This window comes from Lygodium microphyllum, chromosome 6 (genome assembly GCF_053477565.2).
Source record: "Lygodium microphyllum isolate KBCC chromosome 6, Lygodium_microphyllum_v1.1.10, whole genome shotgun sequence".
Taxonomy (NCBI): domain Eukaryota; kingdom Viridiplantae; phylum Streptophyta; class Polypodiopsida; order Schizaeales; family Lygodiaceae; genus Lygodium; species Lygodium microphyllum.
This window is the reverse complement of record NC_141140.1, coordinates 34121651-34193739: the sequence shown is the minus strand read 5'-3', so window position 1 is coordinate 34193739 and position 72089 is coordinate 34121651. Positions and strand designations below refer to the sequence as shown.

The following is a 72089-nucleotide window of genomic DNA, read 5'->3' as shown; positions in this document are numbered from 1 at the left end:
GAGGAAGTACAAGATGAAGAAGGAGTTGGAGAAACACCAGAGAGGTCACCTCCTCACCACGAACAATAGCCACACTCCAGTGAAAGGACAGTGAGCGAGGATGAGGAAGAAGAATGAGAAATTCAAAGTAGCTAGTGTTGAAAAACACAGATCTAGAGCTAGTTAGCTATGGTGGATGCAAATCAAACACACGATACATTATTAGAATGAGAGTTTGTAACTCAAGTGAATTAGGTTCCAAGATAGATTAGCTTGGACCCATAAAAACAGTCTTGAGTAACTCAAACTGATAGTTTCATTTTATTTTTTGAAATGAGTGTCAAGTACATGCTTATATAGATTTTTGGATAGTACCACTATTCCTCACTATGCTTATGGGATTTTGGACATCTCTTCCCAGAGCATTCTAGAGCATACATCTTTCTCATATCTCTCATACGAAGCCACTTAGGGGCAAGCCTCTTTTGGGCATACATCCAGCCTTTATGGGCATACATTCAACCTCTATGGGCATACATAATTTGATTTCTCAACATTAAGGCTAGCCGGAACAACTCTAACTAGGTGAAAGATAGATGATTGATGGCTATGAAGGGGTTCATCTTTTATAGCCTAAGGGGGTCATGATGGATGACCTTCCATATGCACCTATGTCTGTTGACCTTTCATGTCCTTTGATGGTACGCTTAATCAAAGAACAGCTTGTAACTAAGGCACACAATGCATCTGCATTCCTTCGTTTCCAAGCTCATAAAAGATTTGCATTTAGAGGAATCATCACACTAGAATTTGATGGGTCGAGGGTTGGCTGTGGTTCTGTGTCACAGTCCCCAGCATAGTCTCCAAAAGCTCATAAGAATCAAGGATAGTTGTAATTTTGAACTTCCACAAGGTGTAGTTTGTACCATCTAACTTGCCTTCGTTGAAGGTTGGTGGAGGAATCCTCAGTGTTTGAATAGCTGGTACAGTAGCACCACGTCCTGCACCGCTTCTACAAGATGACATCGTTCATCTTTGTCATTGAAGCCTTTTCCTCTTGCGCACTCTTTGATCCTTAGAGCCCCTTGGGCTCTGATACCATGTAAAAACTACACAGCATAGTGAACAAAATCTGAGAAAGAGATAGAGAGTACATAACAGATAAGAGGAGATTCTAGAGCAAACAATATTTGAATCTTTTAGATTGAAGATTTATGTAGATATTCAAACCTACATGCAACCTAATATAGTGATTTACAAGTGAATATCGCAATCTTCATGCCATTACATATTTTTTTGGAGCCCTTTATGATGATATCATCAATGTTGATATGTGAATTAGAGAAATGCACGGACTTTCTATATCAAAGTTAGAATAGATTAAATGAGGATGTTAAGATTAATGACAATTTGGAACACGAGGAAGAGGAAACTCTAAAAACTTTAGGAGATATTAATGGGTTTGGAGCAGACGAAAGCCACTTTCATAAAATAGAATATGAAACTTTTAGTTGACAATGAGTATGACCAAAAACCCCAATCATGATTTTGACTGTGAGGCTCCATCCAGTTTTGTGAAACCAAGGAATAAGTATGCTTTTAGTCTAGTAAGGGAATGTCATGATGCTATTTCATTTAGTGAGTTAGAGTTGTCTCAATCAATTCATGATCCTCATGGCGATACCTAGTTTTTCCAAATGCGACCTATCAAGGAGCGTTAGAAGGATGTTGATCAGTTGATAGAAGTTGGAATTTAGAAGAAAAAGAGGAAAAGCTAGTGGAGCAACAAAAAGAGATGGGCATGATGAGGTCAAGAATGGAAGAAAATTGAACGAGAATTTGAGCAGTTTTTGCAATCGAGTTGTTAGCACAGCTTGATTACCTATCTCAAAAATTGGAAAATTCAGATTCTCACACTTATCGTGTACATAGCAATAATGAGTCTGATGAAGATGATATGAAGTAGGAGGACCCCGGGTGGCTACCTATTATATGTGAAGAATCTGAGGGAGAATAAGACATGATGGAAGAAGATGAAGATGATCATAAAACTTTACAGTCGATAGTAAAATCTGTAGGGAAAAGCTCCTAAGGTACCCTATCTAAATGCTGCTAAGAGTAATGAGGAAAACGATGATGAGAAGTCATCCATGTTGACATACTAATGGAGGCACATGGGTTATAACTAGCCAGGCAAAAGCCATACTGTCAATGATGATGAAGATGAGGACTTGTTGCAGCACAGTTTTGAAACGTCAGCAACGTCGATCAGGTGGTGATCATAAAGAAGAAGATGATGAAGCTTTTGACTATATGTAACGAACAAAAAGAAAAAATGAAGGTAAAGATGAAAATCTTTTTGAAAATCCTTAGGCTATTCAAAAAACACACTCATAACGTATGTGAAAAAATCTATAAAAGGGTGGGAAAGAGAAGGATTAAGGGCCCTTGCCTTCCTTTGTGACTCAATTTTGTGTCTTGAGAGAAGTGAGTGGAGGGTCATACACAAGGGAGAGTAAACTTGTCACGTTGGTTCAACAGTTCATGGACACAAAAGTTTTAAGTGGTGTAACTTCTTTAAACAAGGTATAAGGATTTTTTTCATTTGTTTTCTACTCAAAGTTTGTGTTCGATGCTCTACCTAGTGTGTATCTTCAATGTTTTTAGAGTTATTTGTTTGTGTTTGTGTGTTGGTTGAATCATGTTCGTGAAACTTTGATTTTTTTTTTTGTAACATCCATCGACAAAGTCAATTCCCTAACCGACACTCCTTATCATCTCCTTTTGGGTTGTGTGTGACAATTCACATCAATCATCGCTTGCTAAACAATGCCAATAGATTATGATAGTCAGCTACGTATTGTTTGACTTAATATGCCACTTTTCTTTATGTTATATCTTATCTATACTTTGTGTACATTATATTGTGTAAAAAAGAAAAAGAAAAAACCAACAAGAACACATTTTAGCCTCTATCTCTCTTCTTGTATTCCTGATTGAGCTTCCTCTTGTGTATGGTGTGTTTTTGGCATAACAACTCAAGCAAGTCCTCCCACCACGCGATTTTTGATATGGTATCAGAGCAATGCCACTTAGAGAGACTAGTTTTGAAGGCTGAAGTGAAGGAGAAGAAGCAAGGATTCCAGCAAGCACGCAATGGATAAGAAGCTCTCCCATTCTTCCACTTTTTCTCTTAAGTTGTGCATGTGGAGGTATCAAAAGCAGGACAAAGCAAAAATCTTAAATTGTTGTGAGATTTGATTTGCAGGCAAAGCACTATATATTCTCCAAATAAATCCCTTTAAGGCTTACTTAGCTCATTTTTTGTCCATCTAAGGTTGTTTCATGCCCTATTTTAGACCCGCAAGGTTAGGGACATTAGCTCAAGGTATAGTGTGATTTCGATTGTGTTGTCCAAAAGTGGATGCACAAGTTACAAATTTCAAATATGTGGCTAGAAGTTGAAAACGAGAATTCAGCTTTATTATGAGGTGCTTGTCAAGAAGCAAATACAAGTTTTGTCTCTAATAAATAAGTTACATATTACATATATTATTAAGCAATCAACGAAAAAGGCTACTTGGTATATTATTTTACACTTGTTGTGAAAGGTTGTAGAAGATTTGTTTATTGTTTTGTATCAATTTTGTGATAATGGCAAGGAACAATGGAAACCGCATCATTGAGAAGCTGGACAAGAACAACTACCCATCATGGAAGTTCCTTGTGACAAACTTCCTTATTGAAAAATGTCTCTTTGATTTTGTTTCAAAAGAAGAAAAGGAGCCAAAGTTGAGTGACCCTACACGAATGCATAAGAAATAAAGGTGTGGAAAGAATGGAATGCAAAAATATGCACATAAGCAATACATCCAAATTTCAAAATGTAAAAAGGTGATGCATTAGCCATCTCACAATCATTGATAACACAATGTTGGGGCATTTAAAAAATGCAAACACTTTATATGTAGCTTGGACAATTTTGAAAACATATTTTCAATAAATACAAAATCATGGAAGATTCAACTCAAGCAAGAATTGAATACCTTAAAGAAAAATAAGATGTTTGTAAATTAGTATATTTTGAAAGTGAGAAGCATTGTAGATGCCTTAGCAACTATTGATGCAATGCATGATGATGATGATTTAATTTCATCTACTTTGCGTGGTCTTAATAATGAGAAGGCCTGGAAATCCTGTCACTTCTGTATATGTGCGAAAGCCATTTCTAGTTTTTAATGAGTTGATCTCTCTCATTATCACTGAAGATATCAATATGTAGGGTGAATCATCTAAAAGAAGTGGTGAAAATGTCCAAGCTTTTTACTTAAGTTCAAGAAGGGGACATGGTGAATCCTCTTTAAGAGGCCATGGTATGGGACGTGCTGGTGATAACAAGCAAAATAGGTTAAATCAGTAGTTCAATGAAATGCAGGTTTTAGGAGGTCATGAAAACTTTAGAGATAAAGGGAGCTCTAGAGGAAGAGGTGGATGACACAATAGAGGTTCTAGCAATTCATGTATTGTTTCTCATTACTATAGAAAAGTAGGCCATATTGCGGTCCATTCTTATTCTAAGAAGAATGATATCTATGGTGGTAAATTGCAATAAGGAAAATATGCATCGTCTTTACAAGAGAATGAAGACAAGTCACAAAAGAAAGCAGAGTTAGTTGCATGTTCACTTAGATATTTGAATTCCTACTATGAATGATGCTATGTATGTTAAAGAAAAAGGAGTAGTTGTAGACACTTAAATATGGCACAAATGTATTGGATATACAAATGTGCAAAGGCTAAAATTAATGCAATCCAAAGGGTTGGTTAAAGGGTTTCTTATTTTTAAAGTTGTAGAATTTCATAAAGTGTATGAAGCATATCAGTTTGATAAGCAGGTAAGATAACCTTTTTCACATTATAAAGATATGAGTACAAATATACTTAATATTGTGCATAAAGATGTTTGGAGACCTACACACGATATATATCTTGGTGGCAATAAATATTTTGTAACATTTATTGATTGTTCAAAAAAGCTATGGGTATATTTCATAAAGAAAAAGAGTGATGCATTTAAGCACTTCAAAACTTTGAAGGCTGCTATTGAAACAAAAACAAGCTAGAAAGTCAAGTACTTGAGGTCAAATGGAGGGGGAGAGTACCTCTCTAATGAGTCTAGTGACTATTTGAAGTCTCATGAGATAAAGAGATAGTTTATTTGAGGTCTCATGGGATAAAGAGATAGTTGTAGTTCATGGAATGATCCTCGAAGAATGGTTTACATGCAAGAATCCTGATGTGTCACACTTGAAAGTGTATTGTATTTGTTCATGTGCCAGATGAGCTATGAGAGAAGTTTGATTCAAAGACTTAAAGTGTATTATTATTATATATTCTTTAGATAAAAAATGGTATCATTGCTATAACTCTGTTATAGATGAGTTTCGAGTGAGCATGCATGTTATTTTTTATGAGATGAGTAGTTGGTATCCATCTAATGGTGATGCATTGGTGGATAATTATCATCATCATGATAGTTATGTGCAAAAGGAAAAGCAAGAATCACGAAGCCTTAGTGGGCCAAAAAAATCATCTACTGCTACATCTCCATTCAACTCTCGGTCTGGGAGACTAAGGAGTAACCCCACATCTTCAAGTGCATCTATAAGTGTTGCAGATAAAGACAAAGGGAAGAAGAAAGTTTTGAATGGTAATGATGCATCTACTATTCATTGGGGATTTGAAGGAGATTCCAGTGGTTCAAAGAGTGGAACTAGTATCTAACCCTTGATGGAGATTCTAGTGGTTTAGAGATTCCAATGCTTCACTAAGTGATCTAGTGGTATGCAGGTCTAGCATGGTCAGATACCCTATTAAAAGGTTTGGTTTTGAAGGTTATACAACTCACCATTATACTTATGTGGTAAAGGTGGTTGAGAATGTTGAGCCCACTTGTTTTGAGGATGTTATTGGTCATGCTCATTAGGATGCAACAATGGAGGAGAAGACGAATGCATTAGAAACCAATAAGACTTGGAATCTAGTACCATTACCTAAGGATAAGAAATCTATTGGATGTAAGTGGGTTTACAAAATCAAGCGTAATGCAGATGGTTTTGTTAGCAAGTATAAGTCTAGGCTGATTGCAAAAGACTATGCTCAAACATATGGCATAGATTATGAAGAGATATTCAATCTAGCTTTATATCCTTTACAATCTAGCATTCATCAAGATTGAGTAGAAATCTCATGAACCATCACATTCATCTAGAGTCACCTCAAATAATTGAATAGAATATGATTGAAAGGTCTCCAAGCTATAAAATGTATTATTGTATTTATTATAAACCATCGACTTCCCTATTGCTCCATAGAACACATCTTTGATATAAAATGGAGCTCCTAGGACCTATTAAACTTGATCATTCACTTGTTTTCACATTCTTTTGAGTGACGTCAATTTGAAAATATTGTTTCTTGTAGCTTAGATTAATTTGCGTTTGATTGAAGAGATTTGTCAATAGCTATGTATCCCCTTCTAGATATACATGCCTTATCTAACAAGGCTTGCATATTGCTTGAGTTATGTCGATTTCCTTTCAAGAAAGCCTAAATCTCCTATTTTGTAAGCTTTTGATAGTTTGGATCCTTCAAGATTGCTTTGATAGCTTCCTTATTTAAAAAACATTTTAATGTGTGCAATTGATACTTCCATGCTTGAATCCTTTTCTTTATTGGATAATAGGATATCTCTATATTTAGAATCAAAATGTTTAGGTATCATAAAATACCTTATGAGATGGAAAAAAAACAAAGGGCTTGCTTACTTCACTGCATGTATTCTTTTCTTAATACCACTACTTTGTAATTTCATATCTTAAATATTTCGAAGTTTTTTACATTGTTTACAAACTACCAATGTAGTTTCTATTAGCCTCAATTGATCTCTTTATTTCTCTAGTCTAAAATAGCCTACTTATTTTGCAGTAGTTTATGATTACATTACCATAATGTTAGCCTCAAAGATGCATTCTCCTTCTCTAAAAACCCTCTTTCTATCTTATATGCATTGCTAATGGCATCCAAATGTTATGTGTATTCTAAGAGACCATTATTACCATTTCTAATAAAGCTTACTAAGGATGTAATATCCCTAAATGGAGGCATGGAGCAATGTAAAGGATCTTTTGGATATAGGTTTCCATCAATCTATAGATATATATTCCTCTTTCTTTATGACCTACACAGTTCTTTGGATGTAAAAGACATAAAATAGGGTTTGTTTTTCTTATATAATGGCTCATATTTGTGATCAAGCTCAGCATGGAGGTGATATACCTCCTCCTATATCTCTTTGATGATGATTTAGGAACCATCATCTCCATTTGTGGCATTGATTCCACCCCATCCATCTCCATTTGTAATGTTGATTTTGGCCCTAACCATCCTTGTTGACTCCACTCCATCCATTTTTATTTGTGATGTTCATCTAGTTCTAGCCATCCCTATTTGTGATACTTGTAAATTTACTTCCAAAAAATGAAAGAGAATATATAAAATATTTCAAAATGCAATACAAAAGTCAAAATTCAAAGCTTCATATAATCTTCTGATAAAAAGAAACTATGCCATTAACCCCAATCAATCTAGATGTAATCTATCAAATTCTAAAAATCAAATACTTTATTCCAAATATTAACCTTTAAATTATTAATTAGGGCTAGTTGACAACTTAAAGGCTATGAGATAATTTATCTATTTTGAATTAGAAAGAGAAATTGTTTATTTTTTAATTTTTATAAATTATTTTAAATTACCTTTGTCTATGGTTAAGTGAACTTTCCCAACAAGTCCAAACTTGAGTCAAAATATTTCTTCATGGTATTGTTGTATCACATTTTATCGAGTAAGAAGCTTCTCTATGTCCAATTGTATCCACATATACATCTCCATTCATGTTGTCTCCTCATCCCATCGCATTCGAAGCTGCCTTTCTTCATGTCATTTGTGTCACACCTCTAATTGTATCTTACGAGCCATGCATACTTCGCTCATTTTTACATAGTCAAAAAAAAATGCTCCATTTCTTCATCCAGGGTCTTTGAAATGGAGACCAAAGAACCTTTCTTGTTGTCCTTTACCTTTTGTCCCTTGTGACGCGCTCATACGATTGAAAATGTCATTGCCCGTGTTTATGTCGTTTCCTTTGTCTTGAAGGTTTTCTATTGTCTTTGCATCGTTAATGATTTCTTGCACCTCGATGGTACTAATATCAAAATCCCATGGGATTCCAACATAATGAGAGGTGTCTGGCCACAAACTATCCATCATGTTGAAGTACTACCATATTGAGGGAATAGTGCTTGAAGACATAGACTTTGATTTCTCCTTCATGTACTTCTTTTGAAGGGTGTCGATTATGTTTTCACATGATCAACTGTGAAGGTAGCACCTAACTCTTTATTCACACTTTCCATAACTACATCCCAATTCTTGGGCCAAAAGTTTCCTTTATAGACATGTGCCTACTACTGCTTAAAGTGCTTCAATAATACAACAATATCCATATCTCCCCAAAGCTGGCCTTTTTCTCTTAGTCCCATCATCATCAGCTAGTGACAAGGAAGGGGTTTCAATAGTATGGGATGGTGTTGCCAGATGAAGATGCTTCCTACCCCTCTTTTCCATCAACTATGGAGCTTATGCCTTTTTTATTGATTGTAGTGACGGAGGATGATGACACTTCTTGCCCCTCTTTTCCATTGACTATGGAACTAATGTCTTTTTTGTCGACTATGGTGTCGGATGTGTATATGGTTCAACATGTATTACGGATTATGCAATGACAAGGGGTGGTGTTGTGGGTGTTGGCACATGTGCAAACTGTGATGCTAATGGACTTGTGTGAAATGCCTGTGGAGGATATGGTGATCGATGTGTAGATGGAATCCCCCATGGAGCATGTAACGTGGATGTGAAAGATAGATTAGGAGGCAAGACATGGTATTGGCTAGATGGCATGAACTCCACTGTATCATCATCAATGCACTAGCTATCTAGGATTGGGGATGATGGTGCACAAGAGACAGGGGGACATGTTGTTCAAGTCACCCATGTCTACATGGGAAATGCATGATTCAATTATCGACATATAGAGTAATGAACTTGCCAATAGTAGTACATGCAACAACTTAGTATGTCATTAGCAAGGCTATATGTCACATCACAAGCAAGTAAACATGTGTTATTGCATTCATGTGACAATCCTTAAAGCAAGTAAACCTCTGTCATTGCAACTGTGTGACAACCCTTAAAGCATATGCATAACTGACAAGTTGTGCATAAATATGTAGAAATCATCAGGTTCCTTAGCAAATTGCAATCACATGTGATTTAGGAATACAGAATGAATTCCTACTGCTAAGAGACCTTGTGTTTGCAATCAACAATACCTCACATGAATTTTTTATGCATACTAGGAAATGAGATGTTGGCAAATGCATATTAGTAAAATGCAATATCAAGCATATGCTTACTAAGAAAATGTAATCACTGATTAAAAATGCATTGTGCCAAGTATTTTTATACCACTCAAACATATCATGAAGTACTACTTAAAACACTACCGAGCACTAGTACATGCATTAACAACACATTAGCAATCATTAGCACACATATTTAAAAAATATTAGCAAACGTTATCTATAGTAAATTATATCTCTAGGAGAACACAACCAGCAAATAATTGCAATCTCGTATGATTTTACACAACTATAATATATGTCTTGAAATGCATATTACCATACATCTCTAATGTCTTCTGCTTTACGTCAAACATCTCCAATCTTGTGATTTTTCACACCAATAATATATATCTTAAAACGTATCCTAATAAATGCAAACAATCAAGACATGTTATTATGAAGATGTTTCAATATTGTGGACATACTAGCAAATGGAAATGACTAAAATGCAATGTCAAGCATAAGCTATCACCAAGTATAAAAATGCAACATGTTAAGAATTTCCATAACACTTAAATATCTCATGAAATACCACTTAAACACTACCTAGCACTAGTAGACACATTAACAACACATATCACTAGCACATGCATTTAGAAAACACTAGCAAATGTAATCTACAGTTGTAAATCCTATGTCTAGGAGAACACAACCACCAAATAATTGCAATCTCTTATGATTTTACACAACAATAATTTATGTCTTGAAATGCATACTGCCATAAGCAATCTTTCAAGAAACCTCTAATGTCCCCATTATACACATAATTGCAAACATCCCCAATCTTATGATTTTACACATAAATAATATATAACTTAAAGCGTGTCATTATTACATCCTTCATGTCAAACATCTCCAATCTTATGATTTTACACATCAACAATATATCTCTTAAAATGTGTACTAATAAATGCAAAAAATCAAGACATTTGACTATGGAGATATTGTCAAATGCATATTAGTAAAATTCAATGCCAAGCACATGCTATCATGAATCAAACGTAATCATCAATTAATAATCCAATGTGTAAAGAATCTCCATACCACTTCAATATCTCGTGAAATGCCACTTAAACACTATTGAGCACTAGAATATGCATTAACAATATATTAGCAATCACTAGTACATGCATTAAAGAAACATTAGCAAATGTAATTAATCTATAATAAAATTTATCTCTAGGAGAACACAACTACCAAATAATTGCAATCTCATTATTTTATGCAATAGTAATATATGTCTTGAAATGCATACTAACATATGCAATCTTTCAAAACATCTCTAATGTTTTCGTGAACCATTAATGATTCACAACATGCATGGTGCTAAAATTAGGTAGCAAAATTTCATGAATGCAAATTGATCAGTTTTGATCATGCATCTATAATGTCCATGCTCATACAGATTGAGCAATCTATAGTATGTAAATCATCTACAACATGCATGGTGCTAAATTTAGGTAGTAAATTTCGTGCATGCATATTGATCATTTATATTCATGCATCTACACAATCCATGCTCATAAAGATATTTCATCAAACCATACTTTAGCAAACATGCGAGTCTATAGCATGTACTTATTTTGCAGCTTCCATCCCAATGAAACTAACCATGCATTCATTTCTTTCTTTCTTTTTTTTTTTTGGGGGGGGGGGGGGGGGGGGGTGTCAATCCCACTTGCACCATCAAGTTATGAGCGACAAGGGAGAAGGTGTGCCACACCAGAGGATGACCCTACAGGGCACCTGCAACCCTAGCCAACAATACTCATGTGCCCCAATCAAGAGAGACATAAGCTTCTTGCCTCCCTTGTCTTCCTGAGTCTCCCTTGTCTCTGTCTCCATGGCCTTCTTTTCTCCATTGTCTTCTTCCATCTTCACTTATAAGAAAAAAAAGAAAAGAAGAGAGAGAGAGAGAGAGAGAGAGAGAGAGAGAGAGAGAGAGAGAGAGAGAGAGAGAGAGAGAGAGAGTCTTGCCTTAATAAAGTGACGGTATGCCTACTAAGTTTATTAACAACTAACTTCTATCATGCTTGACAATTGCTTTAAAATTGAAGTACATTATATGGATCATCGCATGTATGGAAAGTAGGCAAACATGTAAATTGATCACATAGAGAGGGAGAGAGAGGACTCACAAGCCCATGTGGGCTAAAAACTCGAATCATTTCCTAAATAAACATGCCTCCTTGTAAAGCCTTATTCAATTGAATTCTTTTCACACTACAAGTTGGATCAAACCATGTAAAGGTTGTTATGGGGTGTGTAGGTTGTCTTTGATGTCACCACAAAGACCATGTTAAATATTAGCAAAATGGTCATATGCCTACTAAGTTTATTAACAACTAACTTATATCATGCTTGACAATTGCTTTAAAATTGAAGTACATTATATGAATCATCACATATATGGAAAGTGACAAGTATGTAAATTGATCATAGATAGAGAGAGAGAGAGAGAGAGAGAGAGAGAGAGAGAGAGAGAGAGAGAGAGAGAGGGGGGACTCACGAACCCATGTAGTCTAAAAACTCCAATCATTTCCTAAATAAACATGGCTCCCTTGTAAAGCCTTATTCAATTGAGCCCTTTTCACATGACAAGTTGGATCAAACCATATAGGGGTTGTTATGGGGCGTAGGTTGTCTTTGTTGATGTAACATAAAGGCTATGTTACATATCAGCAGAGTGGCAAACTAGTCCCTACATGTCTCATAAGCAACCCTAACATTGTTAATTCTAAATGGTGAGATAATACGTGCCAAATTGGTCAACATTGAAGCACTTTCTAAAGCTCCAGAGCTAGAGAACCCACATGATGGTGTAAAACCTCAATGTCTATAAGCTTACAAATAGCATTTCCCTTTGCAAAACTAGAATCGTCTCAAGAATACAATGGCTCTCTCCAAATAAGTTGCTATCACCTCTACATGCCCACCCATCATTATTTAATCTCAAGACGTGCAACAAATTGCTTCGCAAGGACCATTCAATGTCTTCTTCCCTCCCACTCAACACTTTGACCACTAGGCTCCTAATCACCTCCATGCAATGCATCTTCTTCCCTATCCACTACCTCTCCTATGCATTATTGTCCAAATGGGCATATGGACAATGGGGGCACACACATGGCCAACAAAAAATCAAGAGTTTCAAACTCCTTTGCAATAACCCAAAAGAGGAAGACCATCGCTCATAACGTTAAGCTAAAGGTCTAGGGGAAATTACATGGGCTTTTATAAAATTTGCTTGTTAGCTTGTGAAGGCACATTACATATAAATTCCCCATGATAACAAAATTTTGAAAAATATTTATCAAAGTTCCATCTACCCGCGTTATGTTCTTTAGCCACATAACTAGCCTTTGTAGTTACCTTATCTATAATATTTCTTACCAATCAATAAAGTAACATGGAGTTTCATTATTTTTCAGTTTAAAGGTTTGAAGGATAGCCTATTTTGAGGATTGTATGCAAGCCTTCCTTCTTATTATGATCTAAGTCATGATGTGGAAGAAACTTTACAATTTGAGATGAATTTTCTAAGCCTAATTGTTCAAACTTTAAATCCAAGTGCACAATAGTAAATTATATACATGCATGCATGCATGCAAGTAGTGTATATCTCTTACCTCCCTACTTGTGGAGAACCTCTAGTTTCTAATCGTCATGGTCCATGTTTGCATCCAAAGCTTAGTTGTTACATGGATTATCACAATCCACTAGAGCTATGCATGAAGTAAAAGAATGTTATGGAATTTTAAATTTGGTGAGAACAGGACAAAATGCAACAAATATACATCAAAAGTTTGAGTTTTTGTCTTAAAAACTAACTTAGATATTGAATTTGAGATATGAGCTCACCAATAGTTTCGTTCTCAAATTCTCGACTTAATATATTTAGTGTGAAACCATTTGCACAATCTTTATAAGTCAATATGCATAGTGAAGCATGCGAAATCTTTTTGATCAAGAACATTTTCAAACATTTTTTGCCTTCCCAAGTAGGATACAATACCCAATTAAAAACCCTTAAGTTCACTAAACATAAAGAAAGAAAGATTACTTACAACTTTAGATGCAAAGCTCTTCTGCATACAAAGCACTTAATAGCAATGGTCTACCCTTTTTGCAAGATGTATTCTCTCCTTTTGAAAGGAAGCACTCTATGATCGCACAAGCAAACATGGCCAAAACATTTGCCAACCCTCTTTGTCTTAATTTCATCTCCAATGCTTCATGTGTAGACCTTATGCTTAAGCTTGCCCAATCTCTCCATATCCAACATAAAATTTGAAGAAAGCATCTATGTATTGTTCTTTTCTTTTGCTTCTTGAAGCATTCCATGACCTATTCACTTTCCTTTTTCAAACATTTGTCAAAAATTGACAATCCAAACCCTTAATATCCTTTTTTTTTTAACTTTTGACTTCCTACTATTTTGAAAATGTGTTGTGTCCCTACGTTTGTTCCAAAAAACATCTCATCTCCAAACTCCTACTTCTGCTTGTAAGTAGCATGTTCAAAGCCTGGATCTCAACCGAATGAAAGAAAAAACGCATTTAGAACTTTAGGCGCTCTTTATCATCAACGAGAGAATGTCACCATATAGCTAAGCAAGTATGTAAATATGCAATCCTCAGCCTCAAGGTCTTATCATGCTCATGGAACACCATACCAATTAGTCTTTAAGAGGTACAATCTTCTAGAGCAGCAGGTTACAAAAGTACCCTCCCTAGCTTGTACATGTTAGCTCCTATGCCACATGGATCAAATGCAAAAGATCCTTAACCTTTCTCCAACATAAATCATGTTTTGGATCAGCATGGCAAATATATACCTTTACGTCTTATGTTACTAGATTTAAAGCCTCTTGGACAACATGAACTGATCCCAACCACTACTTAAAAGATGCATGTCCACCTAGATAGTATACTATCAAACTACCTTTTAAAAAGCATAAATAATGTTCTAGATCAACACAAAAAATATACACATTTATATCTTATGTTACTAGATTTAAAGCCTCTTGGACCACATCAAATGATCCCGACCACTACGTAAAAAGATGCTAGTCGAGCTAAATAGGGTACTATCAAACTACCTATTAAAAAATGTCAAATCCTTACTTTGTAAATTGGCCACAAATATTAACAACCAGCATTGTTTAGGTTCTTCCCCGAAGCCCTCATCTCAAAGCACACGCTTTATTAAACCTTCAATGCTCATACGTTCAAACCCCATCAAATCTTGGAGATCCATTTATACTCTCTAATACATATCCTTGCGCAAACATGTCCACCTTGTTATATAGCATGCCACATCTTTGCTAATAGTTTTTAGTCTTTCTTGTGCCATGTCACACTTATTTTTCACCCGTTTCCACATAAGATTCATGATAACCAAAATTAGGTGTCCCTTCAAGATCTTGAAAACTACCAAAAAATATATATCATCACCAAGCTCCTCGTGAAAAGTATCCCCCACAAATTGAGTCTCTCTCGAACAAACATACTATATACAAGAGATATTTATCACCACCACTTGTTTGCGTACAATGTACGACAATATTGAGAGCCTTGCTTTCTTCTTGAAGGGTTAACCATTGGAATTTGTAACATCATATATGTCAACATTATGTTGCCTAGGCAAAGGCAAAGGCAAAGGCAAAGGCAAAGGCAAAGGCTGCATAACTCCACTGCCTTTACGAAATTTTCCTTGCTCGTAGCCCCGAACACTATAAGGTAATGCTTCCCTTTCCTCAGTTGTTACACACGCAACCATCCAGCATGCACACACATATGCAAGCACATTCACAGTCAAGCCTGTTTCTTCGTCAGCTTCTTGATGCATATATACACACTGAATGTAGTTCCGTCTGTACAAAAACTATTCAATCACTGGTAACATACAGCTTGCCCATTTTCAAGCTGGCAATATACAACAGACTAACTACAGATATTTCTTATTTAACAGAACTCAGCACCTCCTCTTTACTCCCATGTACAGAAAAAGAGCAGCACTTTTTTCAGAAGATCCACACAGCAATGATTAAATCTCTAGCACAGCTTTTTGCACATACGCCCTAAACAAAAGAAATACTTTAATGAAGCCATGTAGTGTCCTTGGAAAAATGAGAGCAGATTGACATAATCAATTGTGCACATTGCTAAGAACTGTGGGAAACCCCTTTGTCTGGACAAACGCCATTGATCTTCCATACCAGCAACGAAATTCAAGAGCATTTGCTCTCCTTTAGCGGTTATAAAAGAAGCAGAAACACGTCTTCTTTTAGCTAGCCGATACAGGATTCAGCTGTCTATTTTCAACCCTAATCTCCAAGTATCTGTCAAAGATGTCTCTTGTCAAATATGACTCTTTCCTACGACCATGAACTATCAAATACAGCTACCTCACCTCATCTTATTTTTGTTGCCGTGTTTTCACTCATAGAATTATCCCAGCTCCATTGATGCCTGTATTCATTCGTTGGCAACCATTTGGTGCCAGGATGTTTCACGACAATCCACCTCAAAATTGAGCTGTCTTTGTTCAAAAAAAGTAAGTCTTCATTGAACTTTGGAGGTACCATCATTGTCATCTGCACCATTTGCCCCTGTGCAGCCAAAAGCAAGCATGCATCTCACTTCATGGAGACAAAAAAACAAAGATGACGGTTATGAATGAAGCATGCTTTGAATACCCAAACTTTCAACTCAACTATCCAGTAGAAATCAGATAACATGTACAACAGTGAGACCTTTTAGTGTAACCATGTGATCAAACAGACATTTAAGGAACATGTGTGAAAGAAAACATGGCACAACAAAAGATACACACGACTCAAGTACACGCGAGAGAGAGAGAGAGAGAGAGTGTGTGTGTGTGTGTGTTTTTTTTTTAAATTTTACGAAAAAAAAAGAGTTTTTATAAGATAATACCAAACTGATACGATTTATAGCTGAAGGCTTGGTCCACCCATGCGCTCTTACCAGCTTCGATGGTGATCTAGTCAGATGTCGGATGGAGGACGGTGAGTGTAGAAGGTATGGGTGCTTATGATATGCTATGAGGTGGCATTGCCTATTTATATATAGTGCAAAAGATCAAGTAGTCCTAGAAACAGATGAGGGTGCACTCTGACTCACCAACAAAGTGGTTTGACCAACCCACTGGCCACCACACATATATGACGTAGCATCATCCAAGAAATAAGGAATATGAGCCAGCCCCAAACCCTCAAACACCCACCATGACAGCCACTAGCCCTCCTAGGAGTCCATGCAAGTCCACACAAGTCTACCACTACCTTGATTAATTCTTTTCCATTTCACCCAACAATCGAGTCCACACAAGTCATCTCATAACCATATGGTATAAAAGGTTAGACCCCTTCCAATGTCCAAACCGAAAACCGTACTAATGTCCAATTCCTATCATGGTTTCTCTCATTTGGGGACCTTATCAATCAATTTCCATCCTATTGAGTAATCTATCTCCCTAGAGGTAAGAAATGGATCATCTGACCCAACGCACATCAATGATGAAGAAATCTATGTGGGATATGCACTGAAGCACCCCCCCCCCCCCCCCCCCAAAAAAAAGAGGTGGTAGCAAAGAAAGACTGCCAAGTGACTTGCCGCGAATATGGTGGATCCAAAGTCGACCACTCTTGATTGAATGTGATAATGCAAAAGGCAATGCAAATCATCATGCTCATGCAAAATGCTATGCAAGGGTACCACTTGAACAATGCCCTCACAAGGAATTGTTCACTTCCCCAAGCACCATTTTACAATCATAGTCATTCAGAGGATGTGGTTAATAATACAAGTACAAATAATAAATATCTATGAAGCAATAATTAACCAACATCTTGTCACGCTCAAGAGAAGAAGGCAATACCCCTCTCAATGTGAAAGGGAAAGCCAAGGAGAGTCACCCTCCCTATCAATCTAAAGTATAGGGGAGGGTGCACCCACACCGATCCTGGATAGCAAGTACTGAAGAATGGGGCAATTGACCACATTGGTCTATATATTTGGAAAATTGTTTGATGTAGGCATAAAATCTAGGTAAAGGGCCTCTAGTTCAACCTACTCTCTAGTAAAATGAAAGTGAATGCCAACCTGTTGTTAGAGACTTAGTCATCCCCTAGATTGGCATTGCCAAGCTATAGTTGGTACAATTAGTTCTATTGATGATCAAACTACCAGCTAGTGCAATGGCACTTAGGTTGTCGCGGTACAGGATAGTCAATGAAGCACAAGGAAAACAAAGAATCGCTCATAATCCCCTCAAGTAGAAAGCCTCTATGATGCCATCAAAGATGGCTCAATACTCTACCTTGGGTGAGGAAGCAACTATTATCTCCTAGCATTAGAAGACAACTATAATAGATTACACAACACGAGAGGAGAAAACAAAAGAAAACAAGAGAACATTGAAAGGAGAGTTCAAAGATATGCTCAAAAAATAAAATCCATTTACCAAATACAAGACAGGCGCGTATAATAATGAGTCATTGGCTGCATGGGCACTAGCACTAGCTCCCTCTCTCCAACACGACCTACATTGGAATTTGCAAGTGATAAATAGCCTAACTCTGGAGAAGGGAGCCTAAATATAAAGCACAAAAATATGCGGTCAATATAATCACGTTGGCTAGAAATAAATGTTAAAATCACCATAGTAATGACACATTCAAAAATGCCTAAAATCGCTAAAATGCCCAGCCTACTAGAGCAAGTGCCCAAACTCACTCATGTGCTCTCAAATCAATGACAATAACTCATCATAGTACATATAACAAAGACCACCAGAATAGGACCATGGATACCTAAGCAATGGGTGATCAAGCCATCACCAATGTGCCCTGGAGAGAACCCGATGTCACTGTCAATCATACTTGAACCTGAAAAGAGGGAAGAATTAGAGCAGCTCTCTATGTCTATTAACAATACCTCGCAAGTTACATACATAGCTATTCTATTAAAAAAGCCTTTGAGCATACATGGCCATGGATTTTCCCACCAACAAAGTGTTTCTTCGTATAAGCTTAGAGTAGGAGCCAATCCCACTCTTTGTCAAGTAACAGTCCATCACGAACTTGGATATCAAACCCTAGCTCCAAGATTGGATAACTTATCAAACTCGAATTGATGCATTAGGGAAATTCCTCTCTAGATCTTGTGTGCCTATATACCTATATAAAAGGAGGGTCACCTGTCCCACCTTACCACTCTCTCATACTCCCTATCTCGCACTAGAGAGTCATAAGAAATGACTACGTCACCTTGCTAGAAAGCAGCAAACGGAGAGGCAACCAAGCCCTTCCCTAGTTCTAAAGAAAAGTACCCCATCCACAACTTCACTTGGCTGAAGGATCCAAGTCGGAGTTGGACAAGGAGAATGACTCGGACAAGAAGTTTTTAATCTGCTTCTTTTTCTTCTTCTCCTTATTCCTCGAAGTCGCTAACTCTTTGCAATCCTTGCATAAATGTCTCTTCTTGACATAGTGATAGCACTGACGTTCAACAACTTCTTGTCACCCCTCTTTGAAGCCACAAATGCCTCGTTGGAGCCACCATTAAGATGGAAGCCTCCTCTATAACTACGAAGATGCCTCATGCTCAAGCACCATCAAGGACATATGGGTAAAGCTCACTCGCCTGGATGACATCTAAGCCCACAAAGCATTGGCTACTCCAAACTCTAGAGAGAGCTTATAGAGCACAATGCTCACGAGAAATATGACTGGATAGTATCCTTAGGCCCAAACTTCATCTCCTCGAGTTGTCTATAGAGGGTAACCGCATGCGTGGTTGAGGAAGCCTCATACAACATCTGAAGCTTCTCACATACCGCTAAAGCTATCCTACGGAAGGTGACCACCAATAGAACCTCTTTAGAGATACACCAAAGAAAAGCAAAATATGCACAAGCATCATCAAAATCCCATATAAGCCTAGCTTTCTCATGGTTGTCCTATTCCCAATCATCTGGAAGAGAAGTGGAAGATTGAGGATAGTCAATAGCTCTAGAAACCCATACCACAATCGCTTCCGCACCAACCATGCTTTCATAACAGCATTCCATGTTATGTAATCAAGGCCGTGAAGTTTCTTATCAGTAGAACAATAGGGAGGAGACATCTGGAGAGGATAGGAAGACAAGATAAAGAACAAAGAAAGAGTACAACCAAACAACACACACTACATTGGCAAGAGTTCACACGCAGTGTTAAGAGAAGGTAATCACAAAATGTCTACAAAATCTAGGAGAATCAAAGTGATGACAGCTAACAAACACTATTCAAAGCTTAAAACACTCTAACTCAATCTACAAGGGCAGTAAATGCAGAAAATGCAAATGCAAAGTATAAAAACGCAAGCAATAGGAGCATTAAAATACAGCAATTCGGCACTAAAGTATTGCAAACAAACAAGCGCAAACTAGAGCATTAAAACACAGAAGCTTGAGGCTGAAAACAGGCAGAAAATACCCCAAAACTGGTTGCCAAGGCTGCAGCAACAAAAGAAGGCTGATCAGCACCAAAAAATTGTGAGGGCAAACTGTCCACAACAAAACAGCACCCAAAGCCTGAACAAGGACGTCTCGGATACCATGTCAAAAGTGGATGCAGCAATGGAAGTGTAGAAGACTGTTGTAATAGATTGCACAACACAAGACAAAAGAGAAAATAGAAAAAGACAAGAGAACACTGCAAAGGGAGAACTTAAAGATATGCTCAGAAAATGGATTCCATATACCAAACATGAGATAGTCACATATAACAATGAGTCACTAGTTGCATGGGCATTGGCACCAACTCCCTCTCTCCAACAAGACCTGCATTGGAATCTACAAGTGATGAATGATGATTGATCTAACTGTGGAGGAGGGAGCCTAGATATGTAGCACAGAAATATGCCATCAATATGATCAAGCTGGCCAGCAACTACTAAAATCACCATAATAATGACACATAAAAAATGCCTAAATTCACTATAATGCCTACCCACTAGACTAAGTGCCCAAACTCACTCATGAGCTAACAAAACTACTAACAAACAACACAAGAGAAAAGAGAAAACAAAAGAAAACAAGAGAATACTGCAAAGGGAGAACTAAGAGATATGCTCAGGAAATGGAATCCATATACCAACCAAGAGATAGTTACGTACAACAATAATTCACTAGCTACGTGGGCATTTGCACCGGCTCTCTCTCTCCAACAAGACGTGTACTAGAATCTACAAGTGATGAATGATTTGACTGTGGAGGAGGAAGCCTGAATATAGCACAAAAATATACCACCAATATGATCAACTCAGCCAGCAAGTGCTAAAATCACCATAACAATGACACATTTAAAAAAAGCTAAAATCACTATAATGCCTAGTTCATTAGACCATGTGCCCAAACTGACTAGATTGCATTTCCAACATCAACTTACATATTTATACCATGCAAATCCTTTCATGTCACAAGTGAAATCTATCCTTCATACAATGGTGTCTAAAAACTCTTTAAAATTCAAGAAAAAGAAAGTTTTTTCCATTTAAAATATAGTTTTAGTCTACCACTTCACTTAGGGCATTTCACGTTTCGGTAAAACATCACAAGCATTTAACCTTTCGTTGCCAATGAAACAAGTTTCACAGTTATCATGGCTTAAATAGCACTATCTTTGACATGGGAGGAGGAGGGATCGGCTCAAAGACCGGTGCAGTGCTATATACAATATCCCTCTTATCAAAACGACATCTCTCCAAACAATTACCTTATTTATCCAAGGATCAAACAAATGATAGGCTTTTGCCTCAAAGGAGTAGCCTATACAAATCAGGAGATCAGCTCAGGGATGAACATTTCTATCTTATCATCAAGAGTAAGCATGTAAGCACGACACTTAAACTCTGAAGTGAGAAATGATAGGCCGAGAGCCAACAAAAATGCCTTGAAGGGAGTCCTTTGAGGAACCCCCACAATCAGGCAAGCCACCTTCGTATGCACACTTGAGTGTTTGGTTGCGAGGCATTTGTGCACACACACAAGGAATAATGCAACAAATTGAAGCCAAAGTCTGCATTTTTCTAGGATATGGTGACGAGGGTGAAATGGGGTATAGATTATAGAATCCTGAGAAAATAAAAATTGTATGCAGCAATGACGTCATCTCCGGGAAGATCGCATGCATAAACATCCCAAAAGACTGAGGAAGTCAAAAGGGTGGTGTTCCAAGAAGAGAGACTTGTGGGAAAGCAAAGAGTGCCCATTGTACAACAACAAATACTTGCTGCAAATGACCCTGTGAATGCAAGGAATGATGCTGAAATTGATCAGTAAGAAGTTGTCCATGATATACCACAGTTTTAGTAAGAAATTGTGCCATTAGAACCACCAAAATAGGCAAGACAACATGCTGAACCATTTGAACAGCAAGCTATTGACACAAATTTGTAGGCTGAACAACTAGAAAACACTAATCATTGGGTCTGTAGATCAACCAAAAATACAAAACAACTGGATAGGTTTATTCCTAATGCAAATTATATTGCTGATTATGTCATGTTAACAGACTATGGTGAACTGTCATGCTTAAAGGAAGCAATGGACAGAGAGGACAACAAGAAATGGCATAAAGCTATGTTGTCAGAGATGGAATCTCTAAAGAAGAATGGCACTTGGGATTTGGTGCATTTTCCTAAGGGACAAAAAGTCCTACCATACAAATGGGTTTACAAGATGAAGATCGTGTCTAGTTCCTCGCCAAAGTACAAAGCACGGCTTGTTGCAAAGGGGCACAAGTAAGAACATGGGATTGATTTTGATGAGATCTTCTCTTATGTCGTCAAGATGAATACTTTGCGGACCATATTGGCTTGGTTGCATGTGAGGATATGGAGCTCATACAAATGGATATAAATACTGGTTTCTTACATGGTGATCTACACAAGGATATAAAGATGAATACTTTGCGGACCATATTGGCTTGGTTGCATGTGAGGATATGGAGCTCATACAAATGGATATAAAGACTGGTTTCTTACATGGTGATCTACACAAGGATATATATGGACAAAAACACGCACTACATGAATGGCATCATAAGTTTAATATATTCATGCAATCTTAAGGATTCAAAAGGAGTCAACTGGATCACTAATTATATACCAAGAGAGCAACAGATGGCAACCTTATTATACTGGTTTTGTATGTTGATGACATGCTGATTGCTGTTAGGGATGTTCATGCTTTGGACACATTGAAGCAAAATCTACAAAGCAATTTTGACATGAAGGAAATTGGTGAGGCAAATCACATTCTTGGCATGCATATACTCAGGGACAAATCGAAAGGTCTTCTTTATCTATCACAACAAGAGTATATATCTGAGATTTTGTAGCATTTCAATATGGAGGGAGAAAAGGCAATTGGCATACCATTGCCTCTATATGCGAAACTCAGTGCAAAGGACAGCTCTACATTTGATGATGAATATGCTTAAATGGCCAAGATTCTGTATGCTTCAGTTGTGGGTACCTTGATGTATCTTATCGTTGCTACACGTCCTAACATAGTATTTGCAATGGGATTGGTTAGTAAGTAGATGGCACATCCTGGCAAAAAGCATTGGGAAGTAGTAAAAGATATCATGAGATATCTTAAGGGCACAAAGGATTTGTGCATCTACTTTGGAAAGCAAAAGGCACATGTCATTGGCTTTACGAATGCAGACTATGCCAATCATGCTAACTACAAAAAGTCTACGTCAAGGTATGTATTCACCTTCATAGGGAAAGCAATTTCTTGGATCTTCAGACTACAGAAGTGTATTGCATTGTCTACTACAGAGGCAGAGTATGTGGTTGCCACTAAGACATGCAAGGAGGCTTTATAGCTTTTACATTTGGTGGGAGAGCTTGGTATTACCAAGACCCCTGTCCTCCATTGTGATAATCAAAGTGCTATCATGGTAGCATGGAACTCCGTTTTCCATGCAAAGACGAAGCACATACAAGTGAAGTATCACTTTATCAAGAATATTTTTGACAATAAAAGCATTGATCTTGTCAAGTTACATACAGATGATAACCCTGCAAATCTTCTCATGAAGGGCCTTCCACTACTATGGTTTACTCATTGCCAATAGATGATGGGAGTCCGATAGTATATGTATTTCAATTTTGTACATACTTAGACTTAGCTGATTCTTTTCCTCAACCTTAAGGCATGCTGCCTTTAGATAGGAGGTTGTTGGAAATAAAGGGACACCATGCCTTTTATATATGCATGGGTGTGAATGCACCTTAGCACCTGTACTTTCATATATTTGTTACGAGGACATGAAATTTTGAGATACATAAATCTTGTTGATAACATTTGATTAGTTATATCAGTTGGACTTGGGGAGTCGGTTAGTATCAATTTGGACCTTGGGACAATTATTTGGGCAGTAAGTGTTAGTGGTGACACTAGGAACTAGCATTAATTAATATCAACCTAACGGTCAACAGAGATTGGAGTCCACTCCAAGTTGCAAATGGCCTAGCCGATTTAATTATGGATGGGCACATTTAATTTTAGGCAAGATCAAAAGGACTAAAATTATTTTTTGAAGGAGAGAAAGTGCAATGGAGTGCGAGAGCAAGGTGCAAGCTATAGAGCTGAGAGTTAGAGAGAGTAAATGTAGAGATAGATGTACCAGATCATGATGGCACACAAAGAATAAAGAAATGATTTATATGTTAGGGTACAATAAGGGTGTGTTCACACCCGTAAGACTATTTACACAGAGACAAAGGGTCTCTACACGCAACAACCTCCCACTTAAAGGCTCGAAATAGTACCTTTCAACCAACCAACTCCCACTAAACGAATGCAGTGCTCATGCTGAGCCTTTGCAAGACACTTAGTGAGAATATCTGCAAGGTTTTGGGTTTTGACCTTAGTCAGTGTGACAAGACCATCATCCAAGACCTGTCGAATAAAATGATAGCAAACATATATGTGTTTGGTACGTGCATGGAACATGGCATTCTTAGCTAGACATACCACACTCTGGCTATCACAACCAAGCACTAGAGTACATGAAGAAAGACCAAAATCCTTGACCAGACGCCCAAGCCAATAGCTTCTCTAGAAACTTTGGTGGCTAAAGTATATTCAGCTTCTATAGTACTCAATGCCACAATTTTCTACAATCTTGAACACCAAGAGATAGCCCCACTAGTCAAAGTAAAGACATACCCACTGGTAGATTTCCTAGTGTCAAGATCTCTTGCCATGTCCAAATCACAAAATCCCTACAACTCTAGTGTACACTTTCCATAGCATATACACTTTTCTTGTGTACCTTTCAAGTATCTGAAGATACATTTCACTGCTTCCCAATGTGGCTTACCAAGGTTAGACATGAATCTGCTAACAACTCCCACTGCATGAGCGATGTCAAGGCGAGTTGCAACCATGGCATACATCAAATATCCACAAGCAGATGCATAAGGTATACCCTTCATGCACTAGTAGCTGCATCATCCTTAGGGCAATCAGCTTTGCTAAGCTCTATATTTGGCGGTAAAGGCACACCAAGAGACTTAGCATCAGTCATATTAAACATGTCAAGTACTTTGCTAATGTAGTTGTCATGTGAGAGAAACAACTGTTGAGTGTTGAAATGACTTGTTTTTTGGCTGATTTTTGTTGTTTTTGAGAGCTGAATGGTTGATTTTATGGGATGATTGGTTGATTTGGAAGTGGATTGAGAGTGTTTTGGATGATAATGATTGTGTTTTGGAAGATCATGATGTTTGTTGATGGTTCTGTGATGTTCTGATAGGTTCTGATTGGTTCTGTATACCTTCTGTTTTGTTCTGTTTTGGTCTGTTTTGTTCTGATTGTCTTCTGTAAGGAGGGATGAAGTATTGATTGATGAAGAATGAGATATTGTGAAAGCTTATTGAATGGTTTGTGAGAGTTTGGAATGATTTGAGAATGAGTTATGAGGTTTTGATGACCTTCTGTAACCTTCTGTAGGTCTTCTATAGAGCTTCTGCTTCTGTTCTGTCTCTGTTCTGTTCTGTACTGTAGCTGTTCTGGTACTGTTCTGTAGACTGTTCTGTATGCTTCTGTAAGTGTTCTGTGGAATGTATGTGTGACTTTGGAAAAGTTTTCTAGCCTTGGAAAGATGTGAATACAAGTGCAAAAGAGCTGAAAGAAGTGGAAGAAGTAGCTGCTGAAGACTCAAGTGAAGACTAGAGTGAAGTGACAGTAGTGAGCTATGAAAGAACACTGTAGTGGCTCTGGTGACTCTTCATATCAGACATACCTCTTGGGAGGGGTATCCACGACCTAAGAGTGATTTTTGAGAGATTGTAGTGAGGATATGATGTATTATTGATGGAGTGAGAGAGAGAGAGTCAGAGATAGCCAATTCTACTAAAACAGAGTGATTGTATATGAGAGATTGAGAGAGAAGACTATGAAGATATTGAAGATGAATACTATGTGATGTATTTCCATTCAAAGATGGTGTACTTCTTTGCTTTCTTTGTTCTATTGATGGATTTTGGGAAGATGTTGAAGAATATGGTTGATTCTATTAAAAACCGTGGGAGATTTACATGATGCTGCATGAAGATTTGTTGTGCCTGGTGTTCTTTTCTTCATTGGGATCATATGAAACATGATAAACAAGCTTGTTGATGTTACAAGATAGATTTTCTTGCAAGAGAATTCCCTTTTCCTTGGTGTTCCTCTCGAGGCTCCAACAACAAACATTGCCCTCTCTCTCTTTTAATGCGCATGCCCAAAATGTGTTCAGCTGCCCTCAAATCTTTCATAGAGAAGACTGAACTCAGCTGCCTTTTAAGAGCATTCAAAGTACTCTTATGTTGTCCTACAATCAGCATGTCATCCACGTATAAAACCAAGACAATAAGGCTGCTATCATCAGCCTTTATAGTGTATAAGTAGTGATCTGCACGACTGCGTTTAAATCCATGGCTAAGTATAACGGTATTGAATTTTTGGTACCATGGTCTAGGGGCTTGTTTCAGACCATGTAAGCTGCGTTTCAGCTTACAAACTAAATGCTTTTTTCCTGGAATAACAAATCCTTCTGGCTACTTCATGTACAACTCTTCATCCAAGTCACCATGAAGAAAGGCAGTCTTTACATCCATCTGATCCAACTCTAAATCCAAGGATGAAGTGAGAGCAAAGAAAACAGGGAGTGTAGTAACCTTCATGACTAGTGAAAAGACCTCCTAGAAGTCTATGCCTTTCTTCTATATATAGCCCTTAGCAACCACCCGTGCCTTGTACTTGGGCTTCCCAACAATACATTTCACTTTGTAAACCCATTTATTAAGAATAGCTTTCATATCCTTGAGCAAAGGTACAAGCTCCCATATGTTATTTGCATATAGAGACTTCACCTCTTCCTACATAGCAAGCTCCCACTTCCTCTTGTTTTCATGTGATTGTGCCTCATTAAATATTAGAGGCTCGCCCTCATCACTCAACAAAATGCAATCCAAACATGGCTGAAACCTCTGTGGCTGCCTTCTGACACGTGTAGACATTCTTACCCAATAATCTGTATTATCAGGCAATGGGCCTACATCCTGAGGAATGTGCACACCATAACCAAGTGGCTGATTTTCAGCATTTTCTTGCTGCTGTAATCTCTTTTCAGCATGTTCTTTTTATTGTCCTGCTTCATCCTGTCCATCTATTTGCTGTCCATAATCTTCTAGCTATAGCACAATAGGTTGATGCTCCATTTCAGTATCAAAAGGGACAGAACTTTCAGCTAATGGCTGCTGAATGGCTGGCTGTGTCAACTCCCTCTTAATGCCATGCACCTCACAAAACTTGTTAAATTCATTTGAGACATACTCACCCCCATTATTTGTTATTATGGCTTTCAACTTAAGCCCTTCCTGTGTGGTAACAAAAGTATGAAACTTCTTAAAAGCATCCAACGCTTTCTTTTTGCTCTTAAGTATATACACCCGTGACTTTCTACTAAAATCATCAATCAAAGTAACAAAGTAGCGTGCACCCCCATATGAATCAACAAGCATAGTGCACATATCAGAGTGTACTAAGTCAAGAGCATTTGACTTCTTAGCGACACTAGAGTAATAAGGAGACATCATTTGTCTTTCATATAAGCAATCATTACAAAATTCATACAAAATTCAAAACCAAAGCCTTTTACAAAAAATATCCCTAAAGAGGAGAGAACTTGAAGGCCTTTCTAGCTCATATGACCAAGTCTTTTGTACCAAAGCTCCATCTGTGAATGGACTTCAACCACAGTCAAGAACATTCTAGGTAATGCTTTACAATGCAAGTAATATAAAGACCCCCTTTTGTTGCCTTTAATAGTCAACATAGGGCCCTTATGGACCTTCCAAGATCCACCACCAAAGGCAGTAAAATACCCTTTAGCATCAAGCTACCCAACTGATAGTAGACTTTTCTTTATGCCAAGTACAAATCTAACATCTTGCAAAATCAACTCTTGGTCATTTTCAAGAGCCAAGTGAATGGTACCAACACCCTCTATCTCACATGCATAGTTATTACCCAAGTAAACCTTGCCTAGGCAACCTGCAATGTATTCTGAAAATGACTCCAAGGAGGGGATAACATGAAAAGAGGCACCGTTGTCCACTATCCATGATTGTGACAACCCATCATGAGCTGAAAGTAAGGCATCAATTACCTCCTTTTTGGTGATGTGCATATCACCTCCTACTGCCATAATATCTGCATCATTACATGAGGCTACAACAAGTATCTCTTCAGTGTCAAGAAGCTCTTCAATGACCACACTAGATGCAACATTTGCCTTTGCAACTTCTTTTGAGGAAGAACTGACATCATCTTTCTTATCATCCTTTTTCCTACCCTGTTGTTTCTTTCTTTCTTGCTCTTTCTTGAAGTACTGGCAATCGAGCTTTTTATGCCCTTTACGTCCACACTGATAGTATGTGACATCCTATTGTTTGCCCTTGCTTTCGCTTTTGCTTTTACCTTTGATGGCTGCATTACCCCTCTTTTCAGACCTGCCTCTTATATGGTAAGCTAAGCCACTGCTTTCACCAGTAGACTTTCTTTTGATTTCTTCATTAAGGATTAACCATGTTACGCCATCAAAAGTCAAAGCAGGATTGTTGCTAAGTGACACAACTAAAGATTCCCAATTGTCAAGCAAAGTCATCAATAAGAAAATAGCTTTTAATTTATCATTGAAAGCCGCCAAACCAAAGTCTTGCAACTGACTCAAAACCCTTGTGAAAGCACTCAAATGCTCAGATGATGGCTTAGACTCATCCAACTCCATGTTCACAAGTTTACAAATAAGATGCACCTGATTCATAGGAGTTGTATTTTCATAAGTGTCCTTACACTTTTTCCATATAGCATAACCTATGTCAAGACACTTGTTGTCTATAAGTACATCATCATGCACTGCCATCTTAATGTATGCAATGGACTTCTTATTAAGTCTTGCCCAATCCACATCTGTCATAGCTACAGGCTTAGTCTCCAAGAGAGCATCTTCACAGTCCTTGAGAAACAAAATGCCTTGCATCCTATCCTTCCACAAGTCAAAGCCAGTGCCATCAAACCTCTTGATTTCAAAGAGGGATTTAAGATGTGAGTAGATCATAATGTGGAGAAGATAGAGGTGGGATAGGAGGGAGTTGAGAAGTATGGTTTACTTGCTCGAATGAAACAAATGGTAAAGATATACCTAATAAAGAATATCTGCTTCGAGAGCCTTCTCTATTAAAGTTAGCATACTGAAAATCATCCAAATCCTGCACAGTAAAAGAAGTTATACATACTTGACATAAGGCCTGGTTGTGATGAAGGAGATGGATCACCAAACTCATCGAATGTCGTGGTTTCTCCAAGGTCAAAGAGATGGCCAGTCTCACTAATCAATCCAGACAAAGAAGTAGCACTCGTTAAAGGCGTGTACACGAGACTGTACATGATGCGCAAGCACTCCTCAAACTCTTCATCTATAAGGTGACCAAAACAAGAAGAAGAGGGCAGCAAAGGTGAAGGTGTGTCTACCTCCTTCTAGAGACCATAATGCCTTCTCAGAGCCTCTAATGATGGAGAAGCCTAATAGAGCATCATAGAATCCCTAGAAGAAGGTGCTTGAGACATTATGAATCAGAATCAAGTCGCATGTGAGACTCACATAAAAACTAGCCTCCACAATCAATGCACGATACTCTTTAGAAGAGCGCCAGTTTTGATACCATGTGAAAATATACTAGGGTTTGCACTGAGGAAACACAGCATATACGACCAAGACTGAAACACAAAGACTTGGACAAAGATGAGTGAAACTCAAACCCTACAAGCAAAACCCAAGACACAAAACGTAAAAACTCAAAGTTCAAAACTCAAACACAAAGAAGAAACTCTGAAGTGAATAATATTGTAAAGCAATGTAAGAGTGTACAGAATGCCCAAGGGCAAGGCAATGCAATGTCGAAGTGACGTCCACCAAAGACGGATCCCAAGCACTATGACCACCAATTGAAAATGAGAGAGTGCTGAATAATGAAGGGCAGCAAACTAGTCACCAAAACACAGCAATCGGAGGCTGAGATCTAGTAAACGCAGCAGTATACCACCAAAGGAAGGCTGAAAACTGATCACTCGAGGCAGACATATATCAAGAGACAACGAGAGAGGAGTTTGCTGATGTCAACAGCCAATTGAACAGCAAAAACGCAAGTACTACAGCAGTCACCTAGTGAGAGAGATAGCAGTAACCTATTGCTCAACACCAAATGCTAAAAACAAAGGTTGATCAAGTGCTATGATGATGCAGCAAATAGAGACCTCCAAAGAATAAGGCGATGGCTGGAAATAGGTTGCCCAGGGCTGGATAGTGATGGGCTGCAATCAATGATGGCTGGATAGCAAATGGTACATGGCTGATGGCTAAAATCTACACGGTAGAGTGAGAAACTTACACAAAAGAATGAGGTTGAATGGTAAGTCAAGGGTGAAGGAATCGATTAGGCATGGAGATAGAGGTAGACAGACCTTACGCTTAGTGAGAGAGACAGAGAGAGTGCGAGTAAGCAGAGTAGAGAGTGAACACGTTTTTCGGTACAATGACGAGAGTACCACTTTAGGTTTTAGATAGATATATGTATGAAAGTACAATATGCTAAGGATGTGTTCACACCCGTGCACATATAAAAGGCACGATGGCCCTTTATTCCCAACAACCTCCCACCTAAAGGCAATGTGCCTTAAGAAAAGAAAAAAATCAGCTAAGTCTAAGTATATACAAAGCTGAAATAAATATATCTATCCAACTCCCATCATCTGTCGGCAATGAGCAAACCACTCTGCCAGAAAACCCTTCGTGAGAAAGTCTGCAAGATTATCATCTGTATGCACTTTGACAAGCTCAATGCTCTTGCTGTCAAGTACATCTCTAATGAAGTGATATTTCACCTATATGTGCTTTGTCTTTGCATGAAAGACAGGATTCCGTGCTAGCACGATAGCACTCTGACTATCACAATGGAGAACAGGTAACTCTATGATGCCAAGCTCTCCCACTAGACGCGAAAGCCATAAAGCCTCCTTGCATGCCTCAGTGGCAACTACATACTCTGCCTCTGTAGTAGACAATGCAACACACTTTTGTAGCTTGGAGATCCAAGAGACCGCTCCTCCTGTGAAAGTAAACACATACCCACAAGTGGACCCTTCTGCAGTCCGCATGACCAACATAGTCTGCATCCGTAAAGCCAACAACAGATGCCTTTTGCTTTCCAAAGCAAATGCACAACTCCTTTGTGCCTTTGAGGTATCTCATAATACCTTTCACTGCATCCCAATGCTTCTTGCCAGGGGTTGCCATGTCTCTGCTAACCACTTCCACCGCAAAAGCAATATCAAGACGTGTAGCAACCATAGCATATATCAACCTGCCAACAGCTGAAGCATATGGTATCTTAGCCATTTCAGCCTTCTCATCATCAAATGTAGGGTTGTCCTCTGCACTGAGTTTCACATATGGAGGCAATGGAACCCCAATTATTTTCCCCCCCTCCATATTGAAACGCTGCAAAACTTTAGAGATATACTCCTGCTGGGATAGATAGAGTAAACCTTTAGATCTATCTCTGAGTATTCGCATGGCAAGAATGTGATTTGCATCACCCAGATCTTTCATGTCAAAGCTGCCATGAAGACTTTGCTTCAATGAATCCAAGGCATGAGTATCCCTGCCAGCAATCAGCATGTCATCAACATACAAAACCAAGATAATTAGGCTGCCATCTACTGCCTTCTTGATGTACAGGCAGTGATCCACTTGACTTCTATGAAAGCCTTGGGACTGCATGAATGTATCAAACTTATGATACCGTTCTCTTGGTGCTTGTTTCAACCCATACAAACTTCTTTTGAGTTTACATACCATTTGTTATTTCCCTTGTTCAACAAACCCTTCAAGCTGCTGCATATATATGTCTTCATGCAAATCACCATGTAAAAACGCAATCTTTACGTCCATCTATATGAGCTCCATACCCTCAACTGCAACCAAGCCCAAAATGGTTCTCAATGTAGTCATCTTGACTACAGGAGAGAAAATCTCATCAAAGTCAATTCCATACTCCTGCTTGTTCCCTTTTGCAACCAATCTTGCTTTGTACTTTGCTGAGGAACCAAAAGTGACCTTCATTTTGTAAACCCATTTGCATGGAAGGGTTTTCTGCCCTTTTAGGCAACTGCACCAAATCCCAAGTGCCATTTTTGTCAAGAGATTCCATTTCTGACAGCATGGCCTTATACCATTTCTTGCTATCATGTCTGTCCATTGCTTCCTTGAAGCAAGATGGTTCACCACAGTCTGTCAACATGACATACTCAGTCACATTAATTGCACCATGAACAAATATGTTAGCTTGTCTAGTAGCCCTAGTCGATCTCCTAACCCAATGGTCATTGTTTGCTGGCTGTTCCTGCAAATTTCCATTTTCAGCATGCTGTCCTGGCATTTCAGCCTGCAAATCAGCATTAACAGCTTGTTGTCCTTGTTAGCAGAGTATTTGTCAGCTCATGTGTGAGTCTGAGCTTGATCTGGGCTGGGCATTTTTATTAGGTATTTTAGGTATTTTTCTGGTGTGGCATTTTATGCCATTGGGGCATTTTATGCACCAGTCGGCCAGCATTAAATGTTGTCCGACCAGCATTATTGCTCCCCACTTTTTCAGCCTATTTATACTCAGTGGCTCCTCCTCAGTCAGTCACTTCATCTTCACCATCTGCAGACTCTGTGGAGAGAGGAGCCAGTGCCAGTGTCAGTGCCCACGCAGCCAGTGACTCACTGTTATATGCGACTGTCTCGTGTTCAGATATATGGATTCCATTTCCTATGCATACATCTGAGTTCTCATCTGTATCGTGTTCTTTTTTTTTCTCTTTTTGTCTTGTGTTTCAGCAGTTTATTTCACCACATGTTTATGCTTCCACCGCTGCTCCACTTCTGACATGGTATCAGTTTTCAGGATGTGTGTTTCTGCTGTGTTTTCTTGCTGATTTCAGGACTGTTTTGTACCCCTGCTGATCAGACGACTGCTGTCGCAGCCAGGCGACCGCTGTCGCAGCCAGGCGACCTGTTTTGGGGCTGTTTTCAGCCTGCGTTTTTTGCAGTTTTGCCATCGCCTGCTGCCTCCGCACCCTCTACTGCCTACGCACCCTCTGCTGCCTGCGTTTTTCATCTGCAGATGCTGGCGACAGTTTTCTACCTATTTTTCTCCAGTTTACAGCCTGCGTTTTGCTGATTCAGCATCTCTCGTGGCTGGGTGACTGTTACTTCAGGCCGTTTTCTTTGTTTTTGGCAGTTTTTGACTGATTTTTTGACTTTCTGCAGCAGATTTTGTCTTCTATTGATCAGATTTTGGGTTCTATTGCATGTGAACTCTCATTTTCTGTAGTCTGTGCTTGTGTTTTGGCTGTGTTTCCTCTCTAAATTCCATCTCTTCTCTACTTCTCTTCTTATCCTCTCCATATGGCTCCTCCGTGCACTTCCACTGATGATAAGTTACATATGACCTCGATGCTTCTTGAGCATGAGACATCCTTGAGATTACAAGGGCGGCTTCCGGCACATTATGGAGGCGAGGCTTATATAGCTTCAGAGAGGGGTGACGGAAAGAAGAAGTCGAAGGCCCAGTGTTACCACTGTGGCAAGAAGGGACATTTGCGGAAGGACTGCAAGAAGTTAGCGGCTTCCAGGAAGGAGCAGAAGACGAAGCGGGATGTTGACTCTACCGATGAGTTCTCTCCTTCATCAGACTCCGACTCCGATCCTCCGACCAAGGTGAAGTCCAAGGCGCAGAAGGAATCCTCTTCTTCGGATCGCGGGAAGGGCTTGGTGGCCCCTTCCTCGGCTGCTTTCTAGTGGTGGTGATGAGGTCATCCCTCATGACTCTCTTGTGCCAGAGAGGGAGTGTGAGCGGTTGTTCAGATGGGGCAGCCGCGCCTCATCTATATTTTTATACAGGTGCACAGGTTCCAGAGAGGGACGTCCCTGACGCATCGACTTCAGTCTGGCGGAATCAAATCCTGGAGCTAGGATTGACATCCAGGTTCATGCTAAGCTGGTTATCTGACAGAGAGCGGGAGGCTTTCGTCTAGAGCTCACATGAGGGGACACTTTGGCGGTCTGGCCAAAGGCAGGGAATCCATGGTCACCTATGTTCAGAGGCATTTTTGACAGGATGGTCTTGTATGCTACTACGAGACATTGGTGATGGACACAGAGACATGCTATGATCTTCTCTATTTTCAGGTGTTTGGTACGATCGACATCGACATCAAGTTCTCTCCGAGGCACCTTGGTGGTGGCTTGATCACCCACTGCTTGGGTATCCATGGTTCTACTTGGTGGTTCTATGTTGTATAGTTTCTGATCCCTTTTCATTGTACTATTCTATTGTATCAGATCACTCATGATCTGAGAGAGGGTGTTAGCAGAGTATTTGTCAGCTCATGTGTGAGTCTGAGCTTGATCTGGGCTGGGCATTTTTATTAGGTATTTTAGGTATTTTTCTGGTGTGGCATTTTATGCCATTGGGGCATTTTATGCACCAGTCGGCAAGCATTAAATGCTGTCCGACCAGCATTATTGCTCCCCACTTTTTCAGCCTATTTATACTCAGTGGCTCCTCCTCAGTCAGTCACTTCATCTTCACCATCTGCAGACTCTGTGGAGAGAGGAGCCAGTGCCAGTGTCAGTGCCCACGCAGCCAGTGACTCACTGTTGTATGCGATTGTCTCGTGTTCAGATATATGGATTCCATTTCCCGTGCATACATCTGAGTTCTCATCTGTATCGTGTTCTTTTCTTTTCTCTTTTTGTCTTGTGTTTCAGCAGTTTATTTCACCACATGTTTATGCTTCCACCACTGCTCCACTTCTGACAGTCCTGGCTGTTCCTACACATGTAATGGCTGTTCCTACACATGTAATGGCTAATCATTTCCAGCATCATTTCCTGCATTTACACGTTCATTTACAGCAGGTATTTGCTGCTGTACAGCGAGCACATTTTGCTGTCCAAAAGATATTTCTTCCCGGAATACAACCCTACGGACCTCCTCAGTCTTTTCGAGTTGTTTGTGTTAGAGATCATAGCCTGTCTTGGAGGGCAGCTGCACAATCAGTCGGACTGTGCAGTCGGACTGCCACGTGGCAGTCCGACTGCCTGCAGCCCAGTCGGCTGCATTTAATGCAGCCGACTTATTCCAGGCTGCGCCTTATTTCTGGCGCCCCAGTTCGTGGCAGTTTTCGACTATTTATAGTCGACGTTTCCAGCAGTCTGGCCACTCTTCTCTATCGCAGATTACAGACCAGTGCCGTGCAGATTTCTGTCTCTGTTCACAAATTTCAGACAGCAGACAGTGCAGACTGCAGCAGACTTAGAGGTGGACAGCAGGTCGCATCGTCGAGGTGGAGACACGCAGTCCAGCGCACTGCGCCCGTGTATATCTTTCTATTCAGCATTCTTTATACAGCAGATCTTCATCGTCCACTGTCTCTTTCTCTCCCTTCTCTCTCTGCGTTCTCTCTCTCTCAGTCCTACGCTTCCGCACCGCTGCACTCTGACATGGTATCAGAGCAGTGTTTGAGGGCTGACTGAGTGCAGAATCAACCTGAAGAGGAGTTTCCATCGCGACACAAATTTGCGTTTTTTGCGTTTAAGGGCAGACAGGAGGGCTGCGCCTTGGAACAAGGCTGAAACGAGTGTGGGCGCACAGGAAAGGAGTACAGATGGTGGATTTGCTACTGTTTACTGCTGTTTGACACGGAGGAAGTTTGAGTTTTCAACCTAAAAGTGCAGGTTTTGCTTTTTCATCGCCTCCGGCGGGTGAAGAAGCTTCGGGACGCGGAAGAGCCTTAGCAGGCTGAGTTTACCCAGTCAGAGGGGGCTGCTTTTGTGTTTGAGAAGGCATTGCAGGTGAAGATGTCTACAGAGATGGACTTGGAGTTCCAGGCGATTATGGACCGGAAGGTGCCTGTCTTACCCGCTCTTCCTACAGATCAGAAGCTCGACGGCAACAACTACCGCATTTGGCGCGTTATGATGTTGGCCATCCTTGAATCCTATGATTTGGCGGAGCTGGTACAAGAGGATATTGACCGGCCTTCAGTAAGAGATGAGTCCAAACTCTCTTCCGATGCTCGTGCGGAGTTGGCCAGGGCCCAGTCTCATTGGGACAAACTGAATGCCAGGATTCGATCCTTTCTCTTTCTATCATGCACTACAGCCGTGATCGCTCACATCGAGCACTTGACGGTGGCTCGTGAGATATGGCTGGAGCTTGATCAAATGTACAATCGGATGACCCTAATGAAGAGGGTTTCTTTGGAGGTACAGATGCGGACTTTGTCCGTCAATAAGTCTTCTTCGCTAAGGGAACACATTAACAAGCTAAGGCAGCTACAGATGCAGGTTCAGAATGCGGGGAAGCCGATTTCCTCCGAAGACATGGCGATTACACTATTGTCCCAGTTGCCGCCACGATTCGGTACATTTTACTCTGCCCTTATTGCTTCAGGGCGAGAGTCTACTCTTCGCTGGGAAGAGTTGGTTCCTATGGTCTTGGACCAAGAGGAACAGTTAAAGGGACAAAATGCTTCCAAGACGGAGGCGTTGGCAGGTCAAGCCTCTCAGAAGAAGGGGAAGGACCAAAAGAAGAAGAAGGGGGATAACAAGTCCAAGAAGGACAAGGACAAGGACAAGGACAAGGACAAAGACTCCACATGTCACATTTGTGGAAAGACTGGCCATTGGAAGAAGGATTGCCCTGACAAAGACACGAAGGACACCAAGAAGAAGGATACCAAGGATTCTGGAGCGGTGGCTGCACCCTCATCAGCTGCATTTCTACATTTAGTTGTCATTGAGGACGCTTCACCGAATGCTTCTGATGCTGCGATGACGGCTCCCCAAGCTCGAGAGTGGATTGTTGATAGTGGTGCCTCACAGCACATGACTCCTTCATCAGATGGTGTTGCCCAGCTGCGACCTTCGCGTGGGCAGGTTCTCATTGGAGACAGCTCTTCAGTTTCTATTGCAGGTCGGGGTAAGATGCAGCTTATTCCGGATGGACGAGGTGGCACCCATACCTCAGAGGTTTTGCATGTACCAGGATTAGGGTACCATCTCCTTTCAGTTCATAAGATTTGCTCCCTTGGTCTTTTGGTGGAGTTTGACAGTTCTACTGTGCGAGTCCTTGATCGTGAATCGAGGAAGGTTCTATCATCTGGATATGAGGAGAACGGCATTTACAAACTGAAGTCTTCCACTGCCCTCTCTACTCTTCTTCTTACCTCACAGTCTCAGTCTGAGTTATGGCATGCTCGGTTTGGTCACCTGAACTATGACTATCTTCGGAGGGCGTCACGTGGACAGCTTGTTTGAGGGTTGCCGGATATAGTGGTGAGCTAGCAGCCATGTGTCTCCTGCATACGGGGGAAGCAGCATAGGAATGCCATTCCCCACACAGCTTCGCGGCGGTCTACTTCATCGATGGAGCTAGTATCTACGGATCTATGTGGCCCTATGAGGAATGAGTCCCTGCGTGGGAGCTCGTACTTCATGCTGATCGTGGATGACTACAGCAGGATGACATGGGCCTATTTTTTGGCACTAGAGTCAGAAGCTTTCTCGCACTTCAAGGATTGGCTTCTCTTTGAGGAGAACCGCTCAGGCCGGAAGTTGAAGACCTTGCGATCCGACAAGGGAGGTGAATTTGTGTCTAATGAATTTGCTCGGTTTTGTGCAGATAGAGGAATTCACCAGGAGTTTGCCAATACCCATACTCCTCAAGAAAATGGTACTCTAGAACGGAAGAACCGCAGTGTGATCGAGATGGCGCGCACCATGATGGAGCACCGACAGACCCCTCAGGTTCTGTGGGCCGAGGCTGTGGCTACTGCAGTCCACATCCTTAATCGATCCCCTACTTCGGCCGTGGAAGGGATGACTTCATTTGAGGCTTATTTTGGGACGAAGCCAAATGTTTCTTACTTTCGGGTCTTTGGGTGTGATGCCTATGTTCACATTCCCAAGGCTCACCGTGACAAATTTGAAGCGGCTTCCCGAAAACAGGTATTTGTTGGCTACAGCTCCCAGTCCCAAGGCTACCGACTGTATGATCCCGTCAAGCGGGATGTATATACTAGCCGTGATGTGCGGTTTGTGGAGGTTCCGGCTTCTTCAACGGGTGAGGAGCACCCCGTTCTTAGAGATCCAGGGGAGAGTTGGGCTCCTTCTACAGTTCCACTGGAGCCCATGCCTTTTGATTATGATTCTGTTTCTGACACAGAGTCTACTGTTCCACCGGACCCTTCTGAGGAGTTACCACCGGTGGACATTCCAGAGTCTTCTACTGATGGAGAATGACGAGGGGAGGTTCGACCTCCTCCTCGTTGGGCCCATGACACACTCCGTGATTCAGGGATCGAGGGGGTTTCTGAGGAGTAGGGACCGCAGGATGGTCCGCGGCGGTCACGGAGGCACCAGGCGCATTCTTCGGAGCTTGTTTGCTCCAATTATTGTTTGATGTCCCGTGTTATGCAGGATCGAGAGCCCACCTCCGTGAAGGAGGCTTTACAGTCCGCCCCATGGAAGAAAGCTATGGAAGCTGAGTTTGAGGCTATTGAGAGGAATGGCACTTGGTCACTTGTGCCACGCCCCCCGAAGAAGAAGGTGATTGGAGTCAAGTGGGTCTTCAAGACCAAATATCTCAGTGATGGTACTTTGGATAAGCACAAGGCTCGCCTTGTTGCTAAGGGTTTTGCCCAGCGCCCAGGGATTGACTGTCATGACACCTTTGTCCCCACAGCTCGTATGGCAACCATTAGAGCTGTTCTTGCTTTGGCTGGCCATAGGAGATGACATATTTATCAGTTGGATGTGAAGTCGGCCTTCCTGAATGGTGATTTGAAGGAGGAGATCTACGTAGAGCAGCCTCCTGGCTTTGGTTCTTTAGATGGGAAAGTCTACAGGTTGAAGAAGGCCCTGTATGGCCTCAAGCAGGCCCCGCGAGCTTGGAACGAGAAGATTGATTCGTTCCTCCAGTCTCAGTTGGGATATCGGCGGTCCAAGGCCGATCCGCAGCTGTATGTTCACACTTCCGAGGATGGTTGTGTGCTGTTTGTATTATATGTTGATGATTTGATTGTCACAGGTGATGATGCACAGCAGGTCCAAGAGACAAAGTCAGCTTTACATCGGACGTTCGAGATGACGGATTTGGGGCTACTCCATTTCTTTTTAGGCCATGAGATTTATCAGTCTCAGAGGGGGATCTTTCTCTGTTGTATTCAGCATTCTTTATACAACAGATCTTCATCGTCCACTATCTCTTTCTCTCCCTTCTCTCTCTGCGTTCTCTCTCTCTCAGTCCTACGCTTCCGCACCACTGCACTCTGACAGTTTGTGCATGCGATCTTCCCGGAAGATAACGTCATTGATGCATACTATTTTCCTTTTCTCAGGATCCCACAATTTATGCCCCATTTCACCCTCGTCACCATATCCTAGAAAAATGCATTTACAAGACTTTGGCTCAAGTTTACTGCGTTTTTCTTTATGAATGTACACAAAAGCCTCGCAACCAAACACTTTCAGATGAGCATATGAAGGTGGCTTGCCCAACCACACTTCTTGAGGAACTCCCCCCCCCCCCAAAGACCTGTTTGGTGACTGATTAATCAAGTGAACGGCTGTCATAACACCCTCTACCCAAAAACCATGGGGTAATGCAACATGAGACAGCATCGTACGGACCTTATCCTGTATGGTCCGTTTCATACGCTCTGCAACTCCATTTTGGGGTGGATTATGAGGAGCACTGAGCTCCCTCTTTATCCCTTTGCTGTCACAAAATGCCTGAAAGGCTTTGGACATATATTCCCCACCATTGTCAAAGTGAAGACACTTAAGTGTCTTATCTATCTGATTTTCAGCCAACACCAAGAATTTTTTAAACTTGTCAAGCACTTTATCCTTGCTACGAATAGGATAAACCCGTACTTTCCGTGTAGCATCATCGACAAAGGTGACAAAATATTTCTTTCCCCCCAAAGATAATCCTGGCATTTGACATACATCCGAATGTACTAGCTCTAAAGGACAAGATTTCAAAGAAAGAGACTTTTTGTGAGAAATCTGTGCATGTTTGCCATAAATACAATGATCACAGTGCTCAAAATCAGCATAACGAAGACAAGGCAAGTAATCCAAATGAGAAAGCACTTTCATTCATGTTTGACTCATGTGTCCCAACCAGCCATGCCACAAAGAAACACTTGCCTGCTCAGTCACGGCAACAACATGGCCACGCACACTAGATACATGAAGTGGATACAACGTATCACTCTTGCAACCTCTGGCAATAACCGTAGATCCCTTACAGATCTTCCATTTTCCATCACCAAAGGTGGTATGAAAACCATCATCATCTAGTTGCCTTGTGCTGATCAAGCTCTTCTTGAGCTGAGGTACATGCCGTACATGCTGAAGTGTAAAGACAGAGCCATGCTGAAACTGTAACTACACACTGCCAATACCTGTAATCTCACATGCATAGTTGTCCCCAAGAAGGACAATACCATGTCGACCCCCTGTATATGCGGAAAACCACTCACGATGAGAGGTGATATGAAAGAAAGCACCTGAATCAAGAATCCAAGTATGCATGTCATCATATGTATCTGCAAGTAGAGTATGTGCACCAAAATGTGAAGAGACAAAGAGTACATCACTCCCACTGTCACTGTCGTTAGTAACTACATTCACCTCTTCAATGTTGAAGAGCAGTGTGGCAAAAACAGTGCAAGCTCATTCAACTCATCCCAATCGTCCTGATCCATGTTCGCAGGCTTTGCCCCTTTAGTTTTGATCGGCTTTGCCTGTTTCTTTTGTAACAGGATATTGTAGCACTGTTTTTGCCACACTGCAAAATTATGTGCGCCTTCAAGCTTCTTTAGATGCATCAAATTACTGCTGTCATTGCTGCTAGCCATGGTTTTCAGCTCAAAAGTGACCAAAAAATCAATAAATGCAGGCCCAAATTGTCACCCAAGTGACCAAGGTACAAACAAGTACCAATAAGCAATAAATGACCACGCAGAAGTACAGATTTCAGATCTGTAATTCAGTTTTCAGAAGTACCAAACCAAGTGCGACAGCATTATCCAACAGATTACAGCTGTTCCAAAGGGCATGTGCATCACATTACATGAGAAATCCCAAATTTTCAGCTGCAATTTCTGTTGTACGTGTACCCACGGGCAGAAAATTTGACATGAACGGTCAAAAGCCCCAAAATTTAGTGGTCAAAAGCATCAAACACACATCTGCATTTCCTTCGTCATGCATAGGACTGTCCAATTTTGCCAAAATGAAGCAATTTCAGCAAAACCCCCAAATTTCATCAAGTGTTGATGTCCGAATTGCGCGGAATTCAACCTGCATGTACATAAAATGACCAAATGCTGCACAAATTTTGCCCAAATTGCAAAAGCCCCAAATTGCACGGGGTCCAATGTGCCTCAATGTCGAGAAATTGGGTTGATTTCAGCCCAATTTGTGCATGTACATGAAAAGCCCCAAATGTCAGGGACAAAATGTCACAAATTCCTGCAATTTCTGAGACAAATTTGCTTGTCCTTCATCAAATTTCCCAAATCTGGGAAAAACCCCAAATTTCTAGGCTAAATGTTGAGGAATTTCACTCAAATGAGTAAAATTTCAACAATTTTGGCAAAATCCCCAATTCAAACGCGCACAATGTCTGCAATTTCGACCCAGATGCCTCAATTTTCCACGAACAGTGCTCAGTCTGGCAAAGCCTCAACTTCCTGGGCCAAAATTGCACAAATTTGATGTTTTGTGCTTGCACGCACGAACCTTGGTTAGGGGAAGGAATTTTAGAAAAAGATTTTTTTGAAAAAAAAATGTTCCGAATGATGGGTCCGTTGACCCGTCAGGCCTCCCCGTTGCGCGCTCATCAGACCTGTCCTTGCCCGCTGGCGTCGCGCGCCCCGTCAAGCCCGTCCTTGCCCGCTACTGGTTCCGTCATGCATTGACTAATGCCCACTACCCGTCACATCACGCTGCGATACTGCAAACCTGCTCGACCAGTTGTCGCCCGTCACTCCACGCTAGGGCCACACGGCTATAGTTCCCGCCACTCCAGGCTGGGGGCCAAGTGCACACTCTCCACGGCCTGTCCATTTTCTGTAGCTCACGACTGCCTCAACCTGACTAACGATCGTGCTCAGCACACTCAGCACCTTACGCTCCGATACCAATTTGAAGGAATCGATTAGGCACGGAGATAGAGGTAGACAGACCTTACGCTCAGTGAAAGAGACAGAGAGAGTGCGAGTAAGCAAAGTAGAGAGTGAATACATTTTTCGGTACAATGACAAGAGTATCACTTTAGATTTTAAATAGATATATGTATGAAAGTACAATGTGCTAAGGGTGTGTTCACACCCGTGCACAAATAAAAGACACGATGGTCCTTTATTCCCAACAAAGGGTACCCCAAAAAAGTAGGGTTTTAGGGGACCACTAAAACTCTCAAATCGCACATCAAATTTGTTGTTTTTATTAATTAAGCATGTTTTGGGACTGTTTAAAAATGGTAATCAGCTGTAAAGCATGTTTTAGCTCAACACGCCCAACCTTCAAAGGCTGCAAAAGTAAACTTTCTACACACAAAACAACAAACACAATATTGTCTCCTCTTCGTAGATGCTCCAAATCCTCTCCTTTTGCAATGATACTATGTGAGAGTGCACAAAGAGAAGAGAAACACAAACATGGAGAGAGACTAGAAGAGAGAGACCAAAATAAACACAAAGAATGAAAGGAATAGACTACACTATTCTAAAAATGAATTCTAAATACAAAGAGAACTAATGAGTCCTTGCACGCAGCTCGAGACATCAATGAGGGCACCAGATCAAGACGAGAGAGAATAGAAACCTGAACGAAGAGAGAAGCTAGCAGCACACAAACGAATGATAGGCAACAAGTAGGTGTCAGAAGTGGATGCATCAATGAAAGTGTAGCAGACTATTATAATAGAACACACGACACGAGAGGAAAAAAAAAAAACAAAGAACATTGCAAAAGGAGAACTCAAAGATATGCTCGGAAAATAGAATCCATATACTAAACATGAGATAGTGGCATACAATAGTGAGTCACTAGCTATGTGGGCAATGGCACAGGCTCCCTCTTCAATAGGACTTACATTGGAATCTACAGATGATGAATGATTGATTGTGGAGAAGGGAGTAGAGTGTCAAAAGTGGTGCAATAATGAAGCATAGACAAGTGCTAAAATAAACTACTAAACATAAGATAGAAGAGAAAGAAAACAAAAGAACAAAAGAACAAAAGAATACTACAAAGGAAGAGAACTCAGAGCTATGCTCGGGAAATGGAATCCATATACCAAACACGAGAATGACGCATACAATACTAAGTCACTGGTTGTATGGGCACCGGCACTAGCTCCTCTCTCCAACAAGAAGGCCACTGGAAGAATGATGATGACAAAATGAGAGGAGGAGAAGCTATTGAATAAATAGGCCCAAAATATGCCAAATATGGCAACTAATCGACCAGCATTTAATGCTAGTCAACCAACAATAAATGCCTAAATAATCACTAATATGATCACTATAAAATGCCTAAATTACCCAATAATATCAAGCATAGCCGAGACTCACACACCAACTGACTAGACTACTGACACCCTCTCTTAGATCATGGGTGAATTGATGCAATACAATGATATAATGATAATCAGATACAACAAAGAACCACCAAAGTAGAACCATGGATAACCAAGTAGTGGATTATCAAGCCACTACCAAGGTGCCTTGGAGAGAACCTGAGGTCAATGTCAATCGTACCAACTCTTGAAAATAGAGAAGAGTCATAACAAATCTTAGTCAACAATGTCTCGCAGTAGCATACAAGACTGTCCTATCAAAAATGCCTCTCAACATGTGTGACCATGGATTCCCCACCTTTGGCCAAGACCGCCAAAGTGTCCCCTCATGTGAGCTCAAGACTAGGAGCCAAGCCTACTTGCTATCAAATAAAGAACCCAACATAAACCCGGATGTCAATCCTAGCTCCGGGATTTAAACCTCCCAAACTTCGATCGATGCATCACGAACATCCCTCTCTGAAACCTATGCACATGTATACCTATATAGATGAGGCTCGGCTGCCCCATGTCACCACCTTCTCACAATCCCACTCTTGCACCGAAGAGTTGTGAGGGATAACCGCATCATTTGGACTGAAAGCAACTAAGAAAGGGGCAATCAAGCCCTTCTCATGGTCTGAAGAAGTGGATTCCTTCCATGCCGCAAACTTCGCCTTGGCTGAAGAATTGAAATCATAGTCTAAGAAAGGGGATGACTCATCAGAGGAGTCTGCAGCCCCGCTTCTTCTTCTTCTTCCATGAGGCTGCTAACTCCTTGTAGTCCTTCTACAAGTGGCCCTTCTTACCATAGTGATAACACTGGGCTTTCAATGACTTCTTCCTATTTGAGAGCCTGCCTTGTAATCGCAAAGATGTCTCATACTCAAGCAACATCAAGGATATGTGTAAAGCTCATGAGTGTACAGGATGTTTGCACCCTCAAAGCTTTCGCCACTCCATCAAACTCCAAGGGAAGCTTGTAGAGTACCGTACCCACTAGATGTGCCTCTAGGAGGGTAAACTGCATGTGTCAAAGCTAATCCTATACCTATGTAACATGGGGCAAAAATGACTAAATGGTGTCCTTGGACTCAAACTCCATCTGCTAAAGCTGTCTATAAAGAGTCACACCACACATGGGGAAGGTGCCTCATGCAACATCTGAAGCTTCGACCATATTTCTAGTGATGTCCTACAAGAGGTAACCACCGGTAGAACTTCTTTAGAGATGGACCGAAGCAGTGCAGAATATGCATGTCTATCGTCTGAATCCCATGTAAACACAGTTTCCTCACGGTTGTCCTCATCAAAATCGTCGAGAGAGGAAAAGGACGTTGAGGCCAAGAAATAGCTCCACATACAATGTACCAAATCCACTTCTGCACAAACCAAGCTTTCATCACAACACTCCATATAAGATAGTCAGGTCCATATAACTTATCATCTGTAGAAGTGCACGGAGGAGGCATCTGGAGAGAAGAAGAAGAGAAGATAAAGGATAGAGGGTGTATGGAGAGGAAATACGGCCAAACCAACAACAAAGACTTCACAAAATGAGAGTTCACATGCAATGTCACCAAAAAGCTAATAAAAAACAAAAGCCAACTACTGGAAAATGAAGAAAAACCGGTCAAAAACTGCAAAAAACAGCAAAAACGGCCTATACAAACAATTGCCCAACCATGTTTAGGGGCAGAAAACCAAAAACGCAAGTTGGTGGAGCATTGAATGCAACAAACTGACAATTGTAAGTTGAAATCCAGGTGCAGGCTGAAAACGCAGGTTATTGCTCTAAAAAATGCAAGCCTCATCAACACAGGGAAGAAAGACATGTAATTAGCAAAAAAATCGCAACAAGAACTAAGATCCTACAGTTTGATACCATGTCAAAAGTGGTGAAGCAATGGAAGCATAGACAAGTGCTGAAATAAACTACTGAACACAAGACAAAAGAGAAAGGAAACAAAAGAATACAAGAACACTGCAAAGAAAGAGAACTCAGAGATGTGCTCAGGAAATGGAATCCATATACCAAACACGAGAATGATGCATACAACAGTGAGTCATTGGCTACATGGGCACTAACACTAGCTCCTCTCTCCAATAGGAAGACCACTTGAAAAATGAGGATGACTGAATGAGAGGCCGCCACTAAATAAATAGGCCCAAATATGCCAAATATGGCAGCTAGTTGACCAACATTTAATGCTGGTCGGCCAGCAATAAATGCCTAAACAATCACTAATATGACTACTATAAAATGCCTAAATTACCTAGTACTATCGAGCATAGCCCAAACTCACACATGAGCTAACTAGACTACTAACACAAGGGAGCTTGAATATATAGGCCAAAATAATGCAATGAATGCATTGGGTTGACCAGCAATAAATGCCATAAATCACATAATAATTAACAATTTAAAAATCCCTAAAAACATCTATAATGTCTACCCCACTCAATCACATGCCCAAACTCGCTCATAAGCTAACTAGATTACTAACATCCTCTCTCAAATCATGGATGATCTAACACAATACAATGATACAATGATAATGACTCATCATAGTCCATCCATCAACAAAGACCACTAGAATAGGACCGTGGATACACAAGTAGTAAGTGATCAAGCCGCTGTGAGAGTGCACAACGGAAGAAGGAACAAGAACACAGAAAGAGAGAGAGAGAGAACAAAAAATGAAGAAAGAAATATTGCACTAGCTGAAATGAATGCTGAATACAAGGATGTGGACTGATCAGTCCCTACACGCAGCCCGAAGCATCAGTAAGGGCACTAGATCAGGCTGAGATGAATGGCAGCACCAATGTCAAAGAGGAACGGGAGATAGAGTGCTCAAATCTGCAAAAGAAGAATACAATGAGTGACTAGGGGGGCTGCTATATATAGCCCTCACCCCCCAAATCTGACCAACCTGCTGGCAGCCAGCCAAAACTGGCTGACTGGCCCTATTGTCATAGTGCAGCAATGCGGAAGCATGGGACCAAGACTGAGAGAGAGTGAACACAGAGAGGAGAGAGAGAGGAGACAATGAAACGCAGAAAATCTGCAGTGTAGAATGTTGTATAGGAATGCAGAAATATACATGGGTGCAGAGAGAATATCTGTGTATGTCCTCTACAATGTCACCCCACGTGCACACCTCGAGGACAGCAAGGCCTAATCACGATCTGATCTTCACGAATTGCTGAGAGTACTTGTGAATAACTGTGTGCGCGCCAAAAGACTGGCTATAAATAGCCAAGAAAAAATAGTGTCAGCATCAGGTCAGCTGCATTAAATGCAGCCGACTGCATTAAAAAATGCCAAAAAACCTGTCCGACTGCTCAGCCTCTGTCCGATTGAACAGTCCGCTGCCACATGGCACCTGCGACAGCCGACGTGGCTCTTACCCTGCTGACGTGGCTCCTGCAACTACTAGCGTGGCACTCTGGCCATACTGCTCTGCAACACTGCTGTCTAGGGAATGATATCTCTAACACTCCCTCTCAAATCCTGGACAAGTCAAAAGATTGAGGGATCTAGCATGTCTCTGAAGAAGAGCCTGGAGAAGCGCCTTCGTAAATAAATTTGCAAGATTATCCTCCATCTTGTAGTATTCCACATCAATGGTCCCATCCAAAAGCTTCTCCCGAATGAAGTGATACTCTATCTCAATGTGCTTCGTCCGAACATGGAATATAAGATTCCGTACCAAGGCAATGCAACTCTCATTGTTGCACCACGAAAGAGTAGGACGAGTCTAGGGGCAATCAAGATCCTCCAACAATCTCCAAAGCCACACAACCTCACATGTGGTGGAAGACGCGTCCCGATACTCCGCCTCAGTAGAAAAAAGGGATACCATGGGCTGCTTCTTGCCACTCCATGAGATAACTCCTGTACTCAAGGTAAAACAATAGCCCGTAATGGACCACCGGTGGTCCACATCGCCAGCCCAATCCGAGTCCAATTCGAGACACTCCAACCGGTAAGCACAAGATCTGAAGCATCTGTACCTGTTGGATAAGAAATCCCTAAGTCAAAGGTCCCCCTCAAATACTGAAGAATCCTTCGGATAGCCTCCCAATGCACCTATTGGGGTTCACTCATGAACCTCGCCAAAAGACCCACAACAAAACAAAGATCAACACGAGTCTTGAGTAGCCAAATCAAGGAGCCAATCAATTGACGGTAGCGGAAAGCACTCGGCAAGGGAGAAGCTAGGTGTGAAGTAGCCTTCCAGTTTAGATCCATAGGAGTAGAAATGGTTCAACAAGTCTCCATCTCAAAAGTCACCAAGAGCTCCTGAATGTATCTCCACTGAGAGATGAAAATCCCCCTCTGAGACTGATAAATCTCATGACCCAAGAAGAAATGAAAAAGCCCTAAATCCGTCATCTCGAACGTCTAATGTAAAATTATCTTGGTCTCTTGGACCTTCTATACATAATCACCTGTAAGAATCAAATCATCAACATACAATACAAACAACACACGACCAACCTCGGAAGTGTGCACATAAAGCTGTGGATCGGCCTTGGAGCGCCGATATCCCAACTTTAATTGAAGAAACAAGTTAATTCTCGTTCCATGCACGCAGAGCCTGCTTGAGGCTATACAAGGCCTTCTTCAACCTGTAAACTTTCCCATCCGAGGATCCAAAGCCAGGAGGCTGCTCTACATAGATCTCCTCCTACAAGTCACCATTGAGAAAGGTCGACTTCACATCCAACTGATAGACAGGCCATCTCCTATAGCTAGCAAAGGCAAGAACAGCTCGAATAGTCGCCATACGAGCAATGGGAGCAAAAGTATCATGGAAGTCAATGCCTATGCGCTGAGCAAAACATTTAGTAACAAGGCAGGCCTTGTGCTTGTCCGAAGAACCATCGCTAAGGTACTTAGTCTTGAAGACCCACTTGACGCCAATCACCTTCTTGTGAGACTCCAAGTGTTATTCCTCTCAATAGCCTCCAACTTGGCTTCCATAGCCTTCCACCAATGGTCAAACTGCAAAGCCTCCTTCACTGAAGTGGGCTCTCGATCCTACATAACATGGGTCATCAAACAATAGTTAGAGCCAACAAGCTCCGTAGAATGTGCCTGGTACCTCCATGACCTCCGTGGTCCATCCTGCAGTGTCGCAACGCGTAGGGTTGAAGATCACCATAGGGGTTTGGTAAGAAAATTGGACAAGATAGATGGAGACAATCTTCAAGAGATAAGTAAATTACAGTGAATGTTTAAAGGTTCAAGAGGTACTTCTTGGTCAATCACATGGGTTAGAGAGAGAAGAATGTATGAGGGTTCAAGAGCTTAGACTCCAAAGATGGTAGAGATAAGAGAAGGTTTAAAGGTATCAAGCCAAGTCCTTGAAGATGTTAATAGAGCTTCCAATTGCATGTTCTTAGCAAAGATCACAAGAGTAATACCTCATGAGTTCTAACTCAAATCAAGCTTGTTTTTCTTGATTGTAAGAGCAATCACAAATTATAAAATCAAGTAGAATATGTTGTCATGTATCATAACTTTGCTTCCCATCATTCATACATGATGCCATAGCATGAATCAACTTTGTATGGTTACATTCAATGTAGACTGAAAGGGACAAAAGCTTATGAGTCAATTACAAGGTTTGTAGGGCAAAGAGACTTGCTTCAAGAGAGCTTCAAATAGAGATTCTGTTAAGGACAAGATACCACAGTTAAGAAATAAAGAGATAAAGTTCCTCTTAATTCAACTCAAAGCATCTATGAATGGTCTACAAACATTGCCCTGTCATAGGGGCACATAATACTTGCATATTTTGACAAGATGTCTTTTGTAGAGCAAGAAATGAATTAAAAGAACTCTGTTGTAGCTAAATCTCTGAATATGGCTGAAGATATCAGCCCCAAATCAGCCCAAATATCTTTTGGAATTCACCTTTGATGAAAGCATAAACTTCCCCTAATACGGGGTGCATAGAACATCCAAATACAAGTGTCTATCATATCATATCAAGCAAAAGAGAAGAAAATGGACTTGCTATCCACAAATTCACTGTGTGGGCTGCCTATTTCAGCCCATATACAAGGATTCTACCTTCCAAGAAGACACTTTGATGAAGTACAAAAACAGCCCTATAATCAAGACCATGTACAAGCAAAAGGTAGCTTGCAATAGGCATGTAGAAGTAGGAGAGAAGAAGGAAATCCTGTTGCCCTTATCGGCCCTGTTATTGGCTTCTTATTTCAGCCCAAGCATGTACATAGAGCAATCAAGATGATCTCTTGATACCCCTTCCACAATGCTTATGCAACATCAATTTGCATCAAGCATATTACTATCAAGTAAGACCAATGGCTGATCATGAATCATCAAGAAGAGAAGGATAAGTGCTGCTGCCCACAATTCTTTGTTTGGGCTGAAATATTCAGCCCACTTTCTTCACATAAACAAGTCAAGAAGGCTCCTTGACACTCCTCTCTTTAGGTTTCCACAATGGTACATTGCAATAAGCTTCCAAGAGCAAGAATGAGTCCTTTGTATCAAGATTAATCAATAAAGCAAGAAAATGAACTTCAGCCCTTCAGATTTCAGGATTGGAAGATCAACAGCAATCCCTATTCAACTCTTAAAGGACTCAAGAGAGTGAATTTAATGTCTCTCTTGACATGGCAGATCAAACTCAGCATATAGAGGAATTCACAGGTCACACCTAGTCTTTCCTTAAGACTCATCATAGAGCTTTTTTATGTATGGGCTGCTGCCCTTTAAATACACAGTTCAGCCCTGTTTTACACAACCAAGAGTGGCCTTCCATTTTCGTCAAAGCACGGAAAGAGTAGCACTTACATGTCAAGTGGAGTCTTCTACAGTTACTTTGTGGTTGCATGGCTTTCTCTCCCTTTGTTGTGGTAGTGAAGGAGCTCTTTTCTCCCCCAACCAAGATGCGCCCTGTTCAGTCTAAGATCTGCCCGCAAAATGCGGCGCAGATCACGTTGCCCTTCTTGACTTCTTTCTTGATTATTTTACGTCTCATTAGTTACACAAGTAAGGTATAAGACATATGCAATGTCCTATGCTCACAAAGATAGTAAACTTAAGTGATTCTTCTTTCTAATGAGCTTGTGAGTCATGTTTCTAGAATAACTTCATTATTGACATATGTAGTCAAGGCCTCATCCAAGCCATATGATTGTCCATATTCATATATACCATGTCATATGCAACATGACTTGCAAAACTCGTAGCACCTTCATGTAATGCAAGGAAAGTTAAGAGTAAGTGACAAAATTCAATCATCTTGTCAAGGACCCATGATAAATTTATTGCATTTTAAGACAAAGAACCCCCATCTTTATTCCACCATGCCATATGCTAGTGGTCTTGGGTTTTTAAGATTTATTGCACTAGGCAAGTCTCCATGCAGCATGTCTAGATTACAAATGACTAAGTAATATATGTAAAGGATAAAAGTTTTATGTTTAGACCATGGGCAAAGAATCCCATGACAGCGGCTCCCACTCCTCAAGGGCCCCCTCGATCCCTAAATCTCGGTGTGTCATGGGCCCAACTACAGGAGACTGACCGTCACTCTCCATCTGCTAAAGACTCAGTTACATCCACCAGCGGAAGCTCCACTGGGGTGGCCGGTGGAAGGGAAGACTTGGAATCATAAGAAGAATCTCCATCAAGAGGCTTTGGCTCCAAAGGAATTGTCTCGAGAGCCCAAATCTCCCCTGGATCTCCAAGGACAAGGTACTCCTCACCCCCCTCAACGGCTGGAACTTCCACGAACCGCACATCTCGGCTCGTGTTGACATCCCGCTTGACGGGATCAAACAAACGATAACCTTGGGACTGGGAGCTGTAGCCAACAAAAACCTGTCGTCAGGAAGCCGCCTCAAACTTGTCACACTGCATCTTCGAGATGTGCACATAGGTGTCACACCCAAAGATCCTGAAATAAGAGACATCATGCTTAGTCCCAAAGTAAGCCTCAAAAGGTTTCATCCTATCAACGGCTGAAGTGGGAGATCGATTGAGAATGTTGATTGCAGTAGCCATTGCCTCGGCCCACAAAAACTGAGGTGTCTGTTGGTGCTCCATCATGGTGCGCGCCATCTGAATCACACTTCGGTTCTTCCGCTTCAAAATGCCATTCTCTTGAGGAGTGTTGGTGTTAGCAAACTCCTGGTGAATGCCCCTATCTGCACAAAAACGAGCAAACTCATTAGACACAAATTCACCACCCTTGTCTGAGCGCAAGGACTTCAGTCTCTGGCCAGATCAGTTCTCCTCAAAGAGAAGCCAATCCTTGAACTAGGAGAAAGCCTCCGACTTCAACGCCAAGAAATAGGCCATGTCATCCTGCTATAGTCATCTACGATCAACATGAAGTACAAGCTTCCCTTCAGGGACTCGATCCTCATTGGGCCACAAAGATCCGTAGATAGTAGCTCCATAGGTGAAATAGACCGCCTCGAAGCTTTGTTGGGAATCGCATCCCGATGTAGTTTCCCACGAATGCAGGAGACACATGGCTGTTGGCTCACCACTATGTCCGACAAACCTCGAACAAACGATCCTCACAATGCCTTCCGAAGGTACTTATAGTTCAAGTGGCCAAACCGAGAATGCCATAGCTCGGACTGTGTCTGAGAGGTAAGAAGAGAGGTAATAGCTGTAGAAGACTTCAATTTATAAACGTCGTTCTCCTCATACCCTAAAGAGAGAACCTTCCTTGATCCACAATCAAGAACTCGAACAGCATTATGTCAAACTCCACCAAGAGACCAAGAAAACAAATCTTATGGACCGAAAGCAAATGATACCCTAAACTTGGCACATGCAACACCTCGGAAGTGTGGGTACCATCACGTCCATCTGGAATTAGTTGCATCTCACCCCGTGTAGCAATAGACACAGAAGAGCTGTCTCCAATGAGAATCTATCCACACGATCGCAAATGGGTAACACCAAGGGGAGGAGTCATGTGCCAAGAGGCACCACTATCCACCATCCACTCTCGAGCCTAGGGAGGTGTCATCGTAGCATCAGAAGTCTTCGGTGCAGGGTCCTCAATGACCGTTGAATGTAGAAAAGCAGCTGCTGAGAGTGCAACCACTGCTCCAGAATCCTCATGGTCCTTCTTCTTGGTGTTCTTCTTGTCTTTGTCAAGGGGCAATCTTTCTTCCAATGACCGGTCTTATCACAAATATGGCAGGTCGATTCCTTCTCCTTGTCCTTCTTGGATTTGTTATCCTCCTTCTTCTTTTGGTCCTTCCCCTTCTTGTAAGAGGCTTGACCAACCAATGCCTCCGATTTGGAAGTATTTTGTCCCTTCAATTGTTCCTCTTGGTCCAAGACCATAGAAACCAGCTATTCCCATCGAAGAGTCAACTCCCGCCTTGATGCAATAAGAGCGGAATAAAAAGTACCGAATCATGGCGGCAACTGGAACAATAAAGTGATCGCCATGTCTTCAGAGGAAATAGGCTTCCCCGCATTTTGAACCTACATTTGAAGCTGCTGAAGCTTGTTGATGTGTTCTCGAAGCAAAGAAGACTTATTCACGGGCAAGGTCCGCATCTGCACCTCCATAAAAACCCTCTTCATCAGGGTCATCCGGTTATACATCTAGTCGAGCTCTAGTCAAATCTCTCGAGCCACCGTTGAGTGCTCGATGTGAGCTATCATGACTGTAGTACAAGACAAAAAGAAAAGAACGAATCTTGGCATTCAGTTTGTCCCAATGAGACTGGGCCTTGGTCAACTCCGCACGAGCATTGGAAGAGAGTTTGGACTCATCTCTCACCAAGGGCCGGTTAATCTCCTCCATCACAAGCTCCGCCAAATCATAAGACTCCAAAATGGCCAACATCATCACACGCCAAATGCGGTAATTGTCACCATCAAGCTTCTGATTTGATAGAAGAGTCGGTAGGACAAGCACCTTCATGTCCATGATCGCCTAGAACTCCAAGTCAGTCTCGGTAGACATGTTCACCTGCAATGCCTGCACAAACACAAAAGCAACCCCCTCTAACTGTGAAAACGCAGCCTGTTAGGGCTCTTTCCTCCGCTTCTCGAACCTTCTTCAGCCGCCGAAGGCGATAAAAAGGTAAAATCTGCAAAATGGAAGGCCTAAAACACAGCCTTTCTCGCCTTCCTCCCCTTGAAACAGCAACAACGTTTAGCAAATTCACCAATTGGACTCCTTTCCCGCACGCCCACACTCGCTCCAGCCTTGTTCCGATGCGCAGCCCTCTTGCTCACCCTCAAATGCTGGAAACACAGCCTTGTGTCGTGCTGAAATCTCCTCTTCAAGTAGGTTCTTCAATCAATCAGTCCGTCTTCACCGCTCTGATACCATGTCAAAGTGCAGCAATGCAGAAGCGTGGGACCAAGACTGAGAGAGTGAGCACAGAGAGGAGAGAGAGAGAGGAGACAGTGAAACGCAGAAAATCTGCAGTGTAGAATGCTGTATAGGAATGCACAAATATACACGGGTGCAAAGAGAATATATGCATATGCCCTCCTCTACAATGACACCCCATGTGCACACCTCGAGGACAGCAAGGCCTGATCACGATCTGATCGCCACGAACTGCTAAGAGTACCTGTGAATAACTAAGAGTGTGCCAAAAGACTCGCTATAAATAGCCAAGAAAAAATAGTGTCCAGCATCAGGTTGGCTGCATTAAATGCAGTCGACTGCATTAAAAAATGCCAAGAAACCTGTCCGACTGCTCAGCCTCTGTCCGGACTGAACAGTCCGCTGCCACGTGGCAACTGCGACAGCCGACATGGCTCCTGCTCTGCTGACGTGGCACCTGTGACTGCTGACGTGGCACTCCGGCCATACTGCTCTGCAACACTGCTGTCCAGGGAATAATATCTCTAACACCTATAATCTGGCTGACCTGCAAGTGGCCAGCCAAAACTAGCCGACTGGCCCTATAATCTGGCCGACCTGCAGTACATGCCCTAAAATGGGCCGACCTGCCACCTCAAAAAGAAATGCCAGCACGCACAAGTGCTGAATGAACTAACACAACTCTATCTCCTCCCAGACTCTGACAGAAGCTCACAAGCAGGAGATGACAGGTTGACATGCAAAATAGGCAAGCTAACACCCCCTCTCATATCTTGGGAGAGTCTAAAGCATAGTTACCTGGAACGGGAACGGGAACGGGAACCCCTGGAACGGGGGGAACGGCACATGTCTTAAGTGCCCCAAATATGTCCTGCATGACCCAAATTGCCCCAAAGAATGTCCCTCTAATTGCCCCAATACCCGTCAATGCATGAAATTGACCCAAATGTCCCAAAATTGACTCGATTACCCCCATAGCTCCAAATTGCCTTGAATTGGCCCAATTATCCCAATTTCCCTTGAAATTAGACAATATAAATGGATGAATACCTTGGAATTGAGGATCGGCTGAAATTTGATTCTGATTTGCAAGAGTTGATAATGCATCAAATTTGAACTTTGCATGGACTCCTAATTAGCTTGTGGGTTGTCTTGACACTTTGAATCTTCAACCCGAGAGAGAGAGAGAGAGAGAGAGATTAGTGTGTGCACATTAGGCAATGGAGATGGGTGAATATGTGGTAGAAGGACTTGTTAGCAGAGTATTTGTCAGCTCATGTGTGAGTCTGAGCTTGATCTGGGCTGGGCATTTTTATTAGGTATTTTAGGTATTTTTTTGGTATGGCATTTTATGCCAATGGAGCATTTTATGCACCAGTCGGCCAACATTAATGCTGTCCGACCAGCATTATTGCTCCCCACTTTTTCAGCCTATTTATACTCAGTGCTCCTCAATCATCATCACCTTCACCATTTGCAGACTCTGTGGAGAGAGGAGCCAGTGCCAGTGCCAGTGCCCACGCAGCCAGTGACTCACTGTTGTATGCGACTGTCTCGTGTTCAGATATATGGATTCCATTTCCCATGCATACATCTGAGTTCTCATCTGTATCGTGTTCTTTTCTTTTCTCTTTTTGTCTTGTGTTTCAGCAGTTTATTTCAGCACATGTTTATGCTTCCACCGTTGCTCCACTTCTGACAGGACTATGACCCAAGCAAAAAAAAAAAAAAAAAACATCAATTTTCAATAAACAGGCCTGGAACGGCCGTTCCAAACAGGGAACAGCAGGGGGAACGGCAAGGAACGTTCCCTGGCCAAACGCGTTAGGCCGTTCCTATAGGCTGGAACGGCCGTTCCCTGTTTCTATGGTCTAAAGACCTAACAACCGCATATGATGAAGCAAAAAAGCCTTGGGTAAAGGCTTCGTGAAGAGATCAGCCGCATTGTCCGTCGTGGGACAGTAGGCCACCACCACCTCCGAAGCCACAATCTGCCCTCAAACATAGTGGTACTAAACCTCAATGTGCTTCATGCGAGCATGTAACACTGGGTTCTTGGCCAGAGCTAGGGCACTCTGGTTGTCCACACATAGCTCTGTAGGTCGTGTCTGTGAAAAGCCAATCTCTGCCAACATACGACAAAGCCAAACTACCTCCATAGCGGGGTAGAACATAAGGCCCAATACTCAGCCTCTGTAGAAGAAAGGGCCATAATAGGTTGCTTCTTGTTGCTCCAAGCAATAGCACCCGATCCAAGGGAGAAGACATATCCTGTAGTGGATCATCTCGAATCCACATCACTTGCCCAATCTCAGTCACTCCATCCAAAAAGAGTGACTCCCGCTCCATACATGATCCTGTAGGATCGAGTCCCTTGTAAATACCAAAGAGCACGCAAGGCAGCCCTCCAATGATCCTGTGTAGGAGTCATCATGAAAGAAGCCAACAAAGCCACCACAAAAGAAATATCCGATCATGTGGGGGTAAGCCAGATAAGAGAGCCAACAAGACACTTGTAACGGGTAGCATCTATAAGGGGAACTCCATCTGCCACAAGCTTGGACTCAAGGTCCATGGGGCAAGAAATGGGCCAACACTCCGCCATATGAAACTCCAAAAGAAACTCGAAGAGGTATCTGTGCTCGGAAATGAAAATGCCTTGCGCCATCTAATAGATCACCAATCCAAGAAAGAAGTGTAGGATCCAAAGATTCATCAAGTCAAACTCTTACTCCAAAATGGCCAGAGTATGATCCACCTCCTAAGTGTCACTCCATGTAATGATCATATCATCAACATACAAAATAACCAAAAATGCATCAACCACCCTTAACCTTGTAGTATAGGTTGGGGTAATGATCATTGCGATGGAAACCACTCTACACAAAGAAGCGGCCAATCCTCCGGTACCAAGCTCTAGGAGCCTACTTCAAGCAAAGGGCCTTCCACAATCTATAGACATGATCCTCCTTCCTTGCACAAGAATACCTGGAGGTTGGGACACATAGATCTCCTCCTCAAGGAGGCCATTCAAGAAGGCTAACTTGACATCCATCTGATAAACAGGCCACCGGTGTTGGGCTGCAAGTGCCAAAATAGCCAGAATAGTAGACATCCGAGACGTCTGAAGAAGGCTCCGCCTCTGATAGCAATGTCCCTAGAAGACTCCTGAGGGGAGGCTGAAGGGGTGGAAGAACTCGATGAAGAAGTCACATCTGCCAAAGGTGGAAAGGGAGCCAGGGTAGAGGGTAAAGGAGGAGGAAGAGGAGGGGGAGGGGGAGGGGGAGGGGGAGGGGGAGGAGCCAAAGAAGAAGAAGGGGTGCTAAGAGGCAACCTAGAAGGAAGAAGAGGTACTAAAGGTGGGGGAGGGTCAAGCGATGATGAAGTTGCACCTAGAAGAGAACCATCAATTGGATCCTCGCAAGCCATAGCCTCATCAAAGATCACATCCCTGCTCACCTTAATCTTCCATGTCATCAAGACGTAGAGCTAATATCCCTTCGTGGTTGTGCTATAGCCCACAAAGATGAGCTTCCTCAACTTCAAGTCGAGCTTCATCTGCCTCTTGTTCTTGTCCGCATGGGCAAATGCATCACATTCGAAGATAAGAAAATGAGACACGGAAGGCTTCTTCCCAAAGAAAGCCTCATATGGAGTCATGTCCTATAAAGCAAAAGTCGGAGATCGGTTGCAAATATGAAGCGCGATAGCCACCACCTCACCCCAAAGAGACTGAGGAAGACTCCAATGCTCCAACATCAAACAAGCCATCTCCAGCATGGTCAAATTCACACGCTCCACCACACCATTCTCCGATGGCGTACTCGAATGGGAATACTCCACCTGAATGCCATGGTCCCTGCAAATTTGAGAAAAGAGGTGAGAAGTAAACTCGTCACCATGATCAGCTCGTACGCCACGAACTTGGAAGTAGATTGCATCTCCGCAAACACCTTCCACTTGTAGATGCGGGAGTACGCCTCGCTCTTGCACTCTAGAAAGTAAGGCCACACATAACGATTGAAATCATCAACAATCAGCATCAAATACTTGGGCTTCCCAAGGGAGGCCGTGCCCATAGGTCTGCAAAGATCAATATGCACCAACTCTAGAAGTGAAGAAGCCCTCTGAGAAGCAACTTGTGGGTGAGGCAGCCTATGCTGCTTGCCCCTCAAGTAGCTAGGGCATAAAATGTGAAGAGGAGGTAAATCAAGATATCCCTCCACCGGCTTCTTCCAAAAAGCCCACCGGATCACATCAAGATAAAGATGCGCCCATAATGAGCATGCCAAAGCAGCCCAAGCTCGTGGGAAGACCGTGCGGCTAAGACTGTGAGCTTGTAGAGCCCACCCTCCTATGTACCTCTCCAAAGAGCTGCACCTATAGAAGCATCCTCCACAGTAACTACATCTTGGGTAAAAATGACTCGGGTACCTAGCTGTGTGTAAGACCATGGACAAACAATAGGTTAAAGCCCAAATCCAGTACATAAAGAGCTCTGGCAGAAGAAGACTGCCTATCAAAGAATAGAGGTAAAGTCAACACACCTTGAATAGGAACAATAGAGTTGTCACCAATAGTGACTCTGCCCCCTCTAGAATGGATGTCCTAAAGCTAATCCATCCTAAAGGTCATGTGAGAAGAAGCGTCACTATCCACGAGCCAAGGCTTCACCTAAGTGGTAGAGGTGAGGGTTGTACCCTCGTCAACAAATACACGCATAAAGACGGACTCTGTCGTGGTTGGGGTTGCCTTCGAATCTTTCTCCTTGGGCTTCAAATGGGGGTACTTCTGCCAACGCTCGTCCTCAAGATGAGTGTCCTTTGCACAGTGTGGACACTTAGGCTTCTTCTCCTTTGAATCCTTCTTGTCCTCTTCTAACTTTGTCCTTGGCCTTCTACTTCTTCCCGCCACCTATACTTGCAGTAAAAGCCTTGGTGGAGCCAAAACCACAGGTCCCCCACCTCTCTGAGTCACTCGTCATGCTCCAAGACAAGCGATGAAAGCTCCTCCCATAAGAGTTTGTCGTGCGTCCTCGAGGTAATGAGACTAGTGTAGAAAACATCAAACCGGGGAGATGGCAGCTCAATCAAGAGAATCATCGCCATATCCTCAGAAGAGATCGTACGTCCAAGAGAGGCAAGCTCACCTCTCATCCTCCATCTTCGTGATGTGCTCCTTCATGGAAGAAGAATCATCAAGACTGAGCATCCATAATTTCTTCTCAAGGGAAATCTTGTGGGTGAACGTCTTGTGTTGATACAAAGACATAAGCTTCATCCACACTTCCACCACGGTCTTCAACCTGTGAACATGTACAAGAACAGAATCCTCTAAACTCATGAAGAGAAACAATCGAGCTCAAGATTTGAGCCAATCCCATAAGGCTGCACAGTCCATGGAAAGTTGAAACCCCATCATCAAGGTCCTCCTCGAGACGAGCAATGGGTTAAGAAACAAGCTCCCACAAGTCAAAGGTGTCGAGGAAACACTCCACCTTACAAGACCATAGTGAGTAGTTGAAACCATCCAATTTGACTTCCTTGGGTAAAGAAGGGAGTATAGGCACCTAAATAGAGGGAATCAGAGAAGGCATACAAACTTCCAATGGAGGCTTTTTCGATGGAGCCTTCACTATAGATGGAACCCTCAAAGATACATGGACAAAAGGACGGGTTCAAGAAGACTCCTCTCGTTGTCAATCACAAAGCTCTCGATATTCCCATCTCCACTCAGAGGAGTGTCGAGAAAAAAGCTCCTCCTCTAAGTCATCAAAGCCCAAGAACTGATAAAAACATCTTCCGAATCTACAATCACCAAGCAATCTGCAACACAAGACAAAAAGAGATTGTGCCGATTGCACAAAAACTGTCACCAACCACCACAAATGCTACCACCTTGGCCCAGGAGGTGCCACCTCAGCAAAACGCAAAGTGGAAGGTTGGAGGTCGAGGACTAGTGTCCTCCTCTATAAGAAATCTCTCCATGCTCTCAGGTAGGCAATGATATCATGTGAGTGTGCAATGGAAGAAGAAACACGACACACAAAGAGAGAGAGAGAGAGAGAGAGAGAGCAGAAAATGAAGGAAGAAATACTACACTGACTGAAATGAATGTTGAATACAAGGATGTGGACAAATCAGTCCCTGCATGCAGCTCGGAGCATAAATGAGGATACCAGATCAAGCTGAGATAAACTACAGCACTGATGTCGGAGAGGAACGGGAGATGGAGTGCTGAAATCTATAGAAGAAGAATACAATGAGTGATTGGGGGGTTGCTATATATAGCCCTCACCCCCAAATCTAGCTGCCCTACTGGCAGCCAACCAAAACTCGCCAACTAGCCCTAAATATGGCCAACCTACAAGTCGACCAGCCAAAACTAGCCAACTAGCCCTATAATCTAGCCGACCTACAATAAATGCCCTAAAATGGGCTAACCTACCACCTGGAAAAGAAATGCCAACACACATAAGTCCCGAATGAACTGACTGAGCTTCTCTGTCTCCTACCAGACTCTGCCAGAAGCTCACAAGCAGGAGATGACAAACTGACATGCTAAAGTAGGTAGGCTAACAGCCACCGCCAAGGTGCCTCAAAGAGAATCTAATGTTGATGGCAATTGTACTAGAATCTAAAGATAGAGAAGAATCGTAGCACCTCTCTGTGTCTGTCAACAATGCCTCATAGTAGCATACATAACCGTCCTATCAAAGATGCCTCTATGTGTACATGACCATGGATTCCCCACCTTTGGCCAAACTGCCAAAGTACCCTCAAGTGAGCTTGAACAAGAGTCAATCCTGCTCTCTTTCATCAAGAAACAACCCATCATGAACTTGGAAGCTAATGCTAACTCCAAGATTTCAAAATCTGTCAAACTTCATTAAATGTATTAGAAAGTCTCTTTCTAGAATCTATGCACCTATATGCATGTATAGATGAGACTCACCTATACTACAAAGCAACAAGAGGTGCTACCAAGCCCTTCCCTCAATCAGAAGAAGATGACCCCTTCCACACCTTGGCCAAAGGATTTGAGTCAAAGTCAAATGAGGATAACTTGACAAAGGAGTCCATATTCTACTTCTTCTCCTCCTCCGTGCTCAAAGTTGCTAAGTCTTTGCAATCCTTGCGTAAATGTCCCTTTCTACCATAGTAATAACGCTGCACCTTCAACTTCTTCCACTCACCTCTCTCAAAAGTTGCAAGTGCCTTATTGGAGCCACCATACTGCAATGGAAACCTCCCCTATAACCGCAATGACACCTCATGCTCAAGCAACATTAAGGATCTATATATAAAGCTCAATGGTGTCGATCACATCTGGACTTGCAAAGCATTACCTACTCCATCAAACTCTGGAGGGAGCTCATCAGCACAATCCCCACAAGATGGGTCTCTAGAGCTGCATATGATGAAGTTGATTATGTATCTGTGTGACATGAAGTACAAATGGTTGAATAGTATCTTTGGGCTCAAACTTAAACCACTAAAGCTAACCATAGAGGGTAATGGCACGCATGGTCAAGGCAGACTCATACAACATCTGAAGCTTCACTCATATCGTCGAAGCTGTCATACACAAGGTATCAACAGGTAGAACCTCTTTAGAGATACATCGAAGAATAGCAAAATATGCACAAGCATCGTCAAAATCCTATATAAGCACAGATTCCTTGTGGTCATCCTAGTCCCAATCATCTTGAAGAGAAGTGGGAGGCTAAGGATGCTCAATAACTCCAAAAGCAACATGTCACAAGTTCTTTTGCACAAGCCATACTTTCATAACAATGCTCCAAGTTAAGTAATCAAGGTCGTGAAGTTTATCATTAGTAGAATAGCAAGGAGGAGCCATCTAGAGAGAATAGAAAGAGAAGATGAGAGAGAGAGAGAGAGAGAGAGAGAGACAGTACAGCCAAACACAGCATAGACTGCACTATCAAGAGTTCACACGCAGTGTCAAGGATAATTGACTAGTGAAATCTGCAAAAATCGGGAAGAAACAACTAGTCAAAGACAAAAAAAACCTGAATACCATGTCACCTAGTCTATAGGAGCACAAGATGTTGCAAACACAAATGCTACACATCAAAACGCAGACAAACCAGCATTGAATGCATCACCAAAATTAAAATAATGCCAAAAATGAAAAACACACGGAGCAACATAAAAATGCAAATAATTTAAGGCTGAAAACAAGTGGAAAATCCCCAAAGGCTAGTCACCCAAATGCAACAAGTAGAGGAAAGTAGGTCAGCACCAAAAAACCATGAGGCCAGACTGTCCACAACATAAAAAAGCACTCACAGCCCGAATACAAACATCTGATACCATGTTAGACCCCCAATCTCAAAATCTGATACCATGTTAGAAGTGGATGCAACAATGAAAGCATAGAAGACTCCTATAATAGACTGCACAACATGAGTGAAAAGAGAAAACGGAAGAAAACAAGAGAACGGTGTAAAGGGAGAGGGAGAACTCAAAGAGATGCTCAAGAAATGGAACCCATATACCAAACACGAGATAGTCACTACAACAGTGAGTCACTAGCTGCATGCACACTGATACCGGCTCCCTCTCTCCAACAAGGCCTGCACTAGAATCTATAGATGATGAATGAATGACTGTAGAGGATGGAGCCTGAATATATGGGCCAAAAATAATGCAATAAATGCATCAGGTCAGCCCGTAATAATGCCATAAATCACATAATAATGACCAGTAAAAAATGCCTAAAAGCATCTATAATGTTTGGCCTAGTGAATTACATGCCCAAGCTCACTCCTGAGCTAACTAGACTGCTAACAGCAGTAGGGAGGCTACTATTTACAACAAGCCCACCAAATCTGGTAGACCAACCCAAAAATCGGCCAATGGGCTGCAGTCAATCTGCTACAATACTATTGCCTCAGCTGAACCACCCCCAGCCAGTGTGAATGCAGCCAAAAAAGGCAAAAATCTGAATGCACCAAACTGGATCATTGACTAGCAACGTGACCACACTAAAAATGAAATGCAAGGGCTGTCAGAGCTTCAATGTCTCTGTCAAACTGTGATGAAGCTCACAACCAAGAGATGACCAGCATAAAATACAAGAAATGCTAGCAGGTCCCCGTATCTTACCTTATGATGGCAATATGGATCCTTTTTTTCGGGGGAAAGGAAGGGAGGGAGGGAGGGAGGGAGGGAGGGAGGGGGGTTGTTTTTTTGAACACATCAGAAAACTGTGGGTCAACATTAACCATCATCTTCACATAGCTCTACGGTGATATAAGCACAGAGTTGAAAGGCATTTGATGAGCATTGCTAAGACATCCTGAGTAATTGCAACGTCAAGGAAAGGTCGAAGGAGGCCTGCGGTTTTCAAACGCATTAAGAATGCAGCGAAATGCAGGCCATGTAGCAAATCGACAGACAAATGCCTTCTACAACGTTTCCTTGCAAGCCAAAGATTGACATGGAAGGGAGGGTGGGGGAACCTGATTGAATCGCTCACTGAACTTCTTGATGGTGAAGGCGAGGTGGATGGTCCCGAAAGCTTTGACGTCAGTGACCACGCCTCCTCGCCCGCACACCAGGCCACCCAAGCTCTTCAGAGTGCTCACCACACTTCGCATGTCCAGCGAGGGCCTCAGCAGCAGCACGCAGTCATAGAGAGGCATGTCTGCAGACCTGCTGATCTCTCCTAACTCGTGACAGCAAGCTAGCCAGTCTCCACTGACGTTGATACATAAACCTTCTTGTAATTCCCAATGGTTTATAAAATTCATATCTAACCTAAAAAGATTTTGAAATGCGTATTCACTGTTACATAATCGAGTGTATATACATCGCTATCAATAAGTAGCGTAAAGGGAGGGCCCCTAAAAGGAAAACCCACCCCACCCCTATTGAGTAACAATTACTAGGCGCTCCTCACCTAGACTCGCCCCGGCGCGAAGTGCCGGGGCGGGCACGATTTTTTGGGGGAGGGGGTGCTGGACGCGTGGCACCCGTCCCTGCGTTCTCTTTTTTTTTTGGGGGGAGGTGGGGGGTTGCCACGTGGCACCTACCCCCCATCTCTCCGTAACTAATAGTATAGATGTAAAAAGATTGCTTTTTTAAAGCTTCCTAACATTCTAATATAAACATTTTCAAATTATAAATGAGTTTAATGTGAGTAAAATGATTGAGCCATGTAAATTTGTTTATATTTTGACTTTTGTAAAACCTTAAAGCAATGCATCCTTGAGTGTCACTCTATTAGCCCCTCGTTGTCATTTTTACGAACCCTTCATTTATAATTAGGATACTTGATAAAAATATCAACATTTGCTAATGTTTTTTTCTTTGAGTTCTATATGATATAAGTAGATTGGTACTTTAAAAATATTCATGGAATCAACTTGGGAAAAAAAGTCATAATGGAGGATCACTAGTAGACGACCCCCTTTACCTGATTAGGCATTGCCCAAAACATTAGTCCCATTCAGCTAAGTCCTTGCATGCTAATTAAAAAACATGAGATTTCTTTCTCAAAACTCTAGACACTGCCAAATAGTCTTACTTACATAGGAATAATGACTCTCGAGCATATTAGTTGCATAGGAACAATGTCATATTCAACCTAGGTAGGCGGTGCTCACTAGCGGATGACATCTCTGGTCTCAAATATCAAATACTAGCCTTTTTAAGAAAGATAGAGAAAAGTCATTGGATCTTTAAATTGTTTTGCAAAAAGCTATGTGCTTTGGCCAAGGGCCTTGATGTACAAAAATGATATATATTTTCTTTACTTAATGGATATTTTCCACAGTTTTTTTAAAACAAGCTTTTACGTACCATAAATAGCTCTTTGATTGGTATTTTGTTCTCCTTCTTCATGACTAAGTCCCTATTTTCCCACATGTGATAAATGACTAAGGCCTTAGTTATGTTCTAAAGCTTCAAAGTCTTCTCATTGATATTAGCATTATCCCAAAACAGTGTTGTTCGCACCTTCAGGGCATCGTTAAAGCCAACAAACCTAAACCATTCTTTAACCATGCCCCAAAGTATCTTTGCATCTCTACAACACCAAAATAAGTGGATAACAAACTCCCTACTTCTAGCAAAAAATTTACACTTTGTTTTGCCTTTGCCCAATCTGCCCACCCTATCTTTGGTCAACAATTTCATGAATATCACCTTCCACAGTACGAGGCTAAGTTGTCCACTTGGACTTGCTTTCCCAACCCCTTCTAATCTCTTCCTCCATGTAGCTATTGAGGTGTGAGGCTATTTTTATTCCATGAACCTGTTCTTTTGGCAGCCACAATGGGATGGATGATTTGGAAGTCTACTTTCTTTTTCAATTTGACTGCGGGTTTCCCTCTATGATCTACTCAATATTTCTTGCAATGACCAATCAACATTCTTTTCTCCTAGCTCACACTTTTCTTTAAGTTCTTTGATTTTCATGGGCTCTCATTCACATGAATCCCATAAATCTTTCCACATGACAATCCTTTTCCCTCTAATGTGGAGGCCATCTTGGGGTTAAGAGTAATATTACTCTCAAACACAAAGGGAAAAGTCCATATTGACTACAATAGTACCATGTCTCCTCTATATGGGGCTGCCTTCGACCATTTAGGGCTTTGATTACAACTCTCCACCCATTTAGCATGGCCTTTTTGACAATCTTATAGCCTCTAATGGTAATCTTAGAGTTGACACCAACCAACTTACCTTCCCACGATAATGCTTTCCATCTACCTCTTGGTAGCCTTGCCAAACCAAAAGCATCCTTTATAATTACCATCCAAGGCCTACTCTATTGTAGCCTCAACAACATCCTAAATGCTAGTCTTCTAGCTTTGTCTTCTACCTTCTCTAATCCCTCCAACTATAGGATCTGGAATATCATGCAATCCCAAATAGAGAATCTCTATCTTTGGTCTCCTTACCACAACTCTAGAAAGCTAGGGGTATTCCACATAAACCTAAAGAAAGTTCTCCACATTGGTTTTGGCAGCCTTCACAATATTTGAATTACCATTTGCAAAAGAGTTGGGATCATACCTGTGATCCATCCGGTAGAGGTAGCTCCCTGGATTAGCCCACTTTGTATTCCGTACTCCAATTCTTTAAGGAGAGGATCCGCAACAATACCAAATAAGAGTGGGGCCAATAGTGCAGATAGCCTTATCTAATTGATCATTTTAGGGCAAATGGTTGTGATATATACCTATTCACTCCCACTTTGGCACTTGCATTAGAGAGCAATGTTTTCATCATATTATAGAAGGGAATCCCCTATCCCAACTTCTCTATTACTCTAAGTAAAATATCCCATGTGGGCCTATCATGAGCTTTATCTAATTCCATATTTATAGAAATGCGAGAGGTCTAGCGAGTTTTAGCACTTGCCAATCGTAATAAGATAGGACTTGATGCAGAGAGAGAAAGAGCGCTAGAAGCCGATCTGACATTGAGCGAGCTTCTCACTAAGTGTCTCATAGACAACACAGCTACAAAGCAGAGCAAAGTAGCCCTAGCAACTTCATTGCTAGTGGGACTAGGAATCATGACAAATTTGAGGAGCCAACCGAAGATACTTGTAGTTGCCAAGCAACTAGACAAGTACCAGCCTGACAACGACCTGTATAGCTTCGTAGAGAAGTTCAAGCATGTGTGCGAGGCGAACGGCCTAACAAACACTACTCAATTTGTGCAAGCTTTCGGTCTTTGTCTCAGAGATAAAAGATGGGCGTGGCACACCAATCTAGATGATGCCAAATGCAACACCAATCTAGATGATGCCAAATGCAACACTTTCAATACTCTCAAGAGCCTTTTCATCATCAAGAAGCTCTTAGAGGTAGGGTACTCGAATAACTCGTGGTTGATTGATTAACATCAGTCACAAAAGGATAAGGATGACATTAGAGATTACATCACCCATGTGTGGAGTTTCATTAAGAGAATCCCAACTATACTATAGAGTCACCTAGCAATGAGCGAGTGGTTTCTACCGTATTTATAAACAGAATTAGGAGTGAAGAGCTTTACAAAGCCTTGGTAGGCAACACGAACTTGTAAAGGGATGTGCTAGCTAGGGTCTTTGAAGAAGCCATATGTATAGATGACCCACTCAAGGAGAGGAGCTTTAGAGCCACAAGCCGAGATAGTGCAGCCTCTAGAACCTCAAAGAGAGCTATTGCTAGTGAGAGATCCAGTCAAGGTAACCAAGACAAAGGGAAGAGTGTTGACCTGAGCCAAGAATTGGTGGACGTAAAGCTGGAGCTAGCTAAGCTCCATGAAATGATTAGAAGACTTGCACAACCTCACGTGCAATGTGTCCATTGTGGAGGGAACCACCTCTCAACTGAGTGCACGGATCCTAGATCCAAACCTTGTGCCAACTGGGGTAGGTTTGTTCATGATGTTATGCTATGCATTGCCGATTACCAATGTGATTACCATATCCATAACTTTACAACTAACCATACTACTTAGGGAATAGACCAACAATTCGGAAGGGGAGCTCCATTAGCTCTCCCAATGCCTAATGATGCCAAGCTGGCTATCCCCTAGAATGGACATCAACCCTACAGGCATACCTAGATCACCTGGACCCTTTGTGACCCATCCATTGAGTGACCCTCCAATACATTATGTAGAGGAGTTGAATGAGGACGAGACATGTGTTTGTATGACATTGAGGGCAATCCCATCTTAATGGACTTTAGACCAGTACTTGATGATGGAGTTAGGTCGGAAAAAGGGGTAGAGGCTTAGGAGGGCAGAGCCAAGACCCAATCTCATGTTAGACTTGCGGCCCACCCATGGCCTATCTCCTCTCTTGCCCCAAACAAGAGCAAGTTAACCGAGAAAAGGCTGATTTGAGGTGCCTCGAGTGTGGAATCACCCACTTATACGCCAAATGTCCTAGGCGAAAATCATCTATTAGCTCCTCCATCATACCTTCGGTGCCCTTGGAGCTATTTGGAGTTGAGAAACAATGGATGGCGAGGCCACTCCCATCTCGTTGAATGCCATGACTAGGGCACAAATGAAGTAGTCTGGCATTTCATTGCCAGGGCCCAACAACCTAGACGTGACCTTCATAGGGAAGAAGACCTGTTGAAGGAAGAAAAAGAGGGTTGATGCCAAAGTGATGCTAAAAAAGAACAACACGACCACACTAACAAGAGGGAAGCAAGTGGTAGATGCATAGGTTGAGACTTCAACACCTAAAATCTTGGGGAGAAGGGGAGTGCCAAGGTTGGGGAATACCTTTATCCAAAGTGCCAATTGAAAATAGTCAACAAGGTTAAGGAGTGGGTGAGAGAAGCAAAAGAGTATCTAGAGGATGCCAAGTCCATCCTAGAAGACGAGATCGACAAGTTTTCTAGTGCGAGCATGCCTATCTCAAAGACATGCATAAACTCAAGAGATGCATCTGCACCTTACGTAGAATTATGAAGACAAGGTTTAGATGCCAATGATAAGCAAGCTGCTCAAGACCAGAAGTAAAAGAGTAAAGGGCAAGACGAAAAGCAAGCTGCTAATGGCCTACGTATGACATTGCTAGGGCCTCCTGTAGCATTGCCAATGGGGGGCTTGCTTAAGCAAAGCCTTTCATTATGGCAAGAATTGAAGCAATAGGTAGAGAGATCTAACAAGCTGGGAATAGCCGACTTGCATGACCATGATGCAGCCACACAGATACCTAGCACCTCACATTGAACTCAGTGCCTAAGTCCTTGCATGTGAATGCTTTTTGGAAGGGCACGGAGATACATGCGATTCTACCAGCAATGGTAGTATTAGGAGACATTATGAGAAAGGGAATTGTAGACATATGAACAGGATTCAATGTACTTAGCCATGCAGTTTTGCAAGTTTAGGGTAACTCGCTGGTGGAAACCGCAAGGTTTAATGTCATACTGGCTAATGGCATGAAAGGTAAGCCATATTTGGAATGTTGAAGGAGCCCTTGAAGATAGTAGGTGTCCAATTCCTGATGAGCTTCATTGTTGTGAAGGGAGTAGACTATGACATCTTGCTAGGTTGGCCGTGGATGAGGAATGCGCGGGTAATCGAAGACTGGGGTAATGGCCTCATATTCCTAGGCAACATATCGAAGGTAGTGAGAGTTGAGATGGACACTTGGATGACCATGCCGATCGACTTAGATACCATCTCCTCTACCCTGAAAGGAGACACCCAAGCCAAGAATTCATGCGGACCATTGATTAAGTACATTCCATGCTCCGAATACGAGCATGACTGGATGCACAGACTAGCCACTATCAACTTGCCGTTTTTGATAATGGACCAAAGTGCACAACCTAAACCTTAGATACAATTGGGCATTGATCAAACAGATGAAAAGATAGTCGAGAATGGAGACCCAAATGACAATAAGCAATCACAAAGTAGCAACTTAGAGGACGAGTATGAGGACTGATATTCCTCAACTTAAAGTAGTGAAGAAGAGGCCAAGATGATAGAGTATGACATTGAGACGGTTGAGTGATCAAACAAATAAAAGTAGACTCCAAGTCGTAGAGAGCCAATGCAATTATAATTGAAAGAGGAGTCCTCAAAACCGAATACGATCGCACTTGGCTGGATCACTTAGGTGTGATGGACTACAAACACGTAGGGCTAGTCCAGCCAAGTATCACACACCTCTCTTTAGGATGAAGTCGATCTTAGAGTTACGATTGCTGGGGGAAACTCCATCCTCTAGCAAGGGTTGTGAGTTCAACTTAGAATCAGAAGTAAGCTTTGAGAGTGACCCAAAAATACCCCGCCGACCACCTAAAACCACACACCAAAGGGGACTTGCCAATCCACCTAAGGCACACACATTTGAAGGAAGAAAAGTAGGACAACCAAAATGGTCAGGAATCGAACAACAAAAAGAACCCCAAGACCAACCAGAGTGCTTCACTAAATTCAAGAAAGGGGACATGGTAGATATCTTGTTGGGCACAAAAAGATAAGGACTGATGAGTGAATCGATAGAAGAACCTGTTAAAGTCAAGGAAGTTGACTTAGCAAGGGAAGGGGAGAAGCTTGGACCCATGTCTATAGTTGACGACCTAACCAAGCAAGAGGGTGGATGTCATGATGTTATGAGGACACAGTGTGAAAAAGTATAGAATGCATCATCATCCGACTTCTTTATTGATCTAGAGAGTCAATGTGATCTAAGTCATTACTATTAATGTGAGTTCCATGGATTATCCAAAAATACTAGATTTTTGGATAATTTTAGCCTATATTTGATATTATTTATTGTAAAAATTTAAAAAAGTTAGAAAAGCGTCTAGATTAGGATGGCATGCAAAAAGCAAGTTGCTTTTTCAGCCAGTAAGGAGATTTTTCATAAAAAAAGACAGATGAACGAAATTGCACGCGTCGTGATCGCTGTAAATAGGCTGAAAAGTGCAGATTGAACGGAAAGAAGAAGGAGTGATCTGGGAGATTTGTGAGTAGGTATCCTGAGGTTTTACCCCCCCTTTTGAAGTGAACAGAGCCATCAAATTTGGGTTCCGAGCAGTAGAGAAGGAGCTGTAATTTTGATGCACGTTTTGTCTTACAAAGAAGCACCAGGAGATCTAATGCCTGGAGATTTCTTCTGAGTAGTGCGAAGATTCCAAGTTCTTTCAATACATATTGATTCAATTCATTGTGATTTGTTTTTGTAGTGTTTACCACTTGGGTATTCTCTATCTTCTCTTCCATCTCCTATCTCTACTTCCTTCTACTTTTGATCCCCGGTGGATTCGACCTTTCGCCAAGACCCCTCCGACAGCGCGCAATAGGGTTGTGGGTACCCATCATGGCTTGACTATTCATTGGGTTCTAAAGCACCAACTATGTCTCCTATGCTTAGGATGTGTTGTTCGAGAATTATGGGCCCTTGTGGGTCGGATCTTGGATGGCAGTGATTGGTATTTAGGTACCCTTTTTAGTTGTGATTGGTCGGACTTGGCAGGGTGAAGCAAGTCATGACCCCCCTCCTTAGACTTTGTGCTAGATACTACTATTGATGGTTCTACGGGCTTGGGTGGAGCCACATTGCCCTTGCTAAAAGCCATTATTATCCTCACAATGCTAAATCTTTTGAGCAGCGACTGTGGTTCATAGATAAGTAGGTTCTACTACCTCCTCATCCGTGTCCTCAATTTTCGTGTGATGGTAGGCACTTTTATGTGGAGAGGCATCAATAACATTAGCGGCTTGTGCAATGGATGGGTTAGGTGTAGTACTTATTGAGACGACTATCGTTAAAGAAGCCTATGCCCTCTTCCTCTAAAGTTTTGAGCTCTACATTACCTATTCAACTAATATTGCAGACTCTGAAAGGCCCTAAGCCATTGAATTTCATCTTGTGCTTATGGCCCTTTATTGAGTATAACAATACTAGGTCGCCTTTTGCTCGAAGTCACATCATTTGATATGCTTATCAAACCAACTCTTTCATCTTGCATTCTCGCGTATTAGCACGTGAGTAGCTAGGAGTTGTGTCTTAGAGAGACACTCCAAATCTATTAAGTGTTTGGTCCATGCTTCTTTCCCTTTCCATTGCTCTTGTACTGTCTCTCTCAAGCTAGGGATGAAAAACTCTACTAACTGAATCGCTTCAGTTCCATAGGTCAACTTGAAGGGTGTCTGCCCAACTGCCGTCTTATAGGCTATCCTATAATCCCATAGTGCTACCATGAGTTTATTATCCTAGTCATTGCACAAGGTGACCAAGACTACCTTATTCACGACGTTCACTAAGATATTGTTCATGGACTCCGCCTAACCGTTAGCTTGAGGGTAGTAGGGTGATGATTTTCTATGGACAATCAAGAAGGTTGAAAGCAAGTGGGCAATCACTTCATTAATGAAATGAGTTCCTTGGTC

At 41.7% G+C, this 72089-nt stretch overlaps 1 protein-coding gene across 3 annotated transcripts; it reads right to left on the bottom strand.

Moving 5' to 3' along the window:
• Positions 1–15586: 15586 nt before the first annotated feature.
• Positions 15587–63984, bottom strand: LOC148034450 (Translation elongation factor EF1B/ribosomal protein S6 family protein). 3 transcript variants are annotated; one of them, XM_087679386.1, is made up of 3 exons: positions 63677–63966; positions 15918–16116; positions 15587–15846 (listed from the first exon to the last, which is right to left on the bottom strand). In XM_087679386.1, the coding sequence occupies exons 1-2, from the start codon at positions 63857–63859 to the stop codon at positions 15919–15921; spliced, it is 381 nt and encodes a 126-aa protein (XP_087535512.1). In that variant the 5' UTR covers positions 63860–63966; the 3' UTR covers positions 15587–15846; position 15918. The 3 variants fall into 3 exon arrangements, 2 of the variants coding, with proteins under 2 accessions (XP_087535512.1, XP_087535511.1); XR_015691079.1 differs by lacking the exon at positions 15587–15846 and adding an exon at positions 20687–20793 and having other exon boundaries at positions 15980–16116; positions 63677–63984; XM_087679385.1 differs by having other exon boundaries at positions 15587–16116; positions 63677–63967.
• Positions 63985–72089: the final 8105 nt, after the last annotated feature.

Bases quoted from the DNA above. Each gene is read 5' to 3' on its own strand.
- LOC148034450 (XM_087679385.1), bottom strand. From the start codon at position 63,967: ATGAATTTTATAAACCATTGGGAATTACAAGAAGGTTTATGTATCAAC. The intron at 16,117-63,676 runs GTTCCCCCACCC...TTGGCTGCACAG, and splicing joins TCAGTGAGCGATTCAATCAG to GGGCAAATGGTGCAGATGAC.